Genomic DNA, 52,309 nt, shown 5'->3' with positions numbered 1-52,309 from the left:
GATCCCTCATATAGCTAACAGATGATAATGACTAGAAGCTGTGAGAACATAGGAGAGATTATAGATCATAAACTGTTGGAAGCCAGTCCACACAGAATATCAAACAGAAAGTAGGCTAGGCTATATTCTTACAAAACTTTGAATAAGAAATATCTGCATAGCCATTGTATTTTTCATTTAATGTCATATGTCATACACTCATACTGTGTTGAGGTCTGGGGAAATGTAGCTATATTAAACAAATAAAGATCCAATAATTAAACTCCACAAAGAGCTAGCCTATTATAATAATACAGCTTTTACAGTGAATCTACTACCATAATTCATATCCTCTTATTTATTTAGATATTGTGTAGCTAGAGTAAATGACTTCCTGGCTGTATTCAACTTTTTTTAATCAAAAAAAGGAAATTATAATTAAGAGGGTTAATTTTTTTCCCTTTTTTTGGAAAGGTATTGCTGATATTCTAGGTTACCTGGTGGCAGGGGCGGTTCCAGAACAAGATGACTAGGGATGCATCCTAGATAGGAAGGGGTGCAGATGCCCGGCCGAAGGGCCGCCTGAAAAATTTGACATGCTATTTTACTAAAAATATTACATTTTACCATCATTTCAAGTAGAATGATACCACCCAAGCAAGAATATTTCAAGTGTTTCAAGTGCTTTACTGAAATATTTGGACCATATAATGATTATCTCAACCTTAAAAGGTTACATATAGGTGCCAAAAAGCCATAAATTCACATCAAAGAACAAAGAAAAACAACAATTATACGGTAATTCAAGTTTAAACAGTAAGTGTGCAGCTGCAGCATATATATATATATATATATATATATTTTACTTTTCAACTGAGCATGCAGACAATTAAAATAAGGGTGCAATGCGTGCTTTTGCACCCACGTAGAACCGGGCCTGCCTGGTGGGATTGTAGGCTATAGGATAGGCAAAAAGCCTTGGGCTTCACCCTTCAGCTATTCCTTTTTCGGTCATTGTGTGAATTTTACTGTGTGAAATTGATTGGTGTGTAAACCTGTATAATTATGTTTTTGTCAGCTGCATACAAATTTTGTTCAATGTATTATGACCGAAATAATCCATTCATTCATGCCATCTTTTCTCAGCGAGTCACACCTTAAGTCAAATCTAGCAGAAAGAGATTTGTTTGATTTGGTGTTTGTACCAGCACTCAGGTGGCAGATACCTGTACCAGCACTCAGGTGGCAGATACCTGTACCAGCACTCAGGTGGCAGATACCTGTAATGGGACCGCAGGAAACGACATAATCTGCTCAACAGGTAACAGGATGGTTGTGTTTTTGACTCTGTCTTGCCTGTATTTGCAAGTTGTTTAGTTTGATTTGACTTTTCGGATTTCCCCTGGTTTTCTCCCCAATTGTACTTTGGCAAGTTGGCCATTTCCCCCTGCTGTTGGGTTGCTGCTCCTCCCCCTCCGTCGATCTAGGGAGAATTGTAGACGTACAGTCACCAGCCGCTTCTTTTCACCTGACAGCGAGGAGTTTCACCGGTAGGACGTAGCACATGGGAGGATCACGCTATTCCCCCCCAGTTCCACTCCCCCTTGAACAGGCACCCCGACCGACCAGAGGAGGCATTAGTGCAGCAACCAGGATATATACCCTTAATTCGGCTTCCCACCCGCAGACACGGCCAATTGTGCCTGTACTGTATGGACGCCTGACCAAACCGGAAGTAACACGGTGGCTCGAACCTGTGACCCTCGTGTTGGTAGGCAGGGAGTCTACCGCTGCCCTACCCGGATGAACCTGTGACCCTCGTGTTGGTAGGCAGGGAGTCTACCGCTGCCCTACCCGGATGCCGAAGTTTAATTTGTCTTTGTGTGAATAGGCTGACAAACAGCCTACCACTGACGCCATAGAATGTACATTTGAATGGTAATGTGCATAGTTACAGTAGGCTACCAGTCACAACAGCCTCTGTGCTATTGATTTCAAGATTCAAGATATTTATTGTCACACCGTTGTACTTGTACAAGTAGGCATGTGTAAAATTCTTATGCTAGGGGGCTCCATTACAGCACAGTGCAAGTAAAAACAGTAGGTACATAGTAGGTACATAATCAAGTAGACAGGCAAACAAGTACTTTTAAAGTATGTAGTAAATAAAGCAAACAGTGTAAAACACAATGGAATAGAAATAAGATAGAATAATAAAAATAGCAATTTGTCGGTAAGGTGCAGACAGGGCAAGTTTTCACCTTGTGAGTGCGTGTTTGTGTCATCAAGGCAGTGGTCCTGGAGACACCTACTATTGTAGCAGGAACCACAGAAACTGTTTTGAATATTGAGTACTTTGGCCAGGTTTTTCTCTGTCTGTGGACAGATTCTGCGAACACAATCATGCAAGATGCAGTCACGAAACTTTACATGTGTGTAGATGACATCAAAATGAAGGCCGAGTTAGAAAATGGGTGTGATCCGAGTGTGATCCACATTCTGCATTTTGTTTCTAAGTTTTGGTCAGAGAGAAATGTTATAAGGTCTCTCCTGATTCTAAATATAGCTGAATCACTTGGTTTGACCAAGTAAAACCATTTGTATAAGCATTTACGAAATGTCTATGAAAAAAAGAATGGCAGATAAAATCCCTTGGTTCGTATGCCTAACCCGGAAGGGGGCGTGATTTTGACTTCAAATATTAAAGAATGCAGCAATTAACAAATTGTGCAAAGTTGCATAAATAAACTTGACTTGACTTCGGTCATCACCACAGGCAGCCAGCCATGTGTCACTAATTATGTTTCCCCGGTGGCCATGACGCGAGCCCCTTCACCGCCGCCCTGCAGGAAACGCTCTGGAAGTTGAAGCCCTGGATGATCAAGGCGTCTGCCTCTTCCTGTATGTCCCCATACTCCTGCTGGATCTCCTGTCACAACAACACACACGCTGGACTAATGACAAAGTCTGGTCTACACACACGTCACAACAACACACACGCTGGTCTACACACACATGCTCATTTGGTACATCCATCAACAACATCAGTCCTTGTGTGTCTGTTTTTGTCTGAACTTCATTGAGTCTCGTCATAGATGGCACTCTAACCCATGCCCCATGATGATAGTCATCACCAGCCAATCCTAACTCTTATTTGACTAGCAGAATATCCATCCCTGTGTGACTGGCTGACAGTAGGCGTCACTCACAGAGTTGGCATGCAGCCTCTCTCTCTCTCTCCCCCAGAGGGGTTTCATAGTTCTCTTCAGTGGCTGATTAGAACTCAGCTCACCTGTGTGCTGCTTCAGAGTTCACTGGATGATTCAAACTGCACTCGCCTGTGTACTCCTCCACTCTGGAGCTCTCGATGGTGCTGAACCTGTGTTGGCTGTGGCTGAACACAATTCTGCTCACTCACACATTCACACACAGACACTTTGCATTCTTATTATAGGAAGACATCCTAATTTGAGACGTTGCAATGAAATTGTTGCTAAAACAGAATCTCATACCTTTGGCATATTTGTAGAGATTCTTTCAATGATTCCATGGCAACATCCATGTCTCTTTGATCAAAAGTCATGCCTCCCTGCATCACCAAGATGCTGCTGTAGTGTAGCCCATACCCATACAGTAGCATGGTACATACTCTGGTCCTTCCTGAAGGCAAAAGCAATAAACTCTTTGTTAACAAAGTAGTACATCTGTCCAGTCAAAGAGAGATCATGTCGTCAATGTGACATAAGAGAGCCAATGCATTAGAGAACCTGTTGAGAAACAGCTCGAGGGCAGAAGAGCACTCCTTCAACGCAGTCTCCAAATCCATTTGAGGTGACCTGCATGGATCTCCATGGGGAGATTTAGCTCGGTGCAGTGATTCAGCGAGTGAAAGGAGGTAGAAAAACAATAGCTAGGCCTACATCATCATCAGTATATAAAAGGGAGCTCGGGCTCTGTCTTTCTCTGTCTGTCCCACTGATGACATCATCAGTGATGTCATAAATTCACTCTCACACACACACACACACACACACACACACACACACAAACACACACACACACACACACACACACACACACACACACACGGCTATAGTTCAGTGATGATGTCATCAATGATGTCAACAGTGATGATGTCATCAGTGACATCCTTGTGACATCACTGATGATGTCATCAGTGACATCATTGTGACATCACTGATGATGTAATCTATCTCCACCCTTGGCAGCAGCAACACTGTTACTTTTCACTGTTGAGGGGGAGAGACTGAGGGAGAGAGAGGGGAGAACGACTGAACCTCTCTCTCGACACAAACTGCAACAAGCACCACGACGCTTAAAAATACATTTCCCACAATCCTCAATCTGGAACGTCACGTGGTTCCGAGTGCGAAAATGGCGGCCTCCAGCTCGTCCACAGATCACAACATCCCAGATTATGAATGTATTGATGTTAACACCAAACCGTTTCATATCGGCTCGTTCAGAAACGCATGGCTGGAGAGACTGCCGTCTTACTACTCGTATCAGGAAGAGGACGAGGATACATTTGATAGTAACTTTGCCAAGGAAATGGGCATCACTGCGGAGACCCTGAGTGAAGTGAAAGCCATCTGCAGGTAACATCGCTAAACGTCGTTGACGACTCTCTAGATCCTGACCTGGCTGGCACCCCAGCTCGTTCATGGCTAGACGTTTCGGGCTCCTTGCGAGGAGGTTCTATAAACCATTTTTGTTAAATACTATCTAAGGCAGAGCTGCTTGTTTGTGTAGGCCTAACTGTCAAGGGGATGTAGTGGGTAAATGCCTGGGTACACTTTTTACCTCCAGGCTCCAGTCAGTCACCGTCATAATGCACTGTACCACCACCAATAGAAAATGTAACACATTTTAGTCAGACAATTATAATCATGTAACATATAGCCTAAATAAAACATTTGTCACACTCAGTCTCTGCAAAGAGAGAAAGTGTGTAAATGTAAATCGAGTTTAGGTGGTTTACCCTCCAGTGTCCACTACATCCCTGCCTACAGGCACATTATCTCTGGTGTGGAGATAATAACAGAGAGAATCAATCTATGATCTGTCTACTCAAACATTACTGATATTAAACCATCTGCATTTCACTGGGGACTTGTTGGATACCTTCAGGATCCCTTGGGGGTCCGCACACCTCACTGTGGGGAGGACCACAGGTGACTGCTTAGTGTCCTTACTGCTTCCCAAGTCTTTCAAGTCACGAAAGAAATTCAGACAATTTTGTTGTTACTCCGTTAAATCTTTATTTTTCATCTTTTGTTCTTTTTCAAAATGCACTCTAATCAATTTTGTTTTTGTTTCTTTCAAGTCTTGATTCACTTCGCTGTCATCCTGTGGATGAGCCCCCCGACACAGAAGTTGTACCTCCGGACTCCACTCTGAGAACGCTAGTGTACGACAATTTCTCAATTTGTACCTGTAGTAACAGTATGTCTCAAATGAAGCTACCGCTATGGTATGAAAACTAATCACATTACAACACGTTGTGATTCTCTTTCAACAGACAAAGGAAAAAGAGGCAAGATTTCAAGGATAATCTGAAAGTGCAAAGACAAAATAGACACGAGCTTTACGCTGTTGAGATGGTGAGTCCGCCTGAGGGATTGCAGGTGCAACTGCTGCCAGTCTGCATTCTATATTTTCCCTTACACCTGCAGCCCATTTCCAACAACTACCAACAACTATCAATAAATACGGTTCCCTCTGACAGAAAGAGCAACGTTAAAGTGTCTTTAACGTCAGGTTTGGGTCTTTGTTTGATTTCCAGGATCGATTAACCTTTGGAAGAAAAGCAGAAGACGAAGAGCACACGGTCCCTGAAGGGGAGCTCATTCTAACCATCAACATCTACTATCCAGGCCCATTTGAGAGAGTGAGTGGCTCCATTCAAAAACCCTCCAAATCGGACCATCTTAAACTCGATATGGTGGTTCAGCATGGTGACAATACGGTGTCCTTTTCTCCTCAGTATAAGCATGTCAGGCCCCACATGACTCTGTTGATGACGAGCTCCCACAGCTTGGCAGACCTGAGGGACGCTATTTGCTGCGTCAGCGACTTGCAAGTGTGTGGCGAGTTCAGCAACACGCCCGACATGGCTCCAGACTTCATCAGCAAAGTGAGTGCACATAGATCCAGGTTACTTACAACTGTCCTTCCTTTCAAAGCAATCTACCAGATCTGATCAAGAAGATTTGTCACAGTGAGACCCGCATTGCTGTGTATCCACAATAACCGCAAATATTCACTATGAGTTTGCTGTGGGTGGCGGTACCACTCAATTTAAGAATTTCATCCGAGTCTAAAATGTGTAGATTGAATGGTGTGGGGAACGAACATGTGTGAACATGAACAACTCCCAGGACTTATAGAGGTAATAATTTCATGTGTTCTGTTTCAGGATCTTTACAAGTCAGCCTTCTTCTTCTTTGAGGGCGTGTTCTATAACGACATGCGATTCCCAGAGTGTCAGGACATCAGCATGTAAGTTTCACTTCCTGATTGATGAATTGATTGACTGATTTAGTTAGTCTCCTCACATACTCTACTCATTTACTATTGTAGTTTATAATCCTTTGCTCTACTTGTCTGATCGGAGTTCATTTCCCCTCAGCTTAACCAATGATGAGCAAAGGGGTGATTAGGAAGATGATTAAGACGCCTTAAATCATTATCCAATGTAACTGACTGATGAAGTCACTACTGAGGGGAGAGTTCCCGCTTGGGCAGATGAAGTCAATGCGGAAGTACCAAAAACTGCAGTTCCTCAAATGACCATTTGAGACTGGCTGCAAAAGGGAGTCATTCCCCATTCACCCCTGTGTTAAAATGCCTTGACAGTAGAAATAAACATGTTTACAGCCTGGTTATGAAAACAAAGATGCAGTGTACTCCTGAAGATATCTCAGACTTTCAGACATGAACTCTGGACTATGTCCATTGAATCAGGTCCGGACATTCCTGGAGTTACCCCAGACAAGAGGTATTGTATCCCGTCTCGCTAACTTCATAAGACATAGCTCTCTCTATTTTTTTTTGCTATTTCCAGGGGGGGGGCGGGGACAGACAAATGCTTCAGGGCAGGCAAACGGCAGCATACAGACGCACACACATACAGTCAGCGAGTCGCAGTTTCAGAGGGAGAAAGATGGCAGAGACACCGGATAACGAAACGTTAAGTATCTTTTACTTCACCAGAGTCGATGCTGACAATGCTCGTTGTCACAAGTGCAACAAATCGTTCACTAGTAAGCACATGGCCACTCGCTCGCTCTGGACATTCAACTGTAGTTTTCAAACATGGGCCGTTCTGCGAGCGACACGGCCATAGTACTAGGGGGGCGGGGCTTGGGTGGCTAAGATCCGTTTGCGCGGCCGCACGCTCACAACTGACAATTGTGTTCATCATACATGCATGTCTGGATATCTTCAGGAGTTCACTGCATGTCTGAAAATGAGGGTCTGATTTACAAGGACCTTTTTAGTCTGGGTGGATGCTGTCGACACCCTGTGACTCTGGGTTCAAATCAGGATGGATGTCTTTGTACCCCACCACCTTCTCATGAGTTGGGCCCATGCTTACTAAAATAATCCTGTTGAAATGCAGACCGGCGGAGGCAGTGGTTAGGAATATGTGGTGCAGAACATTGCACTTGAGCTGCTTTGATTTTCACACATTTATCTCTCGACCACTGAAACACCGTGAAAGCTTGTCTTGGGAATAGAAGTGGCAAAATGTTGGGGAGATGTTAGACATAACAACAAAAAGTATGCTTTATGTATATTAGTTAGCAATCCACTCATTCATTCATGGTCAAAACCGAATTATCACGGTTATACCCTCAAGTTTTATGTCCAATTAAGATGATGAAAAGCTGTTATTTGGATCACAAGGCTGCTCTGTTATTGGAAGTATCCAAGTTCAGTCTGACTGCTACATAGAAATCTGTTGTGCATTCCTAAACCTCAGATAACCTGGAACCCAGATGGATTGACATTTTGAACTGATAAACCAACACAGCAGTGTTCGCAGGACACTGTGCTGATGCATGTTCTCTGTGTCTGTCACGCAGGACCACCATAGAATGGGCAAAGAGCCGCAACTTCCCCTCGTACCAGCAAGCCAAGATGGAGGACACGCGCTTTACGGATCTGAACGTGAAAGTGGGCTTCCCCTACCTCTACTGTCATCAGGGAGACTGCGAACACCTCGTCATCATCACAGACATCAGGTTATTGCTGGGTTCTTGGTTATCGTTGTCACTTGTACAGATTTTTTATTACCCTCGTCTCGTTTCTCTTAACGGCGAGTTAGCCCCAGTTCACACAGGACGCCGAAGCAACGCTCAACCGAAGCTGTACCTACGCTGCACCCACAAGTTTCATTTAGGCGTCCTTGTTAACAGACGAAGCCGTTCACACCACCCGCGCGCGTGCCACGCTGACGCCGTGCCGAAGCCACGCTCACGCCACGCCGAAGCGAGCACTCAGGGTTGACGCCGAATTTCCAAGCGTGACGCTGAAGCCGTGAAGCCGTGAGGCATGAAGTCAATAGGAGTTGTGGGCGGGTTCAAGGCGCAAGAGTAGCCGCTGAGAGGAAAAGACAAGGCATCTTGTGTGAACGGTAAGGCGTACGTTCAGCTTGTGCCTGCTTCAAGCTTCAGTTCTGCTTACGTTTGGCGTCCTGTGTGAACGAGGGCTAAGAATTTTGTAGTATGCGATATCTGTGTAGGTTTGATAGGTACAGGTAGGTTTCAATACCAGCGCCTCAATGATTACTTCACCAGATGCTAAGATTTCTGGCTTTCAAAACTCACTTTGCAGCCTGTATGCTGTTTTTGTTTTGGAGCAGAAACTCTGTATTACAGTAATTACAGAAACAAATGGGATATACTTTGAGCCTCAGACCATGAAGACCCCCCCCCCTGCAAAATCACCAGATTGATGGCCTACTAAAGCACGGAACACACCGGGCCGATAGCAAAGAACTCGAGGCAACGAAGGCCGACTGTTGCGTCGCCTCACGCCGCCCATCGGGGGGCAAAAAGTTGCACTCGAACACAACACAAACACTACAGCAGTCAACTAGCACGCACGTTCTGGGCTGTGCCTGCATAAGAACACTACAGCAGTCAACTAGCACGCACGTTCTGGGCTGTGCCTGCATAAGAACACTACAGCAGTCAACTAGCACGCACGTTCTGGGCTGTGCCTGCATAAGAACACTACAGCAGTCAACTAGCACGCACGTTCTGGGCTGTGCCTGCATAAGAACACTACAGCAGTCAACTAGCACGCACGTTCTGGGCTGTGCCTGCATAAGACAGAGAACTGCAGATATACAAACCAGATACATGAAACAAAGCAGCGTTTTGCCTACCATTTTTACATCCCTTGCTCATCACTTAGATGGTTTCGAATCGAGAATATGTCTGATAAAGAGTTGCAAATGCCATTGGCGTTGTCAGCCCTTGCTTGTTCTTTAGCTTGTAGAATAGAGGAAGAGGCGGGAGGTGAAAAAGGAGAAACCGCACTAAATGAGTGGTGATATACAGCCACAGGCTCAAGGGGCTTTCTCGAAGGCCACGTCGTTGTGAAAATATTAGTGTATTTAATGATCCAATGAGATGAAGTTTTGGTTCGGTTTCGCTTTTAAACCAGCCAATCAGTGATTTCTCTCATCGACTGCTTGACGAGTTCCAACAGTGCGGGACACACTGCAAAAACTAGGGCGATAGATGCTCACAGACGGCCCAGACATTGTCGTCGGCGACCGTCGGGCTTGGTGTGTTCCGGGGTTTACATAGAAACAAGTGTGCTATGTTGACTTTAACAACTCCACAAACCAAACCAAAGCACTGTGCTTGCACTTTTGTACAAATGCACACAGAGCCCGGCTCTTAAAAGGCACACCTACTTATTTTATTCATAAATGTTATGTGCTGGTTTTTCGTTTCGGTAAGCAGGGTCACCGTAACGAAACGTGAAAGAAGCTTTTAGTAGCATCAATGTGAGACACATTTGTGTGATCTTCAAAGGCTCTGATGCTTTTCTCTCCTCTCTTCGTTGCATACTGCAGACTGTCCCATAAGAATGACTGCCTCGACAGGAAACTGTACCCAATCCTCACCCACAGGCACCAGCTTGTCACCAGGAAGTGCTACGTCTGCCACGTCTTCATTGGCAGGTGTGTGAAATGCCGAGTTACACCCATAACAATATGACCGCTTTGGTCTGTCATGTCAGTCCAAATTGTTAACACGCATTCCACATTGTCTCAACTCTCCAGATGGCGGACTACCAACGACCGGTTTGCTCCAAGTGACCCGTGTCTGTTTTGTGACAAGTGCTTCCGGCTGCTGCACTACGACGTTCACGGCAACAAGCTGGGAGACTTCCTGGCCTATCCCTATGTGGACCCTGGTGCATTCAACTGACGCTTTTCTCGATTCCACATTTCACTTGAAATAGAAACATATTGCCAATTTAGATGTAGAATTTTATATGAATGCTTGTTTGAGAGGAACATAATTTTTCTATGTTTGTTTGCACAATTTACAGCTTTCATTTTATACTGGCTTTTTTGTTTCAAAAGTTGTTTGAAATCAATATTAAAAATATTTACTGGTACATTACCACATTTACTACAGTGAATATTTCCATTTAAAATCTTGCTTGCTTGGATGCATGGTTTAGGTTGGAAATGATTAAAATTGGGAGGCAACAGCACAATAATTCAGTATCAGTATTTTGAACCAAGCCTGCTTTGGGTAAAACACCTTTTCAGTGCTCAGGCTGTGGATTTTTGTTTTTATTCTTGCCTTCTCTTTCTCCTATTTTGTATGTGAATTGTGCCATATTTCCATCTTCAATTTTTTAGCTCCACCTCCTTCAAGTGATGCTGTAAGCTGCCTGGTGTGGCAAGAATTCTACCAGGATTCTGAGTAGCTGGTGCGCAAAAGCTAGATGTTGGCTTGCCTTACACAAACACAGGGTTCTGCCAAGGTGCTTGGATTTTGAGAAAAAATATTCAAGTCCTGGAATACCTTGAAAATAGACTTGATTGATAGTAGAATTAACTTGTTAAAGACAAAATGTGATATAATGCAAATTTGATCCCTTTTGTGCCAAATTGATATTTGAAAATCAATTATTTGGTTTGCATGAAGTCCTTGAAAATGAAAAAAAGTGCTTGAAAGTCCTTCAATTTCTTTTTGTAATGTCTGAATGAACCCTGCAAACATGACTTATACTCAATTCACAAAAGCTTTTGTTTGCTGGTCTAAACATCCAGTGTCAGTTGGACCTTGCATCGCAAAAAAAAGTCACATGGAAAGTGATGTTTTTTTGTTTCTGGCAGCAGGCAACTTTATTTGGAATACATAGAAGTGTGTAGTTAGCATGACCAGCAACAGCTACTACAGCTGAACAGGCAAAGAAAGGACTGACCTACATTCAAAACTTCAACAGAAATCCAAGGAACAGGACACTGATTGTAAAGTGATCTCTGGCAAGTGCAGTGCAGGAACACACCAGTGAACGCTTATAAACAAAATACTGCTAAAATCTAAAAGAAAGAAAACCTAGATCTAGATGGAATTGCTATGCACTCCATGTAAACAATGTTGCCATACAAAAACAATGACCTACAAACTATTGCTTTATTAATAGATGGTGAAACAGGTCTTCAGACAGGCACAAAAATACTCTTATTTACATCTACCGTATGTTAGGGAAAAAGTTTAAAACAAGACACTTTAACATGGTGGAATAAAGCATTTTCTTGGCAAAAGAAACTTTGGCCAACTTAAGTAGAATTTCCTTTCACCTGAAATGAATCCACAGAATGTATTTTAGAGGGAGTAAACATTCCCACTATCTGACTCTGAGCTACAACTAATCCTCCCTACCTAAGGTAATTTGTAATTTGAATTTAGATTTGACGCTGGACAACAAATTATTGAAATGTCAAAAACATAATGTTAAAATATGGTACATAGTTGACAGTAGCATCAAATACAATCTGCTCCAAATGAGAACTGGGACTGAATGGGACTTTCCAGATACATTTCTGTACTTCATGTGATGAGTTGGTATGGACCGGTGCAACAAAATGAACAGCAGGATTAAAAATCCAAAAATCACTCTTCTGTCACTGTGAACATTATCAAACTGCAATATTTTTAAGTAAATATTGTCAGTGAGGCAAAGACAACACTTGAAGTAAAAAATTAAATACAATTAAAATTGAATTCTTCATGATGGGGCTTCATGTGTTTGATGTATTGCAACCTTTTGAGTGCGAACAGACTGCACTGCAACAAACTGTCAAAACTGGTGACATGTAGGCATCACCAGTCCACTATTGAGCCTAACAGAGTGGAACTGGACAGGACGCACCAGTTGGGGAGCCCAGTTTGGACGAGATCCTCTGAGCACAGCAGCAAATCACTTCTGTTCAGGCGTGTCTAGCAGACTCAGGTGGACTCTTCCTGAGCTTTTGGGGCACTGCAGTAAAACGACAACAGTTGAATCATTTTAGTAGAACACTGTAAAATTATTTTCCAGTCTGATCAAATTGAGTTAAAATGCTTTTAGTAAACAGAAAGTGCTTGACAAAGCTGTGGATAGCAAGATCATCTATTGTGATTGTTTTGAACTTCACTATAGGAAATCTGTGTGCCTCAAACGTGCTACAGGCAGCCTGAAATTAACTTTCTGGCAAATTAATTGTGGAGGGAAAGGGAAAGGGGGGCATCCAAAATGGATGTCTGAACATGGTATTTTCGTGGTTCCATGAATCAAGTACAATATTGGTGAAAAACCTCTCATCATATGCAAACTAAGTAAATATGTAACATTTTCTTTTTCTAAGGAAAACAATTCTTTTTTTTGGTTAATCAGGAGTCAATCAGAAGCCCATTTCTTACAAAGCCATTATTTTGCTTTCATTTGATTGGATCAAATTTATAAATAATGGCAGTCAGCACGGACAGGGAGTTGTAAATCAGTCAAAGACCAACCAACCAAGCCAATCAAATGGTATAATCTCAAAAAGGTACTGTCCCGTGTGTGTCGTGGGTGATCTTTACTGATCGCCAAAGAAACTGTACCATCATTTGGCACTTGTGATCATTTTCAACCCAGTCTGTACCAGTAGTTCAGAACCTAGGACAGGCTTCCCACTGGACTTCATGTTGATCTGTTAAACCCTGTTGGGGCTCTCCATAGAGAATCCTCTGCATGTACGAGTCCATTACCTGCGATTCTCTCCTGCCGAGGCCTCCTCAAGCAGCTTCTCTCTTTCTGTCTCCTGCTTCTTGTCGTCAGGGTTGAAATCACCATTTGTCATCTTGTTGTCTTTCAGTGGCAGACAGACAAACAGACAGACGGGATGTTAGCAGAGAAATCACAGGGGGATGTGATGTTACATGGCTAGCTCCAGACCATACGCAGATACATGTGATTTTCTATCCTTTTGACATGCCTTGCTCTAGAATGGGCGCTTTGAGAGATGTTTGTCTTGGTGGAAATACAGTAGGTCCAAGACTCCTGATTACACTGACTATTCGTGTACTGACGATGCCAACCACAGAGATCCTATGATATCCTGAAGTAGTGGAGAAAGGGACTTAACTTAAGGACAGTGCTTCAGTGTATCACTTCTTATTAAGTAGGTTTCTGTATGTGACTCAACTGGTCAAAATGGATGACAATTAACCAGAAGACATGCAACCTGGCACGATTTTACAGCTTGACCTATCCATCTGTTCCACACAGATCCACACTGTTGTAACTCTGCCACTTACTGTAATACTACCAGCTGTTTCAAAATTGCGTACATCAAAGGAAAGGTTTCTTAGTTTTGCCACTTCCTCTACATGTTTTTACACTTCTTATAAAAATCAAGGCCAGGTCGAAACCTGGCATAGCCCCGGTGCATGGTATCGTCACGCATTTTTTCCAAAGGTGGGTTGTATCATTTTAGATAGTTGTCATGCTAATGCCTGTGCAAGTGGTCATTTTTCTGATCAGTTTGTTTTTAAGTACTTATTTGACATATAAAAAGGGATGATTGACAGCTGTGGCAGCCAGTCTCAAGCCGTCATCTACAGGCTACAGGCTCTTCACCTTATAGATCTGTTTTACATAGAGAAGACACTGCTTGGTAAAACAAAAGGAAGACACTGCTTGATCTGTCTACCAGACTGTATATCGATGGACCGCAATAAAAAGGACATTGTTTTGAGAAAGCTGCGCGAAGTTGGTTGGGGACTTAAGTAAGTTCAGAAAATAATGTGTTTTATTAGTTACTCCAGCTACGTTATCGTTTATTTTAATACACAATGGTTTTAATGGAAGCAGACTAGCATTAACCGCTTGTCTGTTTTGCCGGTTTTTGTCGGCTTCATATTACTCTAACCTAACAACCGATAACGATAGCTGGAATAACACAATAATAGACACATATTTTCAGAACTTACCAGGTTTTCCAACTACCTGCATATGCCAGGAAATGTGTTTTATAATGTTAACTCCCGGGTCTAACCATAACATGGGGCCTCCACAAGTGTACACAACAACCAGCCAATAGCTAATCGCTAACGCGTTAGCGTTAGCTTACAGACACTGGAGGTTTTATTTTTGGTATTAAAGCAATAAACGTTTTTATATAGATATCTCAGGGAAGTGCTTTGACTGTGGGGATGTTCGTTCAATCTTCACAAGCTCCTCTCTTAGCTGTTGTAAGGATATACAGAGAAGAGACCAGGCAGGCTGGCTAACATTGTGTAAAACAGAAGGAACACACTGCTTTATCTGTCTACCAGACTGTATATCGATGGACCGCGTTAGCTAGCTAATTAGCCATGTTAGCTGCCTCAGTAGGTAACGTTAGCCTATAGAGTATTTATCTGACGTTTATGTTAGCTACTCCTCAAACCTGCGGGTGGAAATGGTTTATGCGATGCGATGTATGTTGAAGCAAGACAACGTTTTAATGTACCTTGAATTTGACAAATTACGACGGGTCGTGCTCACGCAGATCTAAGCCCTGGCCATCCTAGGCTCAACGCGAGACTCATCAGTCATTCGGATGAGTCTTGCGTTGAGGCTATGGCCATCTGTATTTTTACAAACGCCGAAATATTCCCATACAGCCGACGTTTTTAGATGGGGGAAAGTTCAGGGGGGTCCTTGCGTTCTCCTGCTTTATCACACACATGATTGTAAACACACAGGGACAGCTCCTCACAGCTCCTCTCTACTGTGCGTCTGGCATGCAGCAAGGGGGAGGGGCCGCGTAAGCTGCATTCTGCAAAGCGACCTGGGCACGTTGTTTTGGGGAAACAGCTGATACCGTGAGGAAGGTATGACGGCAAATCTTAGTGGGGCAGCGGCGCCCTCTAGTGGCCGGCCGCCATTTAGTCGCCTAAAACGGTGCATAATTTGTCTTGGCGAGATGCGGGAACGTAAGGCCCCTGGTGCATTACCGCACCGGGGCCAAAAATCAACATCTAGTCGACTAGATTGCATTGTAATTTCAACAACTAGGAAGGAGCTCAGACAACCTAAATCTGATATAGGAGTATACAACAGGGCACCTTCTTATTCAGATTTCTAATAATTCATAGTTACGGTGAACAGAACAGTCCCGGTTTTCAACACTCAATACCAAATTGTCCCAGTTTCCACCCCAATTAAAATAATATCATTGTACTTGTTTTTCAGTGCTGACATAGACGTTTATCAGGCCATTTACACCTGGCATTAACATGCCTTTTCTGTCATCAGATTGCAATCATATTGTGCTTGACCACTTGAAAGTACAGGTGTAAAGGTCCCCAAGACACATTGAAGACGGATTGCAATCTGATTGGCCAAACCACCTCCAGAGGTGGTCAGGGACACATTGTGTACACATTGAACACAAGTGTAGATGCAATGTGTCCTCTCAATCTGGATACAGCAACTGTATGTGGATTGAGAGGACACCCATTTTGGGTGATCAGATTGCAATCAGACCAAAATGCATGCTAACGCCAGGTGTAAATGAAATCTGGCTAATGTGGTCAAGCACTATCTGACTGCAATCTGATGACACAAAACGCATGTTAACACCAGGTGTAAATGGCCTCTATGATGTTCTGTCATGTGGAATGAAGTTGATTGAACATCCATGTGAAAAAAGTGCACCGTGAGAAGTACAGTAGAAGGCAGCCAGGACCTGCAAGATTTTATTGTTATTATTACATGATCTGTTCTGCAAATTCACTGACGTTTTGGCCTGCAAACGTGTGAGGAGAGTGTTCATCTTCCATTGATGATCCAGGAGTGGATCTCAGCAGAGCAGGCAACATACATGTGTGTCTATGAGGCCATTTACACCTGGCGCTAACATGCGTTTTCTGTGATCAGATTGCAATCAGATTGTGTTTTATCACTTGAAAGTACAGGTGTAAACGCCCCCAAAACACATTGAAGAAGGATTGCAATCTGATCAACCAAACCACCTCCGGAGGTGGTCAGGGATGCATTGTGTACACATTGAACACAAGTGTAAATGCAATGTGTCCTCTCAATCTGGATACAGCAACTTTATGCGGATTGAGAGGACAACCATTTCTGCAATCTGATTGCAATCAGATTGCAGAAAATGCATGTTAACGCCAGGTGTAAATGGAATCAGGCTGAAGTGATAAAATACAATCTGATTGCAATCTGATCACAGAAAATGCATGTTAGCGTAAATGGCCTCTTAGTGTGTGTTAGAGAGAGAGAACTGATGCTGTCTGCACCAAGACATTTCATCCACCATAGATTTTTCCCATAGACATTTCGTAAAAGGCTTATAAAAATAGTAACTAAAACGACATTTAGTAAATATTTTCAATACTTATTGCGTCAATAGATTTGTTGTTGTTTGCTCCCATCTTCGTCAGGACAAAACATGAGCTGGCAGCTCTCCCATTCTCCCCATGCTCACGTGGCTTTCGTCTGGGTGTGCCAGATACCAACCAGAGTTCAAAGACACGCAAGTCAGGAGAATGTTTGGGACTTTCGTGGGAATTGAAAACATAACAGTGTGGTATATAACATAACAGTGTGGTATATAACATAATCACAACCTTTGAATGAGCATTGTGCACCCATGTGACTAAAACAACAGTTCAACAGAAACCATGAAACCTGGCAAAGAATGGATAGGCCCAACGTTAGAGAGGATGATGAAATGAATAGCGGTCCGGTACCTGAGTTGTGTTCCCTGGCTTGTTCAGCTCTCTTCAGTGCACCTTTCTTGGCCTCCTCATGCTGCCTTTGTTCGGCGATAGACTTGTTGAGCACTTGGCTGAGCACCGAGTCACCCTCCCCCACCAGGAACATACTCTTAAACTTGTTATACAACATGGTTGACTTGTCCATGATGTCCTGGTTGGCCTTGAATCTGCGGATCTAGAACACGCAGGTAAAATAAATCAGTACACAACACATACTGTACACAGCTCATGCAGACAAAGAAGCATGGCTACATACACACAGACACACATAGCTAGGAATACTTTGGATGTAACCATTTACAGTATATGGTTTATTATGGAAAACACCAATACCCCATTATTTACACCTGGTTTGTAAATGCTGCCTGCATCCGGATAATTTATCTGGATAATGGTCGCATTTAAAAGCCAGGTGTAAATGGGGTGAAAGGGATCTGAACACAATGTGAGTCAGACTATCTCCAGATGTGGTCAGTCAGATGATCTGATCACATTCTGATCACGATGCGTTTACACCTTGCATTAACATGCGCTTTTCCTTATCGTGATAACATCCAGATAACTTAAACAGGTGTAAATGGGGTGCAAGGGACATCAGTGATCCATTTAGTCCAGCAATTACTTTCCCCTCTGTGCCCGATGAAAGATTGCATGTCAACTCTTGCTGTCAAGTCAGTACGATCATTTTTCATTTACACTATTGCTATGACTTCAAGATGGAAGCCACCATCAAATTTGTGTTAAACAAAATTACAAAACTAAGCATACTGTAATTGGTGTTGATTCTGTTGAATATGTTTTGAATGGAGTGTAGCAGTAGATTCCCCCGCCTACCAACACGAGGGTCGCAGGTTCACGCCCCTGTTACCTCCAGCTTGTCTGTGTCTTGAACTTCAGCCTACAAATAAGAAATATTTAAGCCCTTATATTTTATGAGTATTTGTCGGGCAGAGCTACATTCTCAGTGTCCAATCAGCTCATGGACCGAGGCGTTATCTCCTTAACTCTGATCTTTGTACAGGAGACAAAGTCCTCTTGGTGTGTTTTCCCCCTCTGGAAAGGCCCGGAAACAAGAGAAACGAGACCGTAAAAAGAAAAGACAGCAGAACAGAAGACAATAGCACAAGCTCATCGAGAGAAGACGGGAAAACAGCGACCAAAGTCAGAAGAAATTAGCGACATGGTGTTTTTCCCGCTTCGTCTCCACTCCCTCTTCCTCATCGTCTATCTCCTCTCTGGCAGCGTGGACGGCGGTCATGTTCTGGTCTTCCCCGGCGAGTACAGCCACTGGCTGAACATGCAGAGCATCATGGAGGCGCTGGTGGCGAGGAACCACTCTGTCACCGTTTTGGTCGCTGACGCCTCACCCTCCGTCGACTACAACAACCGCCGCTACGCCGGGAAGTTCCATTTTCGCGTTTTCCAGGTGCCGTTCACCCGAGCCGAGATGCATGGCGTCATGCAGGACTTCATCCACTTCTCCATGTACGAATCGCAGAATGCCTCGCTGCTCCAGAAGTACCTGAAAATCCACTACTTGATGGGCCGGGCCTCTGGGCTGCAGCTGGTGCAGTGCGATGCCATGCTGCGAAACGCCACGCTGATGGCGTCGCTGAGGGTCGCCGGCTTTGACGCCATCCTAAGCGACCCCATGATACAGTGCACCGACCTGTTGGCCGACCTGCTGGGCCTGCCGCTGGTCATTTCGATGCGGTTTTCCTTTGGCACGGTGATGGAGCGGCACTGCGGTCACGCGCCGGCACTGCCTTCGTTCGTCCCGGTGGCACCGCTGACTTACAGTGACCGCATGACGTTCACAGAGCGGCTGGTCAATAGTGTGGCCTACATTCTGTTATCAGTTGCGACGGAGGCATTCTGGAGGCTGAAGCTGGATCCATACTACAGTGAAATCAAAGGAAGTCCCACCTCAATGTGTGAGACCATGGGGAAAGCCGACATCTGGCTGATCCGAACATTTTGGGACTTGGAGTATCCGCGGCCGTTCCTGCCCAACTTCAAATATGTAGGTGGTTTGCACTGCAAACCGGCCAATCAGCTGCCAGAGGAAATTGAGGCGTTCGCTCAGAGTTCGGGCGATGACGGCCTGGTAGTTTTCTCGCTGGGCTCCATGGTGACGAACCTGACGAAGGAGCGGACCGATGTCATCGCCGCCGGCCTCGCGCGTCTTCCACAGAAGGTGATATGGAGGTACAAGGGAGAAAAGCCCCCCACTTTGGGGCCAAACACAAAGCTCTATGATTGGATCCCGCAAAATGACTTACTGGGCCATCCGAAGACCAAAGCCTTCATCACGCACGGTGGCACAAACGGCCTTTATGAGGCCATCTACCACGGTGTCCCATTGGTCGGAATCCCACTTTTCGCCGACCAACCAGAGAACATCCTGCGTATGGTGAGCCGAGGCGCCGCCGTCTCATTGGACTTCAGGAGCATGACATCTGAAGACCTAGAGGAGGCCCTCAAAACTGTCATTGGCGACCCATCCTACAAGTCCAGCATGCAGCGTCTGTCGGCTCTGCAGCGCGACCAGCCAGTGGCCCCGTTGGACACTGCCGTCTTTTGGATTGAGTTTGTGATGCGTCACGGAGGTGCACATCACCTCAGGGCACAGTCGCACCATCTGAACTGGTTGCAGTACCACAGCCTGGACACCTGCGCTGCTCTGCTGGCTGTACTCTGCATTACCATTTTCATTTGTTATAAAAGTCTTCAGTTTTGTCTGCAAAAATGTTTCTCTAAGAGGAGTGAACAGAGGAAAAAGACGGAGTGACAAGAATAAAAAATATATATATTCTGTGAAAAAGTATGTATAGAGAGCCGCAGGGATGACGTATTTTTGTAGGCAGAATGCGGAAGTCCCGAACTTCCTGGTTCTACACTGTTTCTGTCTATGGGATTTTTGAATGGGTTTTTGCCGCGATGCTTCAAATACGGTCTCTGGGCAACGCAAGATTAATCAAACGCGAACCAGATTCCAGATTATTCCGTCGGATAATCTTCACACATGAGGACCACTTTCATGAGTTTTGAAGCGTAAATGCGAGCCCTAGAAGTAAAATGCTCGAGCTAAGCTAATCCAGAACTACACACTGTCGCATAGGCTTCCACGTCACGTCAGCACTCAACCTGGACTGTTGTTGATGTGTGCACTGATTACCCCGGGCTGAACGGGGCTGAACCAGGTGAGGGAAAGAGAATTTCCGTGTTCGCCCTTTGAAGTGGTGACGTTATTGACGTATATATCCCCATCAACTCAAAAGTGTAGTCTCATTTAGCCGTTTGCTAGCTAGCCGTCCTTTTAACGGCAAGTAAAAGCTTCAAAACTCGTAAAAGTGGTCCTCGTGTGTGAAGATGATATTACTAAGCACTGGTTCGCGTTTGATTAAGCCAGCGTTGCCCAGAGAGCTTATTAGAAGCATCGCGCCAAAAACCCATTCAAAACTCCCATAGGCAAAAACTGTGAAGAACCAGGGCTGTTAGCATCGATGATTTCCGGACTCGTTACTGCGGCTTTCTACTCCTCCAAAAATTACAATAAAAAAAAGTATCAAGCACGCTCACTTCTCTCACCGTTGGGCCACCACTGCCCCATTCTATTTTATTTCTATTCGATTGTGCTTTTCCCCGTCTTATTTACATTTGATACGTAATACATAACAGTACATATTTACTGTTGTGATTATGTACCTACTCTGCACTATGTCCTGTAATGGAGCCACCTAGCATAAGAATTTCACATGTGCATACTTGTGGAAAGAAAATAAACATCTTGAAATGAATTTACAGTAACATATATATATATTTTTATAATCATTGCCAGAAGTTTATTATTTTGTCAAGGACTAAAGTAACCCTATTCTTCAAAAAGGGAGAGTCACTTTCCCCCCTCTTCTTCTTGTTTTATGGCAGTTGGCATCCAGCTTAATGGTGCATTACTGCCAAACATCCCCCCCCCCCACCCATTTAGGAATAAAAATGTTAATTTGTGAAATGAAACCTTTTCATATTTATCATTCCAGAAATGCCACATTCTGTATTCTTTCTGACTAAAACGTCAGAGGAGCAGGTTTTTATGAATCGCATGTGATAGAGCAAGTAGGATGGCTGGACCAGAAGAACAAAAAAACATCTAAATGCTGAAACTGTGGCTTCCTGTGCGATGTCTCTCTCTCGTGCCACACTAACCCTGCCAATGAGTCTTAAGGCTGGAACACAGGCAACGAAGGCCGACTGTTGTGTCGCCTCTCACGTCACCTGTGTCACGTCACATGTGTCATGTCACCTGTGTCATGTCACCTGTGTCACGTCACCTGTGTCACGTCACCTGTGTCACGTCACCTGTGTCACGTCACCTGTGTCACGTCACCTGTGTCATGTCACCTGTGTCACGTCACCTGTGTCACGGCCACAAAGTTACACTTTAACACACCGCAAAGACTGCAACTAGCATGTACATTCTGCGCTCACGTGAGAGGAATCTCTCCATGACAGCAGGCTTGGTTTATCTATATACAGTCTCTATGCCATAGACTTTATGACATGCATTACAGTGGCAGCCGGCCACAGTGGCTGACTAGCCAATCAGAGTGATTTCTCGACGCCGATTCAACAGGGCAAATCGGCAAAAAAAGACCACAGACAAGGCCGACTTGTGCAAACGTTGCGGGACACATCGCAAAATCTAGGGCTACAGATGCTCACAGATGGTCCAGACGGCAGACTATCGGCTTGGTGTAGCTTAATCTACTGTATACTCGGACGTGAAAGCACTCACCGTGCCTCGCCAAGGGGTAGCGCCACGGCCGGCGTGCCTGTCGGCGAGGCTTTCGTGGAGCTCCCCAAAAATGTGAACAGCGCAAGTACACGATAATGTAGATGGGGAGATAACAGGGGAGACTAGAGTGAAAGCTATGACCCCATCTCGAGGGTCGCACTGTTTCAGCCTTGTGTCTGGGCTTTTAGGAACAACTCCTTTGAAACATCCTCTTATGTTTAGTGAGTCTACCTTTTTGAGCGTGGCAATGAGTTCGCTGTGTTTCTGCAGGTGCTGGGTGGTGACCTGAAGGGTGCCAATCTCATCCAAAGCCTCCAAGCACTTCTTCACATCCTAGTGAGATGAGATGAAGAAGGGACAAGTGACCAATGAGCAACGCTGGAGAAAGGCTTCCTGAAAACATTTTGTTTGTTACTAACCTCAGTGAACAGAACTAAATTTCTCTTTAGGGTAGCTTCAGTGTTCAAATTTTCCAGTGTGAAGTAACTGAGCGCTTGTAAAATTATTCTTTCAAAGTAACTTCCCCAACTCTGACCACACGCCTAATCTTTGCCATATTATAACCAAAATTAACATACTGACTCCAAACATTGTGTTATTACAACTTACAGGGTTGTCAATTTTCAGCGAAATTTTTATTTCACTGTGCAGCCTCTGGAGTTTCAAGTCGGCTGAGACTTCTGTGGAAAAGAAAGAGAAAGTCAAAATGTTGATGGAAAGATATTCCCTTTCCTAGTTTCCATTAGCTTACATTAACTGGAAAACACATTGTAGCTAGTTTTCAATAGACATTTACCGAATGAACGTGTTTAGGATAATTTGATCGTTCACCAGAACTTGGACACATGTTACCATTGGTTGGCAAAGCTAGTTAAAACCATTGAGGAACTAAATTCAAGACACTACAAACAATATTCTATTATTACTCACATTTAACCATAATTACAATGTAAAAATGGGGGAATAAATTGAAGGTTAGCTTAACAAAGAGCCAAATTGGCTTCATGTACTTATTGTCTTGATACCACAATTTAAAGAATTGATATATGCCACATCTGTGTTGGACAGTTCAATGTTTGTTATGTGTGGACTTAACTCAACCAAACCAAAAGGTAGAAACCACAGAAGCAGGACTCCAATAACGTGACGCTGCCAGATGGGGGCGGTATTGTGAAAACAATACCGCCCCCATCTGGCAGCATCAGGTTAGGACTCTAATGTGTCACACCACCAACACACACAGCCTGGAGCTGCTCGGCTGACAATGCGTAGACTCATGATTAGATTCACACCAACATGATGTCACTACCGTAATAACTAGGGTTGGAACCAGTGATTGGACAAAACTACTGTGTTTTGGATCAGTTATGGCAAATCTCTGCAGATCATCTGATCATTTTGAGGTATTACGCTGTATTTGGAAAGCTATGGCTGTTTGGACTGGAAAGGCCTTATGATCAAAGTCCCCTACAAAACCCACACGGAGCAGCCCACATCTTCTTAAAGGATGGCCGTCACAGTGCCGCTTTTTGAAATATCAACCATTTCAAAAAGTGTTTGTCGCCAGTCAACAGACTGCTTTATAGGGCAATATGATATATGATATGAAAATAACTTTAGTCACAGTACCGGTAACTTAAATGCTGCTGTTTAGCTGCCCCCCCCCCCAAAAAAAGAAGAAGAAAAAAAGACACAGGCTTTATAATGTTAAGGACAAAACCCACAAGTGGACCCAGTAGGGGAAACAACTAGCCTAGGTAAACCCAGCCCCCACGTGACCTGCTCTCTCAGTTCCCAGTCACTTGTGACTGTAAGCAGGGTGAGCCTGAGAGCAGGTCACTGGGGGCTGGGTTTACCCAGGCTAGGAAACAACTACTGTGTAGTTATTAGTTATTTGTACTTTATCATTGATAATGATGGCATGGCCTGCATAATGTGACAACAGAAGCTTACAGCAGAATACAGCACGGACAGATATGTGACAAGTATGTGACTTGTTGATTGTTTTATAGACAAGATAATGTGTTTGACAGTCCCTGTATCTGACAGCTGTCTTAATTAAGTTCTGTTTTTACTTTTTTCTTTTCAGTTCAACTGAACTGTAGTGCGGACGTTTATCTTAGTTGCGCATCATTTTTAGATGTAAATGTCTATAACTGGCAGAGGAGAATTGTGAAGGATTTCTGTTGAACTTGTGAATATTGCATCAGAATGGTACCATGTAACCGTGTAGCTAAGCCTGGAAAATCCTAAAGTTTTTCATGGTTTCAAGACTGCACAAACCCTTTTCTTTCTAAAATATCAGATCTTGTCCTCACCTTTTTTCTTGTCTCCCTTCCTCTCTTCACCTTTCTTCCCATCATCTTTGTTTTGTCTGCGAAAAACAACAACAAAAAGCTATCGATCTTTTTCCCGCCGGGAGGGATCCATCTCAATGTCATAACTCGGGGTGGGACAAAATATCGATATATCGTGATACTTCCTCTTGCGATACATTATCGATACACTGGCACCCATATCGTGATACCATATTGTGACATTTTATCCTGAAATGTGTATTTTTTGCATGATTTTTTTTCTGTAAACTTCTGTAAAATTTAGTAATTTATTTTACATTATTTTGTATCCTTCCTTTTGACTTCACATGTGGAGTCGTGGACAAGTTACAGTCAGTGTGTGTTAAAGAGGCAATATGCAGTCTGCACTTTGTTGTACATTGTTTCATTCAAATTCTATGAATAAATACATAATTCCTGCCGTTTGCCTTTTTAGGGGTCTTTTTCCCTCTTCAGTTACACAAATATCATGATGTATCGCAGATGAAATTTCTTGCAATGTATCGATTATCGCAGAATCGCTGTATCGTGATATGATCGTTATCGAAAGCCAAGTATCGTGATAGTATCGTATCGTGGGTTACGCTGCGATTCCCACCCATAGTCATAACATGCCAGACAGTGTTCGTATTGAATGCCTTTCATAGCTGCTTGACTGTTACTATGGACAAACGGAAACCAGGGCAACTTAGAGCCTAGGTTTGGGTAACAGCTCTCTGACTTCCATACCAAAAAGCATGTTGATATTTCAGAATAAAATTATGTCTTGTAATCTTTCAGAAGGCAATGACATAGGCTGCCATGTTCCTGATGCTTCTATGCACATATACAAGTCAATCTCAAAATACTTTTATACTATGCAATACGGGTGTAATGCTGCGGCTTCCCAAAATTCACAAAACTCATTAGGTTCAGTTCTATACGACACAGATGTGTCACGGTTTGTTTCATTGTCCATACAGCAAAAAAGTAGAAATGTCATTGATAAAAATATATATATACTAATTTATTTATTTTAATTATTTAATGTATTTCATTAATAGTTTCACAATCTAGTTGACATTTTTATTTTTGACAATGCCCCCTTTTTTCCCACTTTTTGTCTTTTTCATCTCAGTTTTACTTTACCATGATATCCTTGTAGAAGCAGTGAACGATTTGTTCAATTTGCAATGGGTACCTAAAGGGTTCACCCCTACAATGAATGCAAGTGTAAAAGTAAATCCCAGATAGTGATAAATGGTTTTCAATGTTGAATGGGCAGCGTAATAAATATTTTTTTGAAAAAAGAAAAGAATGGGCAGTGTGTGTGTAATTTACTTACTCTCTCAATTCATCTACTTTTCGCCGCCGCACCTCTTTCTCAGTCTCTATTGAGTTGTTCAGTCTCTTTCGGCCATTGTTTTTCTGCTCATTGCAAAGGATGAAAGGACATTGAAAACATGTACATGAAAGCATACTGCACATCTTGGATGGATCATCTGAGTCTGAGATAAATGGACAGATCCAGGCAAAATCCATGTTGTAAATTCAGGTCTGCCTGTTTTCACAAAACAAATCTAAGGGTTTTTAAGGCTACCTGGATCTGAACTTCAGATGAAAACGACGACCAAAATATAGAAACAAAAGGCTGGCTAAAACTGAAGATTTCAAACAAAACTATAGAAAGCTCAGACAGTATAAATGGACAGTTTAAAAAAAGAGATACTATGAACTAATTGGTTAGGAGCAACCTGCCCAATTGTGTTTGTTAAAGAAAATGTGCTAAAAACAAAACAAATTTAGCAAATTGTTCTAGCCCCATTCTGCCTTCCAACCTCATGCACACCACCACACCAAATATCAGAAAGTCTTAATTGAAAAGATTCCTGTCATTCTTGGTGAAAACCATTAAGAGCTCTTATACGAGAGATCAGCCTGACATCACATCCACCCAGAAATGCGGAACCCCGCAGCAGATAACTAGTATGAGTTGTGCCAAACAAACATTAATATCTCAAAAGTATACATCACATCGCTTATATTTTGGCATTCTGAGTGAGAGCAGAAGTAGCTCAAGAGTTTGATGTATAATATATGCATGTTGTGTTAAAGTTGTCTGAACTGTCGCAGTTTTTAAAATGTAAACAGCACAGCCGGCTAGAGTGAGACGCTCAAGGCAAGCTCAGGCTCCATAGGCTCCCATTGCCGTTTCCACCCAGTGATGCAGTTTGTTTACCAAAATGCTGATCGGCTGATCCCTCGTATAACTGTATTCAAGACTTTTTAAGGCCTTAAATTTGGAGAATCTTTTTCATTCTATTCAGATACACTGACCCGGTTAAAGGGACAGCTCACCCTATAATCCAAAATACCGGTACATATTTTTCTTCTCACCTGTAGTGCTATTTATCCATCTAGATCAGTGTTTCCTAAAGACTGGGTCGGGATCCACAGGTGGGTCACAGGAGATTTTATTTATTTGGGTCGCTAAATGAACTTGCAGACTTCTTTCCCAGTCTTATTTAAAATTAGTAGGCTATATTGTTTTACTGACGAGAGGAAATAAATACGATGAACGACGATACCTAAATGCATTTATTTGGTGTCATTTATAGAGTATTGAAGATGTTTATATTTTCAATAACACATGCATAAAACAAAGTTGTGATTTATCAAACGTGTATCCCTTTGAAATGGCTGGTTTACAGATTCAAGATAATTGCAATAAAAATGGGCATGAATGTTCATTTATGCACTATTTGGCTGTTCTCACGATTTATAGATAAGGCCTATTGTGAATTGGATTGCGATGGTTTGTCATTTTTAAAAAGTGGATCCCCACAAAAAGTGTTTGGGAAACACTGATCTAGATCATTTTGTTAGTTGCCAGAGTTTTGGAGATATCGGCCCTAGAGACTTCAGCCTTGGCTTGCGGTGCTCAAAGCACCAAAAAATAAATTTGAAATCATGACCCTGTTGTGAGCAGTTTCATATAGGAAATTTTTTCTTTTGGCTGAACTACACACATTAGCGTCTAGCTAGTTGCTACATGAAACTGCAGCTAGCAGCAGCTAGAGCAGCAGCTAGCAGCAGCTAGAGCAGCAGCTAGTGGAAGTATTCAGTCGAAAGAAAATAGTTCCTACATGAAACTCCTCACAAGAAGGTCTGTGGATTATCTTGAGTAACCAGGTCATTATTTCCAGAAAGAGACATTGCTGTTGAGTTTTTCAAATGTATTTCTGGCACTTTGAGCACCACAAGTCAACTGCCATCCAGTTCCATTATATTGGAGAAAAGGCAGAAATCTCCAGGGCCGATATCTCCAAAACTCAGGCCACTAACACAAAACGATCTAGAATGGATAGGTGAAAGGAAAAATGTGTTTTGGAATTTAGAGTGTGCTGTGCCTTTAAGCTTGGTGTGTCACCTCTAACGTCTTAATATTGACACGTCATTTTGTGCAGAGCGGACACTTGCCTCCTCATCCTCGGAGCCAGAGGAGCTGTCGTCCTTGGCTTGTCTCTTCCTCTTGGCTTCAGGCTCCTTCCCGTCGGCATCCTTTCCTTTGCTCTCCTCCTTCTTCTTCTTCTTCTTCTCCTCCTCTCCACTCTTGGACTTGTCCTCTGCTGCCCTCTTTCTCTTTTTGTCCCACTCAGCAGAGTCCCTGAATAGGAAGGAGAAAGCTGTTAGAGGGTTGGGAGGCCAACAGAAGCAAAAAGTCAACACTCCTCAAATATTCTGAAAGTATAAATGATAGTAAGAAATATTCTGAAAGTATAAATGATAGTAATCAATGCTATTTGAATAAAGCTGAAGTGTTTTAAAAGATGTTTACATTTCACTCCCCGAGCCCTGGGCTTCCTGCTGCTGGAGTAACAGCATCTTCTCACTTTTAGGCTTCCTGCCTCGCCGTTTAGGACCATCTCCACCTTGACACACACACAGACACAGACACACACACACACACACACACACAGATAACTGCATCAATCCAGAATGTACAAGCTGAATGCTTGATGCTTCTACCCAGATTTGAAACTGTCCTATTCAAACTGCTCATACAGCATGAACTTTCTAGGAGTCGATTATTACAGTCTTCTATGCCATACTGTACATCATGCCATAAACAACATACAGTAAAAGGATCACTTAAGACACCGGAAATATGGCCTACCTGGAGGACTAGTCGGAGTGGAATATGGCCTACCTGGAGGACTAGTCGCAGGGGAATATGGCCTACCTGGAGGACTAGTGGGAGTGGAATATGGCCTACCTGGAGGACTAGTCGCAGGGGAATATGGCCTACCTGGAGGACTAGTCGGAGTGGAATATGGCCTACCTGAAGGACTAGTCGCCGTGGAATATGGCCTACCTGGAGGACTAGTCGCAGTGGAATATGGCCTACCTGGAGGACTAGTGGGAGTGGAATATGGCCTACCTGGAGGACTAGTCGGAGTGGAATATGGCCTACCTGGAGGACTAGTCACAGGGGAATATGGCCTACCTGGAGGACTAGTCGCAGGGGAATATGGCCTACCTGGAGGACTGGTCGCAGTGGAATATGGCCTACCTGGAGGACTAGTCGCAGTGGAATATGACCTACCTGGAGGACTAGTCTGAGTGGAAAATGGCCTACCTGGAGGACTAGTCTGAGTGGAAAATGGCCTACCTGGAGGACTAGTCTGAGTGGAATATGGCCTACCTGGAGGACTAGTCTGAGTGGAATATGGCCTACCTGGAGGACTAGTCTGAGTGGAATATGGCATACCTGGAGGACTAGTCGGAGTGGAATATGGCCTACCTGGAGGACTAGTCTGAGTGGAATATGGCCTACCTGGAGGACTGGTCACAGTGGAATATGGCCTACCTGGAGGACTAGTCGGAGTGGAATATGGCCTACCTGGAGGACTAGCCGGAGTGGAATATGGCCTACCTGGAGGACTAGTCGCAGTGGAATATTGCCTACCTGGAGGACTGGAATATGGCCTACCTGGAGGACTAGCCGGAGTGGAATATGGCCTACCTGGAGGACTGGAATATGGCCTACCTGGAGGACTGGTCGCAGTGGAATATGGCCTACCTGGAGGACTAGTTGGAGTGGAATATGGCCTACCTGGAGGACTGGTCACAGTGGAATATGGCCTACCTGGAGGACTGGTCGCAGTGGAATATGGCCTACCTGGAGGACTAGCCGGAGTGGAATATGGCCTACCTGGAGGACTAGTCGCAGTGGAATATTGCCTACCTGGAGGACTGGAATATGGCCTACCTGGAGGACTAGCCGGAGTGGAATATGGCCTACCTGGAGGACTAGTCGCAGTGGAATATTGCCTACCTGGAGGACTGGAATATGGCCTACCTGGAGGACTGGTCGCAGTGGAATATGGCCTACCTGGAGGACTAGTTGGAGTGGAATATGGCCTACCTGGAGGACTGGTCGCAGTGGAATATGGCCTACCTGGAGGACTGGTCGCAGTGGAATATGGCCTACCTGGAGGACTAGTTGGAGTGGAATATGGCCTACCTGGAGGACTGGTCGCAGTGGAATATGGCCTACCTGGAGGACTAGTTGGAGTGGAATATGGCCTACCTGGAGGACTGGTCGTTGTGGAATATGGCCTACCTGGAGGACTAGTCTGAGTGGAATATGGCCTACCTGGAGGACTAGCCGGAGTGGAATATGGCCTACCTGGAGGACTAGTCACAGTGGAATATGGCCTACCTGGAGGACTAGTCGGAGTGGAATATGGCCTACCTGGAGGACTAGTCGCAGGGGAATATGGCCTACCTGGAGGACTAGTGGGAGTGGAATATGGCCTACCTGGCGGACTAGTCGCAGGGGAATATGGCCTACCTGGAGGACTAGTCGGAGTGGAATATGGCCTACCTGAAGGACTAGTCGCAGTGGAATATGGCCTACCTGGAGGACTAGTCGCAGTGGAATATGGCCTACCTGGAGGACTAGTGGGAGTGGAATATGGCCTACCTGGAGGACTAGTCGGAGTGGAATATGGCCTACCTGGAGGACTAGTCACAGGGGAATATGGCCTACCTGGAGGACTAGTCGCAGGGGAATATGGCCTACCTGGAGGACTGGTCGCAGTGGAATATGGCCTACCTGGAGGACTAGTCGCAGTGGAATATGGCCTACCTGGAGGACTAGTCTGAGTGGAATATGGCCTACCTGGAGCACTAGTCTGAGTGGAAAATGGCCTACCTGGAGGACAAGTCTGAGTGGAATATGGCCTACCTGGAGGACTAGTCTGAGTGGAATATGGCCTACCTGGAGGACTAGTCGCAGTGGAATATGGCCTACCTGGAGGACTAGTCTGAGTGGAATATGGCATACCTGGAGGACTAGTCGGAGTGGAATATGGCCTACCTGGAGGACTAGTCTGAGTGGAATATGGCCTACCTGGAGGACTGGTCACAGTGGAATATGGCCTACCTGGAGGACTGGTCACAGTGGAATATGGCCTACCTGGAGGACTAGTCGGAGTGGAATATGGCCTACCTGGAGGACTAGTCTGAGTGGAATATGGCCTACCTGGAGGACTAGTTGGAGTGGAATATGGCCTACCTGGAGGACTAGTCAGAGTGGAATATGGCCTACCTGGAGGACTAGTTGGAGTGGAATGTGGCCTACCTGGAGGACTAGTTGGAGTGGAATATGGCCTACCTGGAGGACTAGTTGGAGTGGAATATGGCCTACCTGGAGGACTAGTTGGAGTGGAATATGGCCTACCTGGAGGACTGGTCGCAGTGGAATATGGCCTACCTGGAGGACTAGTTGGAGTGGAATATGGCCTACCTGGAGAACTAGTTGGAGTGGAATATGGACTACCTGGAGGACTAGTTGGAGTGGAATATGGCCTACCTGGAGGACTAGTCGGAGTGGAAGGAGCATCCTCTTTATCAGTGTCCTGGTCAGCCTCACTCTGGGAACGAATCAAGACAAAAGGAAACATTGCTCCTTTTCATACTATGCCATTTGTTGTATAGAATGTGCTAATTCTGTGGGGTGCTTGTAAATTGTTTTATCTGAACACATGAACAAAATTGACAATACGGTATATTACAGTATACAATACATTTTCTGTGTTTACAGTATTTGAATGTACCCCACCCCAGTAGTCGTTTTATTTTGCTTCGGGTTCCTGAATGGGTTCCAAAGCTGATAAAAAGTTAAGTTATCCTTTATTCATCCCCATGGGGAAATTCATCCTCTACTAGGATCCTTCCTATAACTAGGAGCAGTGGGCAGCCACAGTGCAGCGCCCGGGGACCAACTCCAGTTATTTTGCCAGTGCGTATTAACCTTAACATACATGTCTTTAGGTGGTGGGAGGAAACCCACACGAACACGGGGATAAGATGCAAACTCCACACAGAAAGGACCTGGGACGGACCGGGGGGTGTCTTTTCTGATGTGATGTGCCTTTTTGTGACGTTTTCAATCAACCATTTCCACAAATAAATTCACCACCCAAGTCTCACAGCCATTGTATAGCCATTAGTAAATAGGAGTAGGACCCACCTTTTTCTTTCTCCCTCTTTTAGGTTTAGGAACGTCCGTGGATTCCTTCTGTGCAGAGTCCTAAAATGTGACAACTTTTATGAATTTCATTACAATCTCCAACCCCCACTTTTTACGGTCTATGCAGTTCTCTTGCCATATAAATTATACAGTATTGTCAAAAGGTGCAAAATTAATAACACAACAAATGGATGCAATAATAAGAATATACAACAGAAATTCAACATGACTACATGTCAACAAGCAGACAAACCTACACTGCCACTCAAAGGTTTGGACGCAACTAAGCATTTGTCTTAATTTTGACTATTTTTCCCCATTTCCCAAACCAAAAATGTTTTAAACAAATCAAAACAAGCACATTTTAGATTCTTTAAAGTAGCTAGCAGCCACCCTTTGCCTTGATGGAAAGGCAACGGGGTTGGAATGAAATTCAACAGAGAAGGAAGTAGAGCGCGCAGGGTGCACATCAGCTCAGTGGGTCAGGTGCAGGACAAATAAACGATGAACTTGAAAAATAAAATAATTCCGCAATGTTTATTTTCTGGAAAACAAAAGTTCTGCATCTGGGGGGAGACTTGGGTGGCTCAACTGGTAGAACGCGTACCATTAAGGCATAGTCCTTCACGCAGCGACCCAGGTTCGAATCCAACCTGCCGTCATATGCTGCATATCCTCCCCCACTCTCTCCCTGCTTTCCCAGCTGTCCTATTGAATAAAGGCAAAATGCAAAAAAAGTTATGCATCCGCCGGATCTGCTACCGGAAGGCCGTGATGGTACACTTTCGCCACCGGACTACTGCAGCTCCACTGTGGGAGCTCCACCCCCGGGCGATTCGCGTGGTGGAGGCTGCGCAGCCATTGTGCAGCATGGCCAAATTTGGCCATTAAGCTGCGCATCTGTCAATCTGCCCTAATTAACCAATAAAAAAATCTGGCTCTGTTAGGTCAGCCGCTGGGATGCTCTTTACACTTCCTGAAAGATTCAGCGCGATTGCATGTAAGATGGCATAGCTGTGGCCGAACACAGCTCTGCTCACTCACAGACAGATTGCATGTAAGATGGCATAGCTGTGGCCGAACACAGCTCTGCTCACTCACAGACAGATTGCATGTAAGATGGCATAGCTGTGGCCGAACACAGCTCTGCTCACTCACAGACAGATTGCATGTAAGATGGCATAGCTGTGGCCGAACACAGCTCTGCTCACTCACAGACAGATTGCATGCAAGATGGCAGAGCTGTGGCCGAACACAGCTCTGCTCACTCACAGACAGACATTTCGCATTCTTACTATAGGATTTTTTTGTATCTGGTTTTTGAGCATCAAAATTGCTTTATAATGAAAAACAAAACAAAAACAGTACATTCGATCGGGTGTGTCCAAACTTTTGATTGAAACAATGCCCCAGGTTTATGGATCAGTAGCACCATCTAGTGTGTTGTGGGTGCATTATGCACAGTACACTGTACAGCAGGTTTATGGATCAGTAGCACCATCTAGTGTGTTGTGGGTGCATTATGCACAGTACACTGTACAGCAGGTGTGGGCAATTATTTTTCCTGGGGGGCCACATGAGAAACCCAGATTGTTGCTGGGGGCCAAAAAAGAAATCATGCTGTAACCTCTCATTTTAACACTAGATTAAATTATAGAGAACTATTTTTATTATTCAGCATCAGTTATATAGAAAATCACTCCAAACAAGCCAATTTAGGTAATCTCATTCACATTTTCTAGCTTCTTAAGTAAAATGGTGTGTTTGTCTTAGACCTCCGGACCAGACAGAAGCATCATGAGGGCCAGTTCTGGCCCCCATGCCTTATAATGCCCAGGTCTGCTGTACAGTATTACATGTATGTACCAGTGTTTTGGGGTCTATGACTTGTTGAAATGCAAAGGGTGGGGGATTGGAAAAATAAATATATTAACCATTCTTGTCATCAAGGTTTACATTAACATAAGGACATCAACAGAGACACCATGCCTTTCTCCAAAGAACATAGAAAGCCATGCAAAAATAAAATTACATAAAATTACATCAACCGATTGTATTGTGTACAGTAGTAAAACAGATATTGTGCAGTTTTAGCCAACTTTGCTAGTTCAACTATAGAGGGTATGCATGTGATGTCACAGAGGCAGAAGTCACTGTGGGGTCACGCCCACTGAGTCACAGCAAGACTGAGCTTGAATGCAGTAATCAGCCTAGATAACTGACACCTGCTGCTCAGGGAGGAATTTGACACTCGTTTTGACACTCATTCCCGATTGAGGGGGCATGATCCAGTGGGTGTGCATACCCTCTATAGATAGTGACCAAAATGAAAGGTAGGCAATGTAAAGCAATAACACGTGTGATGTGGTCAGAATGGAAAGGAAGGACAGTTGCTTTCCAATCATTCTTGTTACAAGCACACACAGACTTCATCTGTCCAGACTAGATTAAATGCTTGCCTGATATACGGTAATTGACTGAATTATTGTTACTGTATTCTTAGTAATACAGGGACTGAACTGCTTTCTCCTTCTCCTAAAAAGATCAACCAAAATCATGACCCTGTTTGTGAATCACCCAGTGCCATTAACCCATTGATACCTGATGCAGCATTTGCGTGTATGTCTCTCATTTGTGTGCGTATCCCTTTAAGACCGTGAACCGCGTTTAACGCGGTCTTAAAGGGATACACACACAAATGCTGCATCAGGTATCAATGGGTTAACACACAGTGAGTGAACCCAGATAGAATATCAAGCACCAACATGACATTGTGGCCCTGCTTAAAACCAACCAAAAGCAAAGCACCAAATGAAAACCACAAAGCACCGCATGCTTCCCCCTGGTGGGGGTTGAGAAGACCTACACCTCCTATGATATCCATCATGCAAAGTACGTACATCCTGTGTCTGGGGACCCTGTTCAGAGACCAGAAACCCTTCCTCCTGCTCCTCCTCATTCTCATTCTCTTGTCCAGCCTCACTTCCTGGCTCCTGAACGCACCCGAGATACAGCACAGGACGCAGCGGGGAGGGGGTTAAACGAGTTATGAAAGGGGGAAAAGTTAGGGTGCATTCTTCCATACTCTGAGCATACAGGCCTTTGAAGTATCTCTATTAACACACTCCCATCTTCTAGAAGACACTGAGAGGGAGAAATATAAACCAATATAATAATATTAACTATTTCCTGCTCCGATATGCAATTCAGTGTGAAAAAGAGACATCAAGCACATTACCAAGATAGCAAATGAAGAAACAAGCAGACAATACGTGAACAGACCAGGAGCATCTCAAGGTAGTGGAGGCAAAATATCAAAGCATGAACGTTAGTTAATATGTCCTTTGGATTGAGAGAGGAATCAATTGAGCTAGAGACTTACTTTGGAGTTGACCCTCTTCTCATCCACATTCTCTTCAGCCTCTGGACTGCTGTCCGAAACCTTCTCAGTGAAAGATTCTGGGGGGACCGGCTTCAAAACCAAAAGAACAAAACCAATGAGTAATAAGACAATAATCAGAGGTCATTGAACCATAGTATACTATGCACTTAAGATTATGTCTGAGGATTGAACAGGTGTTAGCAATAGCATTAAGGATGATCTCACTTTAGTTACATAAAGTTTGGACACTCATGGGGCGAGAATCCACAGCGAGAGTGTACTGTAGCGTTTACCGACACACATTCTCAGTTGCTGTGAGCTCAACCTTTCAACTGTATGACAATAGTTTGTCTAACAATGTCATATTACAATTTTGGTTTCCTTTGATCCAAAGCTGTGAGAACTTAACATAATTTCCACTAATGTGACAGTGAAAAAAAGATCCCTCCCTACATCCTCAGGAAATTGCAAATCTGTTGCACATATGGCGGATTTTTGACGATTTCTTTTTTAAGTTAACTTTGGACGGTTGCTATATCACCATCAGAAGAGTGGCCCAATATTAAAGAATGCATTGTTTTGGACAGGCGTTTACAAGAGTGCAAATGAAGGCTAGTAGGATACAGAGCTGTTGAACAAGGGTTCCAAACTGGAGATGAAAGCAAGCAGAAGTCCACCGTCTACTTTGATCAACTCCCAATAAAGCTCCCAGTCTCAGCGAAGTATAACAACTTCTGAGACAAGGGCGATCCGAGCCTATAAGGCCAACTGCTGGCGGAGAAACACCATACATTTACTTTGTTGGAGAGAAAGAGGAGGCAGTACCTTGGGTGCAGTTAGCTCAACCTTTGGGTTGTTCTCAATCTCCCACAGCCCTTCGTTGAAGCCTTTCCTCTTGTTGGGCTTGGCGTACTTCTCTTTGTTAGGCTGGTATGGAAATATATCTTTTGGACCAAGAAATGCACTGTTGGAAAGAAGGGTATTTTAAGGCATTTTTGAGGGGCTAAGCTTGTCAATTTAATACTTTCAAAATCATTAAATTAGCAACGTTTTAAATTATTCCATATACTGTGTTAACTGTTCACTCTATTCATTCAAACAATGTAGTCAACATGTAGTTGTTTTTTTTTAGTATACAGAGAATATATACCATCTATAGTTCAAAAATATGATAGCAGCAAAAGGTTGCAATTCAGATTAAAAGTCAAGTCAAATCTTTATTCTTGCGGGGGGGACACTGGGCAGTCATACTCTAATATTACGCACACTGCTAAATTTAAACAAATTAGCTCCATTAACGCCTATTTGTATTTGTCCGGCCGTTAGCAAGATATCAAAAAATGTTCAGGATGGATTTGTGTAAAACTTGGAATTAGAGAGCTGCAAACCCGAGGGTCCCCTCGCCTCACGGGTCCCTCGGGCCGACCAAAACGGGCCGAGGCCGGGCTTGTTTTTTTTAAAATTATTATTAATAGGTCCGGGCCGGCCGGGGTCGGGCCGTTTCAATAATTCAATTAAATAATGTTGTATTACTCGCTTGATTTGACACAGCAGAGCACAGTCAGACAAAGAGTGCACAGACACTCCCCCAGCCACACAGTCACACACAGACCCTCACGTGACGTTAGTAGCTGTAGACAGCTCCCGAAGAGAGATAGAGAGAGAAACAAGCCATTTGTGCCATGTCCGTCCATGTACAGCGAGCGGACAGCTCCCGAACACAGAGAGAGAGAGAGAGTCAAATAGAGAGACAGACAGAGAGAGGCTGTGCAGGACGGCCGCGCGGCGACGCAGCACGCGGAACAGAGAGGGAGAGAGATGTGTCATTATATCGTAATATTGGCTTCGGGCCTCGCAACGGGCTCGGGCCAATTAATTTTATAACTCATCCGGGCCAGATCGGGCACGGGTCTGCATGTCACGGGCCGGGGAGGGCTCGGGCCGAAATTTCAGGCCCGCGCAGCTCTCTACTTGGAATGAAGGTGGTTGGTTATGGGTCAAGGAAGAACGGATTAACTTTTCATGACTGGTCAAAAGGGGACATGGTGGTTGGCGTGGCATATCACCAAAAGCTGCATAACTTCCTTGTGGGGCGTTGTCAGACTTGGCGGAGGCCTACAGTATGTGCTCTACTGAGTACATTTTCTTTCTTTTTTGTTTTGTTTGCGGTCATAGCTGCATAAAACGCATACTTTATATAAAGTAGAACATGTGAATGCAAAATCTTATCAGTAACAGCAAGCTTACAATAAATTAGCAGTTGTCCCATCTTCAGTTTTGTTTGGCGGTATAATCATCTGTGGCTGGTTTACTTGACCATTTCACCATCCTATAATAAAATTGCATAGGCGGGCGGTGTCTGCCGGTCTGTTAGTCAGAGGCGTAACTACCATACTGTATTCATAGCTTTCAAGGGGCGTTACGTGCTGCCGGGAACGCCCACCTGGCGGTCAAAAAAACAACTTGCCAGCCGTGTCGACTAGTTTCTCACGCTGTGTAGTGTTTGTTCAGCCAAAGTGCCGATAGCCTACCTGTTGTGCTATCGGTTGCACTAAACCAACGAGGAGACACGCCTTGCTTGTGCTTTCACAGAATCCCGCCGGAGAAAGAAAGGAGGAGGTTGTGGATTTGTGCGAGTGGTTCAGTCGCTGGGCAGGGGAAATGCAAATAGCTTTTTTTTCTACCATCAAAGTACACACGTCTTTGCTCTTTGTGGCCAACATTTCATCAAAGGTAAGCTCAAGTAACGTTAACGGGGTATTAATCATTATTGTAACGTTACTTGAGCTTACCTTTGATGAAATGTTGGCCGCAAATAGCAAAGACGTGTGTACTTTGATGGTAGAAAAAAAAGCCAAACAGCGTGAGTCGACTGACTCGCAGGCAACGGAATGAACAAGTTGTTTTTTTGACCGCCAGGTGGGCGTTCCCGGCAGCACGTAACGCCCCTTGAAAGCTATGAATATGCAGGTAATGCAGTTGCATTAGTCAGAGGTGTAACTACCATACTGTATATGCAGGTAATGCAGTTGCATTAGGGCCTGCATCAGTTTAGGGCCCACACGCATCATGGCCCCTCCTCTTTATCTCACTATATTGTATCATAAAACTCTCCAGATCTATGATACTAACTACAGTATGTAGTATACACGCAGCCACTACTACGCTTTAGCAGTAAGCAGTACGTATAGTACTACTCAATGAGCCAATGCATCTGCTCCATGGTGTCACACACATCATTCCTTCACCAGATAAATAACAATACAATAACATAAAACAGTTTTCCATATATTTTACATATTGTCAAGGTGCTGTGGTGGAATGTCCAGGTTGCCGGGGAAGATGGTAAATTAGGAGTCCACAAACACAGTACTTGAACTCAGAAATAATGTTATAACACTAAGAAGATTGATCTCAGTTGAATATGCATTTTGTTCACCTCCATGGTTATCTTCTGAGATTTTCTGCCAACAGCATTTCTCAGGCTGTGGTGTGAGATGTGACCAGTCTTGTCTTCTGCGTTCCCCCATCTCGCTGTTTCCTAACATACACTACAGTATCATTTTAAGAAGGAGGCATTGTCTGGAATTCTCTAAACAGTGATCCATGCTGTGCTCAGACTTGTCCTGAGAGAGCAAAGTTAACTGGAGCCCAATTCCTTGTATGTGTATTTTCATCATGGCCAATAAAGCAAATTCTGATTCTGAGTACATTAACCCTTAATAACCCTATCCTGTCTGTCTTAGTGAAAAACTATTCTATAAGAGGATATAAATGCACAGAAATTGTGCTCTCATCGAATATGTTTTCATTTGTTATGCTGCTCCGACACCAGATGCTGTCAGGTATAGCAGGGCGGACTGTTTTGCATTGTGATGGGCAGGGCCCGCTTTGACCACCTTGCATTGGAGCCCAGTGTTGACTCGTTACGCCACTGCTGTTAGTCATGATTTGCGTCACGTTTTGTCTCACAAATGTGACATCGGGCCAAAGGTATTAAGTTTGACCCACACTACTTTCTATTTGCGCTGGTCAATCAAACACACCCTAATGTTAAACACTGTTGGTCCTGTCAAGTAGTTAAAAGACGAGTCCATTATACTATTAGTCTACTGAAAGTGATGTGAGTGCAGTTAGCAGCTACTGTACTAACGTTTCATGGGTGCCAAAGAAGAAGATGGGGAACTTGATGTTGGATGGTTTCACAGCACCGTCAGGGACTTCATCAATCTGGCAGAGGAGGGGAAAGGATATTTACCAAAAACACCACAACCACAAAACATTATGTCCCAGACTTGCACAACAACAACACAACAACTATTATGTCTAGACTTACTCTTGCAGGCCAGTGAGGATAGCCCTTCATCTTGGCAAAGATCAGATCACCAGGTTTGAAATCTCGCGTCATGTTGAAGCGTTTTGGCACACTGAAAAATATAGAACGACAAATAGGGATATATTATAGCGTTATGTTGACGTAATTATTGGCATTGTTCATTATTCACTAAACAGCATCTATCCATCTCCGCATGCATGAGAAAGGAACACATGGTGCATGTGCCCCTCCCCCTGGCTAACAGTTACCAAAATCATTCAGTCAACTGTTCATTCAAACGTGACAGTCATGTCGAGAAGAAGTAAGTAACAATGCATTCACTTATACACATTCACACGATGTATACAAAGCCCATTGTTGATGACGCCTGACACTTCAAGTTGTAGTTAACCAACAGCCAGGTGCAACCAAGGCAGCAGCAACATCAACATTGGTAGCAGCGCACATGCTAACTAGCTGCCTGGTAGCTGTCCTATGCTATCTAACGCTAAACGAAATCATTGCTCTTCATTGCGCTTCAGTTGCAGTGTGTGCAGAGTTACAACACGCCAGAATAATGTTTTATCTTGTATCGATGATAGGCCTATTTATTATTATTTACCTGAAAAAGACAGCGCTCTCTTCCCCTGGCGCACGTTTTCCGCTCCCGCGCAGACTATACCATAACACGACAGGCCGGGGGGGTCTGTTGTCATTACATTACTTGCAGAACAAACTCGTAATATTCACTAACTGTGCCGTTTTTCGTGCATTTGTTGAGCGATTCCAAAGGTTACAGCGTACCGCGTATGGAACACGGAGTGCTTGATATAACCTGATCAATCAGAGACTATGAGGAAAGTACCCCGAATTGGACTTTATTATTAAGAGTAACGGAGCAAACTAAGGTCGTCTATTCAGAACCATCCATCCACACCACCGCACAGCGCACGCCACGGGGAAAATGGGAAAAACCATCGGAAAACCTACAAAACGCCGAACTTCCGCTCTGCAAAAGTGGGCGTCGCCTTTCACGCATGCGCTCTCACTCCCAGCTTTGCATCAGTGACGTTACCATGGCGACGCTGTGCCAACGTTTGTGTGTAATGTGGTCCAAAACAAAGAATATGTTTTAGCGGAAGTTAACAAACCACATCTGGTAACTTTATCATAAAAAAATTGGAGCAAAGAGACGGCTCTGTAGGCTACTTCTTATTCTCGCTTCCTTCCAGACAGCAGTCACTCAAATGTGGGGCACTATCTAGGTCTAGATTTATTTGGTTTGTTGTTATTTTTGAGTGCCAGACCAGCAACCTACAAGTACATGCAGTGGTGGACAGGCCATCTGGCGTAGTGGGCATAGTCCCGGTGGACTGACATGTTTTATGGGCCGGTCAAAAATAAAATAAAATAAATAAACATATAAAAACAAACAAAAAGTCTGACCTGCCCATAAAACACTTTAGGCCCTTTGGGCTCAGTGCCTTCATTAATAAACAGCGCATCATGCAGACTGCAATAAAAGAGTGTAAAAATGGATAAGACCAAATGCGTGGAGAAATTGTGGGCCAGAGAAAGACAGGCCCTTCAGGCAGATGCTGCTTGCAGTAAGCAGAAGCTAACAATGGGCTGTCTGTCAGTCAACATGAGAGATGATGATGATTAGCATTAGACTATGCTGCTACTCTGGAGTCCAGGAACCCTTTGATCAAATTGAGCAAAAAAAATCACTAGTGTTGAACAAGCTGGTGTTTGCAAAGTTATGGTGTAGGGAGGGGCACTGGCTATAGAGTGTATCACAGGGATGACATATTTTTCAGTCAGTGCACTTATGGTTCCCTCGTCTCAAAGCCAATGGGATTTGTGCATGGGGATTTTGGTTAAATGGCTGAAATAAGGTCTGTGGTTAACAAAAGTTTATGGAACGAATGAACTTCGTGTTCAGCAAGATAATCTTCACAATAAATTAGAACCACTTTTATGACTTTTACTTCAATGACCTTTATGCCTTAAATGACTTTTGAAGCGTAAAAATAAGTCAAAGTGGAACCCAATAATTCTGGACCTGCTTGTATCATTAAACCTCAGTTGTGTCTCCTCATGTCTCGTTGAGTCAGGTTGAGCGAGCATCACCAGAGGAGGAGTGTCGGGGAGAGAGAGGAGAGCATGAAGCAGGAGGACATACCGGTAGATTCATTTGCCTGCCCTGCGCCTTCTGTTAAAGACATTTGTGAAGGTATTTATCATGTTTCTTCTCTCTTAATCTCCTTTGATTCCCTCTTGCTTACACTGCTTTAGTGTTTTTAGGGAGTGCCACGGTTGGTATACATATTCAGGTGAACGTGAAGATGGGTGGTCTGTGCGATTGTGGTGGGCCGGTCTGGGGGCCAAAATACCAGGGCATATTTGTTTTGTCCCAGTCTACCTCTGCCTACAGGCCTCACATCCCTTTGTTTGTTCAATGCGTTTTCACACATTGATCTCTAACTATGTTTGTGAATTTCAAAAACGAGGCTAATAATAGCCTGCAATATACCTGCTCTGAGAGTAAATGTTTTCTTGTCTCTCAGTTAATGAATGCAAGGTTTATGCATCACTTACCAAATGTGGACATCTGTCAGAAGAGTCCTGCACTTCCTTGAGAGTGCTGTCTCTTTATTTGGTTGGCATTTAGTGACCTCTAGTGGTTATATTGTACCTAACAGGCTACAGTCACTTGAATCTAAAGGCGTATTTAATAACACTACTGTAGGTAGGGATGGATTACTCTCCTGCCATGTTTACTTCATATAGTCAGCAGCACAGGTATTTATTTATTTATTTATTTATTTATTTATTTATTTATTTATTTATTTATTTATTTATTTATTTATTTATTTATTTATTTATTTTTATTTATTTTTTATTCATTGCTGTTCATCATTTTAATAGGCTTTGACATGAAGTTGGGATTATAAACACCCATTCAAAATCTCACACTGGTATATTTGAGCTCATATTCATTTTAACTTTGACTTCAGAACACTCCATGAGTAATCAATGAGCTAACAACCTAAAATAAAACCATTTCACTTTCTGTGCACTTATGCAATTAGCTGTATCTGTAATAATTATTGTCACTGTAAACTAGGCACATTATGTAAGTCAACCACCAATAAAACACCACACCACACCACAGTATAATGAAGGTGACCTTAAGGTATTTTGCCACACACATAAGGCAAGCTTGCACTTGATCTCTCTCAATCTCTCTCTCTTGCTCTCGCTCCTCTCTCTCTCTCTCTCTCTCTCTCTCTCTCTCTCTCTCTCTCTCTCTCTCTCTCTCTCTCTCTCTCACACACACACACACACACACACACACACGCACACACACACAAATCCAGTGCAGTGTGTGTGTGTCTGTGTGTGTGCGTGCGTGCGTGCATGTGTGTGTGTGTGTGTGTGTGTGTGTGTGTGCGTGCGCGTGCGTGAGTGTGTGTGTGCGCGCGCGTGCCTGCCTGCGTGTGTGTGTGTGTGTGTGTGTTAAAGACAATAGGAGAAGATGCTGATATGTGAAGGACAGGCGCGTCAGCCACAGGGTCCCAGAGAGGGGGATTAGGGAAAAGAGGAGGCCAAGCTGGGCAAGAGGAGAGCGGACGAGACAAAAGGAGAAGAGAGAGAGAGAGAGAGAGAGAGGTGCAGCCCAGGTCCATGCCCAGGAATAACTCACCCAGGAGCTAGCAGGCCCCCTGCCCAGCCTGTGAGGTGAGAGACCTTGGTGTTGGACCCCAGCCAGCTTAGCCAGCGTGGGGCTTTTGCTCAGACACGGGGCCGGTGGAGGCCAGGGATGGAGCTGTAGAGAGATGGCAGTTTGTGTGTGTGCGTGTGTGTGTGTGTGTGTGTGTGTGTGTGTGTGTGTGTGTGTGTGTGTGTGTATCCTTCACCCTGGCAGACGAGGTGTTGGCAGAACATCCCAACCCACTCTGTCTCTGAGGGCCATGAAGTCCTGCTATCCTTCCTCACTCATTTGTTAACCTGCCTCTCTTCTTTGCAGTGTTCTAGCTCCCATGCTGAGAGAGGCTCTTTTATATATGACCAGTGCCATTCAAAATCACCTCTTTACTTTAGCCATGCCCTCTGCTCATCATGGCAATGAGAGAACACGAGGAAGGTAAGAGCCAGATTTCAGGTACGCAATAGTTTGCCATAACATTTGGCGCAACATTTAGTGTAGGCCTGCAGAACTCCACTATAATGTTATAAATAATATTATAAATCACCTAATGAGGAAATAGGATCAGTTTGGTCCAGCCTGCTGATTGATGCAAAAGTGAATGCATGTCACTATGAAAGTTGAATGAAATGTGCTGCAATAGACAAACCTGGAAGCCAACAGTCATATTTAGCAATGAGTAAGTAGAGCAACACAAATCTGCTATTTTAAATATAAGCAGAAGATCTTGCTTTCCATCATCCGCTTTGATTGGAGTGACAATAAGGATAGGCTGCTAAGAAACAACCCAAGTTATCTTATATGCAATATATCAATCTAAATAATAATAATAATGATAATTAAAAAAAGAATAATAATCCTGACACTTCAAACTTACTTACTGAAGAATAATTGATTCTGGGTTTGCATACTTCTGTGTGGCATTGTCTGAAGGGCACCTTCCCAGAGTTGAATGAGCGATGGTGTCCTTGAGCTTGTGTGTGTTTTGTGCGTGTGTGTGTGTGTGTGTGTGTGTGTGTGTGTGTGTGTGTGTACGTGTGTGCGCGCGCGCGCGTGTGTGTGTGTGTGTGTGTCATACACATGGATTGGCATCTTTCCCCTAGCTGCTGGCAACCCTTCAGCTTGTTGGGGGAATGGACGGGGGTGCTTTTGGAGAATGATAAAGTAGTCACAAGACAGGTCAGTACATTCATTAACACCATAGCAATATTTGTTTATAAAATACCACTTCATGTGCCAAGGACTTGGCAAAGTATGACCTCATGTTCCACTTTATCGACGACGTTCAGAAATGATCCTCATGCCACAGTGTGTTTTGTTTGATATATGCTGCAAAGTTACCACACGGAAATGAAAACATTCGGAGACTTTGGAGTTACTTTGAGTCCACAGACATTCTGCCATCACTTATAGGTCTGCATGACACATTTTTTTCGTACGATAGACAAGATTCATGCAATGTTCAGTAACTTTGTCTCTGTGCAGCGGCATTGTGTAACGCATGAAGCCGGGGGTGGGAGAGGCTACAGTGTATGGGATTTCTAAAGGAGGCGTTCAAGAGCTTTGCATGATCGCTGAGAGAGAGAGAGAGAGGGGGGGGGGGGGGGGGGGGAGGGGGGAGAGAGAGAGAGGGGGGAGGAGATAGAGAGAGTCAGGGCCTCGGACAGCAGGTGAGTGTGTGAAGGCAGGGGATGACAGATGCTTCTGTCAGCGTTCCAACAGTCGCCGCTTTGTGGGAGCAGCGCAGATGCCTCCTCCGCCTCTCCTCCTCCCTACCCCCCCCCCCCTTCCCTTCCCCTCCCCTCTCCTCCTCCAGCCCCCCGCCCCATCCTCTCGACAGGCTGTGATGCGGGGATAACAAGACAGGAGCAGTCCTCTCAGCAGTAAAGTGACCACACTGGCATACGGGTGGACAGGGGAGGGGTAAGGTGATGGAGAGGGCCAGGCCCGGGCCCGGGGCTTGAGGGGTCTGGGGGGGGGGGGGGGGGGGGGGGGGGGAGGCAGAGAGGGGTGGTGCTGGCGGTGGTGGGTGGATGGGGGGGGGGTGTGCAGGTAGGGTTATAAATGCGGGGGTCAGCGTGCGAGGACAGGGGAAGGGCTCTCTCGCTGGGCTGTGGGAACCAGCTGAGACATGGGGTCCGTGGCGGTCCTGCCTGCGAGGGAAGCAGATGTTTTCACTCGGGGGTGAGCCAAGTTTGCAGAGCAACCTTCAGCTGCTTGGAGGTCAGGTCTTTAATAAGGGGGCTGGGCGCGGGACATTTCGGAGGCAAATGCTTCAACTTTGATACAACAACATATTAATTATGAAGGTAGACCATAGGGCAGAGGGTTGTAGTGTAACATCCCACCCCACTGGTTTGGAGCCTTCGTCAGGCCTGACATTAGCCAAGGTGGCTGGCAGATCCACTGCTGTCCCAGCACTAGCACCAGACCTCAGTGATGCAGAGACACCACTAGCACCAGACCTCAGTGATGCCGAGACACCACTAGCACCAGACCTCAGTGATGCAGAGACAGCACTAGCACCAGACCTCAGTGATGCAGAGACAGCACTAGCACCAGACCTCAGTGATGCAGAGACAGCACCAGACTGACTGCGCTATGTTCAGACATCACCAAAACAGATGTTTTTAAATGCACTAAAACAACTAGAACTTCACTAAATAAAACAATAACTTTTTTTTAGGACTATGATCACTGTACCAAAAACGTACTAAATTGCTAATGAGCCTATACTGTTTTGTGTCAGTGTGCTGGTGGTATAAAGGACATATTGAACAGTTGCATGAAATAGGACAATTAGTTTCATCATGGAGCCACATGATAAAAAAAAAGTGATCCTAAGACTTTATCACTTCCCAGCCCGATGAGTTAAGAAGGGAGCTTCACCTCGTCTCAACCTCCGCATTGATTTGTGAGAGAGTGGGAGAGCTGGGGATTACCTTCCAGAGCACCAATGAAGACCTAGCTTATTGGGTCTTTTTTGTATTTGGCAAATGGGCTTGACAACGATGGGGGAGACAAAATCTAGGGCTTACAGCAGCGGCACCCAATCGGGGGGAAGTTGAAAGCAGCGCTGGGATGGGAAGCTGGGAGAGAAGGTTCCTCATTTAGGAGTGGTGAATTTGGACGGGGGGCATGGGGAAATGCTTAAAGTAAACCACAGAGGCCCCAACAATCGTCAGGAATTGAGACGTTTTAAACCTTTAACGGGGGACTGTGATCAAAGCGGCGGCGGATCCTCACTTGAGTGTGAAAGCGCAACCGGAGGGAACAGAGGGGATTGTGGGGGATCACGGCAGGTTGGAAACGTAAAATCAGCACATTAGCTTTATAAGGGCGTCAGAATATAAGATGATCAGGGGATCATTGGACCCATGGGGTACTGGGGGAGAATCCAGTATGTGCCGAGCTGAGTGGAGGAAAAACCAGGCCACTGCTGACGGAAAAGCCTCCCTTATCAAAGTTGCAGTTAGAGTGGGAATAAATGTTGCTCAATTCCCATATAGAATATAACTTCATAGACGAGTTTTGGCCTGAACATTTTTATTCAGATGCATGACACTATATACATCGATGTATATGCCTTGAAGGGTAGAGTCACGTTCGAGATCGCCGGTAGCTTTCATCGTATCAAGCTTCTCCGTCTGCACTTCTTGTCTCTCATCTTGTCTAATCAGTTTATAAGAGAGAGAGAGAGAGAGAGAGAGAGAGAGAGAGAGAGACCTCATATCGTAGTTCCTCTCTGACCCCTTCCTATGCCTTTTATAATCGAATGCCTGACAGGCTGCTAGCCAGGTCCAGGTATGGACCTCACGTCTTCCCCCCTCTTTAAACCCACCTCAAACAGCGCACAAATTAGTCAGGTTGCCCCCCCCCACACACACACACACACACACTTGCTCCAGCCTCTCCCTGTCGCGAGGCTAATTCAGAGGAGCAGTAGCCTTGGGAAGCAGGGGGGCTACTCGCTGTGCTGAATTCTAAATCAAAGGGCACTTACATGAAACCACTTGCTAATTACACGTTCGCTTCACTCCTTTTTCTCCTCGCCCCCGTGTCACTTGAAGCCGGGGAGGTATGAGAACTGGAAGGTACAAGAACCCCAAACTGGCTTTGGGATAATTTGACCTAAATGACCCAGTGAAGATGAGAGCAATTATGTTCCCGTCGTTACGGTGTTCTACATTGATGTTAATGCACACCACTTGCTCACACTTTGCGCCCTGTCCTTGATGTGTGCTCCCTAGCCCGGCGCACACGGAATAGAGGCCAAACTGCACGGCTACAGATGGACCTTGTGCGTGTCCTGTCTACTGCACCTTGAGCTTAAGAAGGTATTTTTATCTGCGAAAGCCCTCCTCTCCGGCGCTGTATTTGTGACTTCCTCATCCCCTCCGTGTCCTCTGAGTGTCATTCTCCACCCCCAGGCTGTGAAGCAAACCAATTTATCACTGGCCAAAGGAGGGCCTTCACTTTGTCCGCTTGTGAGGCTCTTCCTCCGTAAGCTCCTCTCCTAATGAAAGGGGGGTGCTGCGTCCCGGCCAGTCCAGGGAGACTTGAGGGGGCAAGGAGTCCAGTTCCAAGTCCAACCTGGGGAAGTAATTACCCCTCTGGTGGGCCGCTGAGAGTAGCCCCGCCAGCCGGCCCGGAGCAACTTACACACTCTGGACTTTCACTTATAGGCCCGCGGCCCGGCCCCCATCGTTAGGGAGGCCCCCGAAGCTGTGCGTCATACGACCCGGACGGGGGCGGTGCCAAGGGGTCGACTCAGCAGGCCTTGGCCCGGGAAGCTGGTATTGGCGCAAGGATGGGAGGACCGGTGCCAAACTCAGCGGAGGAGAGGAGAAAACGGGGGGATGAAAGAGGAGGGGCCTTGACAGGAAGAGGAATGGACTGTCAGGGAGAGATAAATAACGAGGGGGAGAGTGGGCAGCGGGTGACCCGCGGCAGGGCTGCCTCGTAGGGACAGTGACCGGCTGACCTCCGGGCTGCCTCTCACTGGGGCCACCCACTGGTCACCTACATCCACACTGTCACACCAGTGGAGAGTTGGGGGCAGATTTGTCCCATGTGATGGACTGTAGAGAGCCGGAGATGATGATCAACAGCAGACAGATTTGAGAAGAGAGTGGAGTTGTTGATGAGCTGTGGCCAGGAGGAGCTTTAGGTCAAGGAATTAGAGCACAGACGCACGCTGCTCTAGATCTTTCTTTTTTGGCCCATATTCCACAAACCACACTGACAGACTTGAGAGGACTTGATTCAGTCATTCTAAGCCACTTCTTCCAAATGTATTCTTGTAAAATGCACCATCGACTCTTGACTTGACTTGTTATATATTCAATCATAATCAATTACTTTAGTCAGTGAACTTTCATTCTATCACGCCCTCAGACAACCAATGCAATCAACTGTGTATTAGATGTTAAAATAACAGATTCAGTTGGATTTGGCTTAGATTCAGTAGTGTCACTTCCTTTTACCCAACATTTAAATCAGAGAAACAACAACATCGTTTCCCAGATTCTTCGCTCTCAAAGAACCCCCCCCCCCAAAATGAATGATGCTTTATTGAGAACCTAAACAGAATTTATAGATGAATGATAGCCTGATGTTTCTGGAGCTGTGGGTCCATAAATTTAGAGCTGAGTTATCTTGAAAAGAACTCCTGCTGGCTGTTTTTTTTTTCTCTTCTACTTTTTCCATCATGAATCAGTGTCTGAGTTCCTAATGTAATTTACTTCAGTGAGATGCCTGGAATGCCCATCACTCTCTCTATCTGTTCCTGCTGCTATTGATCCTCCTCTCTGACTGCATCCGTATCTGCACCACTTGACCGAACCCAGCTTCCCCCCAGCCTCCCCTTTACTTATTGTATCAAATGAATTGGATATTAGACAACCATGACTCTACACTCTAAAAATGTGCTCAACTGATTGAATTGAACACACAGTTATGTTAAGTCCTCTCCCCCTACTATTAATTCATTCATTCATTAATTGGTAAGTGTTGTAAATAATAGTACTATTTTATTTTATCTTCAGTTTCCTCCCCCCCCTTTTCTCACCAATTGTACTTTGCCAATTTCCCCTGCTGTCCCGGTCGTTGCTCCACACCCTCTGCCGACGCCCGATCAAGCCGGAGGCAATACGCGAGCTCGAACCTCCGACCCTCATATTGGTAGGCAGGGAATCTACCGCGGCACTACCCGGATCGCTAATAGTACTATTTTCAAATTGTACACGTTTTTCACATCGCTTTAGCCTTTAGAATGTTGTTGTGGCTCGACCTGAACACTAAGGCAGTTCACACCGTTACACATTTCACCGCAGAATCAGTCAGTGGTTACTGCAAGACAGGATGCCATTTCTAATTTGGGTTGCATCCTACCTTTTAAATACTTCTAGGTAAATATTTGATCACTTTGGTAGGTCTCTGACATTTCTCCACTGTAAAACGGGTCTGCAATTAAGCAATATCGGGAGACAGACTAATTATCTCTGATTGGCCAGAGTGAGTAATCTGATTCCCTGTTGGGTAAATGCGCGAGGATGCTGGGGAAATGTAGCAGACTCTGGTTCATAGTCTGTTCTTATCCTGATTATATGGTCTGTGTGGGCCCCTGGGAGCCTATACTGTGTCCCTACTGTATGGCGAGAGGGCATGATCGACAAAGTTTATAAGTGTGTGTGTGTGAGAGAGAGAGAGAGAGAGAGAGAGAGAGCATGTTAATGCCCTTACAAAAAGAAGTATAAGGTTCATATGTGTCCACATGTTTCACCACATGTGCACATGTGGTGAAACATGTGGACTAGGGGTGGGGGGGGGGAATCGATACAGCATAGTATCGTGATATTTTGTGGGCAATATATCGTATCGTATCGAATGCCAAGTATCGTGACATTTTATTATACAAAATGTCAAGAGCATTGAACATTTATGACACTGTTGGTCAGTCTGTCTGCTTGACAATCCCACTTTACTGCAATAAAAATGATTGAAGTGAGATGAACAGACTGGGAACTTTATCTCATTAGATAAAACAGATGTTGACAACCTTTTTTTCTTTAGGGACATAATTTGCAGTTAAAAAAGGTAATAAATCACAATATATTGCAATATCAGAATACTCAATATATCGCAATACTAGCATATCACAATACTATTGTATCGTGACTTAAGTATCGTGATAATATCGTATCGTGGGGCATCTGGTGATTCCCAACCCTAATGTGGACACATGTTCAATTTCACATGTGAAAACATGTGGAACACATGTGAAACCCATGGGAAGCGTGTGGTTTTGGAACATTTTCATGTGGAAAACATGTTATCACATGTTATAATATGTGATAACATGTTTTTCCACTTGTACAGCAACATGTTTTCCACATGTGGAGCACATGTGGAAAACATCATTTACATGGGTTTCACATGTAATCACATAGGTTTCACATGTAATCACATGGGAATTTACATGGGTTTCACACATTTCACATGTGTAAATGTTCCAAAACCACACGCTTCCCATGGGCAAAGCATGTGTTCCACATGTTTTCACATGTGAAATTTAACATGTTTTCACATGTGAAATTGCATATGTGAAAAATCACATGTGATCACATGTGATTTTGCACATGTGAAGTTCATGTGTTTTTTCTGTAAGCGTAGCCCAGTATATTGCTCAAAGACATCTTTGCCTACAGTTGTCAAACCAACCCTATCCCATAATAATCAGGGTTATTAATCCTCAATCAAATCTTCTCGCTGTGTCACGGACAAAGCTGCAAGCAAGAGCCCTTTCGTGGCTGGGGCCACGCTTGTGGAATTGGTTCCGATAGGGCCTCAGACTTACTGGCTGTTTTTAAATTAACCTGTTCCTCTCTGCTGACCCCTAGGGTCCTGATTCATATGTGCTTACCCTTTAAAATTGGCTCTCTATATGTTTTGCCTCTAATTGTATTCATCTTATTTTAACCCTTACTTTGGTTTATGCCTATAAATCACATGCTTCCTTTGTGTGTGTAGATTGAACCATTTTTACATTGAACTATTGATTGTTTTACTCTTTCTGTGAAGCACCTTGAGATTTTGTTGTATTTTTAAAGTGTGCTATATCAATAATTTATCATTATTATTATTGTTGTTATTATTATTATTTATAATAATAATAATAATTATTATTATTATTATTATTATTATTATTCCCTGAAGAAAGGTGACAATGGTCCAGGCTGGAGGGGTCATTGCGATAGCCCGTGCAGAAAGTGGATACTTGGTGAGGGGGGGGATTGAGGGAACGCAGCAGAGGGAGGGCTGAGCGGAGAGCAGATCAATGTTGCTGTTTGATCTTGCACAGGCTCTGAATAAATGTATATTTTAACATGACTTTTTTCCCCTCTCTGCACAAACATTGACATTCTCCATGTTGATTCTTGATTTTTTGTGGATTGAGACTTGATTCCCCCCCCCCCCACCTTCTGCACGATATTTCTCCAACATCTTGGGCTTGTTATTGCTGCAGTGGTTTTCCTGTGCTTGTGCTTGATGGTCTAGGTGGCTAGGCAGGCAGGGCACTGAAGGTTGTGGCTAGGATGCAGACACGCTCCCCTTGGCCCAGTGCTGCACAAACACAGACGGCAGCTATTCTGGCCACCATCCACCGCACATGCACGCACACACACACACACACACACACACACACGCACGCACACACACACACACACACACACACACACACACACACACACACAAACACATATACACACACAGACACACACACACACATACACCTCATGCCATCCACGGCTAGCCAAAGTCATCTGGGCCCATGCTAGACTGCCTATCAAATAACAGTTTTCTCTCCCTCATTGACTCCTTCACCCCTGACCACAGAGTCAAGTATTATTGTGTATGGCCAGAACACACACACACACACACACACACACACACA

At 44.4% G+C, this 52,309-nt stretch overlaps 2 protein-coding genes and 1 pseudogene across 4 annotated transcripts; 2 read left to right on the top strand and 1 right to left on the bottom strand.

The window, feature by feature from the left end:
- Positions 1-4,374: 4,374 nt before the first annotated feature.
- snapc3 (small nuclear RNA activating complex, polypeptide 3) lies at positions 4,375-10,642 on the top strand (the record flags this gene model as incomplete). Its single annotated transcript, XM_083634966.1, has 9 exons — positions 4,375-4,598; positions 5,327-5,410; positions 5,522-5,603; positions 5,786-5,890; positions 5,987-6,136; positions 6,419-6,501; positions 8,091-8,249; positions 10,097-10,204; positions 10,307-10,642. 9 exons carry the CDS (start codon positions 4,375-4,377, stop codon positions 10,452-10,454), a joined length of 1,143 nt encoding a protein of 380 aa, XP_083491092.1. The 3' UTR covers positions 10,455-10,642.
- Positions 10,643-11,378: 736 nt separating this feature from the next.
- On the bottom strand, positions 11,379-40,573 carry psip1a (PC4 and SFRS1 interacting protein 1a). Of its 2 annotated transcripts, XM_083634636.1 has the most exons (17): positions 40,264-40,573; positions 39,663-39,753; positions 39,480-39,556; positions 36,152-36,290; positions 35,327-35,416; positions 34,845-34,937; positions 31,945-32,004; positions 31,285-31,345; positions 28,243-28,336; positions 27,885-28,071; positions 25,750-25,832; positions 24,408-24,463; positions 22,699-22,769; positions 22,321-22,422; positions 17,268-17,469; positions 13,278-13,377; positions 11,379-12,525 (listed from the first exon to the last, which is right to left on the bottom strand). In XM_083634636.1, the coding sequence occupies exons 2-17, from the start codon at positions 39,732-39,734 to the stop codon at positions 12,495-12,497; spliced, it is 1,518 nt and encodes a 505-aa protein (XP_083490762.1). In that variant the 5' UTR covers positions 39,735-39,753; positions 40,264-40,573; the 3' UTR covers positions 11,379-12,494. The 2 variants fall into 2 exon arrangements, with proteins under 2 accessions (XP_083490762.1, XP_083490763.1); XM_083634637.1 differs by lacking the exon at positions 34,845-34,937.
- LOC310774903 (UDP-glucuronosyltransferase 2C1 pseudogene) lies at positions 18,475-20,085 on the top strand (annotated as a pseudogene). Its single transcript has one exon. The product of its transcript is annotated as a UDP-glucuronosyltransferase 2C1 pseudogene (transcript).
- Positions 40,574-52,309: the final 11,736 nt, after the last annotated feature.

The sequence above is a fragment of the Poromitra crassiceps genome (genome assembly GCF_964638095.1).
Source record: "Poromitra crassiceps genome assembly, chromosome: 4".
NCBI lineage: Eukaryota > Metazoa > Chordata > Actinopteri > Beryciformes > Melamphaidae > Poromitra > Poromitra crassiceps.
This window is presented reverse-complemented; position numbering and strand designations above follow the sequence as displayed.

Bases quoted from the DNA above. Each gene is read 5' to 3' on its own strand.
- psip1a (XM_083634636.1), bottom strand. From the start codon at position 39,734: ATGACGCGAGATTTCAAACCTGGTGATCTGATCTTTGCCAAGATGAAG. The intron at 28,072-28,242 runs GTAAACATCTTT...CTTCCTATTCAG, and splicing joins CAGGGCTCGGGGAGTGAAAT to GGACTCTGCTGAGTGGGACA. The intron at 17,470-22,320 runs GTAGACTCACTA...TGCGTGTTCTAG, and splicing joins TCATTGCCACGCTCAAAAAG to ATCCGCAGATTCAAGGCCAA.